The following is a 72,089-nucleotide window of genomic DNA, read 5'->3' as shown; positions in this document are numbered from 1 at the left end:
TGGGTGGGGCTGCTGCATAGTGACAGTCCAGGACAGTGGGAGGGGCCTGGCTGCTCATCAGTGTCCAGGGATCCTTCACCAGTGTCCTGTGAGGTGCTCTGTCTCCAGGGGGGGCACTGGCACTTCTTGTCCCATCCGTGAGGGTGGCATGGGTGGTAGTGCCTGTTGGGGACATAGACATGTCTGTTACAAATGCATGAACATTTGGGGTGCACAGGACTGGGCTATTTTGTGCTGGTATTACTTTCAGTGGCCATTTAGGGTGCCTTTGTGAGGTTTGCACTACATTTTGCTTCAAGTGTGAGGTTGCATTGGGGGGGGGTGTAGTTCCATTGTGGATCCTTGCAGGAGTATGTGGTTGTGCACAGGGGTAGGGATGTGGACATGTTAGTGGGTTTGTGGTCATGCAGGGAGGGTGGATTCAGTGGCTGTTGCCTGGGTGGGGTATTGGTCCTGGTGGGTGTGGGTGGGGCGGGGTGGTGCATGCATTACAGTATAGTGTATATGGGGTAAATGTGGACGACTTACTGAGTCTATTCTCCAGTGAGTCCCTCAGGGTGCAGGATGGCCAGTATTTTTTCCTCCCAGTCTGTGTATTCGGGCGGTGTTGGTAGCGGTCCTCCCCCAGTCTTCTGGACTACAATGTGGTGCCTTGGTGCCATGCCCCTGACCTTCCCCTGCAGGTCATTCCATCTCTTCCGGATGCCGTCCCTGGTGCGTGGATGGTGTCCCACTGCATTGACCCTGTTCACAACGGTCTGCCATAGTTCCATCTTCCTTGCAATGGGTGTGTGCTGCACCTCTGCCCTGAATTTTGGTGGCTCGACCTTCAGGATCTCGTCCGCCATGGTCCTTAACTCCCTTTCTGTGAAGCGAGGATGTTTGTGGGGTGACATGGTGAGTGTTGTGAATGGTGTTGGGGCTGGAAAAACAGTGAGGGTGTTCTTCTGTGGGTCGGTGTGCGTCTCGTGTATGGTGGCGTTCGGTGTCTGCTTCTGGTGCTCTTCGTCTTCTTTGGCTGGTTTCGTTGCAAGGAATTGTGGGGTGTGTCTAGGAGTGTTTTATGAGGTTGTGACTGTGTGTCAGGTGTGTGGGTTTCATGCTTATCCAATGTGTGCACTTCTTGCTGTTAAGTCCACTTGCCACCCATGGTGGTCGACACCGCCAATGGTCGTCCGGCCTCCAATGTCCGCCAAGGTGATTTGTGCATCATTATTTGGAGGGTGGGATGTGGGGGTGCTCAGCGGTGGCGGGGTGGGTAGGTCCAGCATTCCCGCAGACAAGGTCATGGCGTGGAGTGGTGGTCTGGTGATTTTTGACAGGGTGGGAATTTTCGTTCATTATATGGCGGGTTTCCATTCACCGCCAACGGCACACAACACAAGGAAAATCCTGCACCAACGGCGGCCTTCTGTTCACCACCGCCACGGCAGTCGGCAGTGTTTACCACTGTGTTCATAATGACTGCCTTTGTGCCAAGCTACCAGAGGTTTAAGCACAAGTTAATTTAGTGACTGTTGCGGTGTACCTTGACAAAGATTGTGACTGTTACTTGAGAAGGGCTCACAGTCCCTTCAAGCAACAACCCAATTCATCACTAGAAATATTTACATATTTACAAAAAGTATGAATAACAGATCACAGGCCCAAGCGAGGTTCATAAAACAGTACTTCAGACAGGAGTTTGACCTTTGGAAGCAACATAAAATGGGTTAAGCCTATTATTATGGAGGGGAATGCTATGCCCCCACTTACAAACATTGTGTCCATCCTAAATATTACTCCTGTTTGGATGTTTCGTTTCCTGGAAGAGTATAAAATACAATGCATGAAGTAGAGCCTGTTTAAGATATCAACATGGTTAACAACATTATTATGGAACCAATTGCTTGAAGTACATGCACTTGTATAACAAACAACATAACCTTACATAAACATTTCAGTATCAAAATGTGTTCTACAAAAGCAAAATGATCCTAGTTACTAGCTGTATGTTTGTCTTTAATTCCAATTTCAGCCTCCATTGTTAGGCTAGGCAATGACCATTTTGATTGTCGAGTGGGATAATCCTCAACTCTATGTTCTGAATAGAGATGAAACTTTTGCGTTATGAAAGCTAACAAATTCTAGTCTACATCAAGATCTGGAGGTGAGCATCATGCTCTTTGAAAGCTTACATCCTACCAAACTTGCCATATCTACAACTAGTTTAAAAAAAAAAAAATTGAATGTAGAGTCTATGGACCAGTCTGCGGCATTCAAAATTTGCATAACCCATCTGGCCCATCTCGCTATAGTAGGGGTGAGACTGCTTAAAAAAATCTTACGAATGGAAATCAAGATGTTGTTCGCCTGGGGGATGGGATTCAGCAGTCATATCGGATTGGAGACGAATATTGCTCTCCCATTCCATACTCTCCACACTTCAGCTGTGTAAGCCACCATTTCATCTCTGTTTAGGCATCCTCCGTCAATGGGACAAGTTCAGAATATGTTGGGCTTTGTGTAGATGATGTGATTTCAGTCACAAAGTGCCCTGTAGTGGAGCGGGCCTGATAATATTGCTTGAATTGACAATGAAAGGAATACTAAGGAATATGTCTCAAGGAAACTGTTCCTTTGAAAGAGTCTTGCTGAGTTCCTGACTGATCTTTGTGATTTTTCTTGAAGGAAGGCTCAGAATGCCTCTCAGGAATCTATTATGAAACCTAAGAACATTGTTCTCTGAGCAGGGGGTAAGAAGTGATTTCTTTGTGTTGATGATGAATCTTAGATGTTCTAGAAGATTCACTGCCATTTGAAGCTGTTCCCATAGTTTCCTTGGGCATTGATCTAGCAAGAGGAAATTGTCCAGGTATACTATCAGGGGAATCCCTTGGGCTCACAGAGTCTCCATGGCGGGACGTAAGACCTTGCTGAAGCACTAAGGGGCCAACAAGAGGCCAAAGGGGAGTGTTGTGAACTGGTAAGGTTGATCCTTTCACACGAACTGTTGGAATTTGCGATGTGAAGGGAACACTGAGACCATGAGGTATGAGTCAAATGGCCTCGGAAGATCTCTCAGCAGATGAATGCCCTCCATCTTGAAGTGGTGATAGACTAGCCAACTGTTAAGTTCCCTGAGATTGATGAAGCACATTGGTCCTATCTCTCTTTTCTATCAAAAAGTGATTGCTTACAAAGAAATCTGCATGAATCTTAGAAGGAGAAATTGCCCCTTTTCTCAGCAGATCCTCTACCTCCTGGATGATGAGGAGGGACTTGTGTTCCAAAAACAATGTAAGCCATAAAGTCTGTCTCTGTCGAGGAGTCTCATAGAACTCTATTTGTACATGAAAACCCAGGAACATCTCAAGGCCCTCTGCTGGCCGGATTCCTATTCTTAGTCGGAAAGAAGGGAGAACACAGGGAGTTCCATGTGAACTTCCTCAGAATCCTCCCCTGGCATGTCTGTCATGTTGAAGACCTCTGGATGAGAAGTAACCCCCGAACCTGGACTGGTCCTGCCATTGTCCACGTCAAGAGCCTTGGCCTTTTGGTGGAGCTTGGTAAGAGAAATGGCTAATCGAGGGCCCCCAACCACAACTGTCTAGGAAAGCAAATATTGAAAAAACGTTCCTAATTCCTTTGCAAAAGGGTCCCCAAACAGGTCTCCTTGAGCAATTGGCCCTGCCTCTGAATCTTGGGATCGGCTTTGATCAGGAGAAACCCCCCCCCGTTCAGTAAATAATCTTCAATTAGCATTCCCCAAAAAGATGATCACCTGTTGGGCCCACCCAGACAAGATTTGGGGGACATCAGAGACCCAGATTGCTTGGCCTTGCTGCTATATCAAGAATTTTTGTGATTAGCCTTTTAATGTCTCGCGGTTTATCTTGGCAAGACAGCAATGAGCAGTCAACGCCCTTCTTTGGATCTCATACGTACTTGCGTAGAAAAGTGGCCATGTTGGCCATTTGCCATTCATTTCAGGGGGGTCATGGCCACCACGCCACCCAATGAAGGGCGGGGTATTCACCTCATATGTGGTAGCATGCCTGTGTTTCTAAGAATTTCTTTAGTCTGTCAATGTCTTCACTGGGGACCCGTCTGAGGAGCTGGGATGCAGGAGATCATCAAAATACAGCATGTCAAACATGTCCATACCTTGTGGGGGGAAGTGCCCACATCTGGCTATGGACACCACAGCCTCGAGGAGCCTGGGACCCTGTCTGAGTCCCAGGGAGAGTTGTCATGCCCAGAGTGTCCGGTGTATCCACTGTGTCCGCCGGATGCGCAGCTTCTTCTAACCCTTTGATCTTTGGAGTTGGTGTCAGGATATCCTGGTTGTCTGCAGGATGGGAGAGAATGGGAAAGGAATGCCCTTTTCAATCGGCCAGAGGTGTTCACATCCACACCTTGCACGTATTTTCATTTTCCCCCCATCTTGGAAAGGACTTTGGGCCTGATTCTGATCTTGGCGGGCGGCGGGAGCCACCCGCCAAGCGGGAACCGCCAGAAGACCGTACCGCGGTCAAAAGACCGCAGCGGTCATTCTGAGTTTCCCGCTGGGCTGGCGGGCGACCGCCAGAAGGCCGCCCGCCCAGCGGGAAACCCCCTTCCACGAGGATGCCGGCTCCGAATGGAGCCGGCGGAGTGGAAGGGGTGCGACGGGTGCAGTTGCACCCGTCGCGATTTTCAGTGTCTGCCAAGCAGACACTGAAAATCAATGTGGGGCCCTGCTAGGGGGCCCCTGCAGTGCCCATGCCAGTGGCATGGGCACTGCAGGGGCCCCCAGGGGCCCCACAACACCCGTTACTGCCATCCTGTTCCTGGCGGTGAAAACCGCCAGGAACAGGATGGCGGTAAGGGGGTCGGAATCCCCATGAGGATTCCCTGGGGCAGCGGGAAACCGGCGGGACACCGCCGGTTTCCCGTTTCTGACGCCCACGGAAGCACCGCCAGCCTGTTGGCGGTGCTTCCTCCGTCACCTAACCTGGCGGTCATAGACCGCCAGGGTAGGAATGACCCCCTTTGTCAGGAAGCTTTGATGACTGGAAGAAACTGCTTGTGCCTGTATGTTTGTCACTCACCATAAGTGGCCCTGAGTAGCATTAGGCTAGCTGCCACAATTTTAGCTTCAGATTTACAATGACTGAGGCAACTGCCTGATGGGTTGACGAATTTATCATATTGAAAAAACTGAGGTAAGGTGGACTATTCTTCTCTGAGTAAGAGGTCTCGGTGTTCTGCATGTTAGTGCTGTTAGAATGGACTTCATCCCTGTTTTAACAACCTGAAATCTGCAGGGTGGTGGTACTGAACCACACAGTGTAATATGGGAACCTGAGGCTCAATGAATGGGTCTGCGCCCTGGGACAGGCTCCACCGTTTCTATGTTTTGTGCTATGCTATGCACTGGGTGCTATCCCTGCTGTATGTTAATATCGCTGATAAGATCATACCATATTAATATGGGTCCACCATGGGAGTTAATACCTCTATCTGTGCAGATTTCAACAATAAAAACTGCCCAAAGTGATAAATTCCCCTCAAGGTGCTGTGGGAAGGTCAAGGCTTTGTTGCTAAGCTCCGGGGAATGATTCAAGCATGTGAATCTATGAAAGATACCACAATACTGGAGAAGTGGTTTATCACAGTGGAGGAAGTCCACCAAGGGCTGATCCCTTTATTGGTGCCCAAGGACTCTCTATTTAAAAGTTGACAAAAGATTATGATAATGCCTTACTGTAGAGCAGAGGGGCTGTTGGGATTTCAAGCAATAGTCTCCACTCAATATAGTCACTTCTCTTTCTGTATTGTTACTCAAAATACCAAAACTAAATCAAACAAATTTGTGAGAATATAAATCCTAATGTTATTCTTACCCTGCAAACGGTACAGTCAGGAGGGTACAGCCTCCCGGTGGCACACCCTTGAGTTCTTGAATATTGTCAGATAACCCTGAGTCCATATCCCCTATCTTACCTTGTATTGATGTAATTGCCAAGTACGGGAGGCAGTGTATTACTCTCATACACCATTACGGTGTAGAGCCTCTGTAATTATATGCTCCATGGATCCATATACTCACACTAACAGTGCGAGAAAGCAAATGCCAACACCAACTAAGTGTGTAGTCCGAAACAGGGGGCTAACTAACCTCCCTGATGTTGATAACGCTAATGCAGAAAAAGTTATTGCTGTCTCAGAGGTGAAATAGGAGCTACAACGAAGAGCAGGCGCTGACGGCAAGCAGGGTTCCCGCGCTAGCCCAAATTAAGTAGAAGTGGGCAATTGAAACAAACGACGGACAACAAGCCAACAAAGGAGAGGAATACACTGCAACCATATCGTTAAACAGGGACCAGGGGGTGGGGAGGAGGCTGGGAGACGCAGGCACCAGGCCAATGATCATCCTACCGCCGATCACAATACTGAATAAGAATAGTACACCAACTATATATTAAATGATAAACCATCAACGGAGAGTATCACAGGACATATTACAGACAGGGGTTCAGAATAAAATGGCACATTGGAGCCTCCAATTCGTTCTGGAAAGTCCAAAGATAAAGCGAGAAGTCATCCAAAACATTAAACATATATAGTAATAAAACATTTTTTTTTACTTTCCTACCACATAAACATAATGTGTATGGAGTACCTAATGATGGAAGACAAAGGATCCAATACCCCCTCACTCAAGAGAGATGTCTCCGTGGGCTATTGATGGGATCATAAGGGAAGGGTCTTATATTTTCTTCACAAGAAGGTGTTTTCCCATGGTATTCGTTCATTCAATCCTTTGCTTGCCGTATCAAAAAAGTAAATCCAGAAAACTTCCCTTTTTCTTTCTATATTTATCCTGTTCAACATATGGTGCAGTGATTTTTTCTAGGATAATCCTTTGCAGTTCCCCTTCCTGATGCTGTTTTTCTATGTAATGGTCCACTAAGGGGGCTTGGAGGCGTGTGTTCCTAATTGCTGACTTGTGCTCGTTAAAACACACTCTGAACTGTTGTGCCATTTCTCATATATATCCTAAATGACAAGGACATAAAATGCAATAAATAACATTGCGACTTTGGCAGTTTGTAAAATGTTTTAGATATATTGTTTAGTTATTGTATTCAAATGAATCTGAGACTATTGCCTGGACACAGGCATGGCAGGTATCAAATTGGTGATTACCTAATGCTGGTTCGATCCCTGTGATGCTTTTTTGAATAAATGTATTTTGGCACTTGAAGCATGATTGTACCAATTTATCTTTAAGGTTGGAATTTCTTTTGAACGCAAACATAGGTCTCAGAAGTGGAGTATCACCCTCATTAGTATTCAAAATATTCCAGTTGGTGTTAATTATTCCTTGTATCTTGTTGTTTATATTGGAGTGTCTAATGACACATACGATCCTACTCTGTTCTTTTTTCTGGTGTGATTCCAATAAACTATCGCGATTATAGTATTTTGCCCTTTTGTAGGCATCCCTTATAACTCTATAGGGGTAGCCTCTCTGTAGAAAATACTCTTTCATTCTTGCAGCATTCTTGTCATATTCAATTAGACTACTGCAATTTCTTCGAATTCTAAAGAATTGTCTAAAAGGAATACTCTGTTGTTGGCTTCTAGGATAATAACTATTAAAGTGTAATAAGGTATTTCTAGCTGTTGGTTTTGTATATAGGGTCACTTGGAGATGTTCCCTTTCCTCAAAAATCAAAATGTCCAGAAACTCTATCATATGATTACTGTAGTTGGAGGTAAATCTAAGGTTAATATCACAGAGATTCAACCATTCTATAAACTCCAAAAGTTGTTCCTCCTCTCCTTCCCATATAAAGAAAATGTAATCGATGTACCATCTCCAATTCAAGATATTTTTTTTAAAAGATGCAATTTCGTTGCATATGAATTTCCTCTTGAAGATGCCCATATATATGTTCGCCACACTGGGAGCAAAAGCGGCTCCCATGCTGACTCCCTTGATTTGCTTAAATACTTCACCATCAAATTCAAAGATATTGTTTCTCAACACTGTGTCCAGACAACTCATTTTAAAATCCACTGGGGCATCAATGGTTTCTACTGTAAGCATCTGTCAAACCGCATTATGAGCTGCTTCCTGTGGAATGTTGGTATACAAAGCCTCAATGTCTAAGGTGACTAGAAAGGCTCTATCAGGACTAAACAGAAGTCCCTCAGTTCTTGTTATCATGTGTCCCGTATCTTTTATATAGGAAGGAAACCTGGTGGCCAGTGGTTTGAGGAAGAGGTCAATATATTTGGATAAGGGTTCAGTCACCAACCCAATGGTGGAAACAATAGGCCTTTAGTGGGGGGTCATTGATCTGTTTGTGTGTTTTCGGTACCCCATAAACGGTAGGTAGTTTGGGATTACTGACCAACAGATATTCTGCTTGAGCCTTTGTTATAGCCAGAAAGGGATCACCCCTTGGTGGACTTACTCTGCTGTGATAAACCACTTACAGCATACCTATCCAAATTACACCTCAGCCACAGGTCGGTATATTACCCACAGAGTGATCGGAGGACACTCTCTTTTGCCTTCCCCTGCATGAGTATCACATGTGGTGGTGGAATTTGAATTTTTTAGTTTCCTTTTTATCCTCTCTGTTCTTTCTGCTCTTCTTTCCTCTTTTTCCCTGGATTCTCTTTTTATTTCTCTTTCCTTTGTTTGTCTCTCTCTACATTACTAATTAGGAGGCCTCAAAACTAGAGATATATTTATCTTGTTTTCTGTATTTCAGAAATATAGACCAAGAGTATATTAGATTTTTCCCTGGAATTATTTTGTATATACCAATGGTGTGTGCCCTGAAGAAGGTGAGTGACCCGGTTGGGCCGCTTGTCACCAAAACGTACGTCGGCACTACTACACAAGACAAGGACGCCCGTTTGGATCAACATAGGTATTTTACCTTATACTACAACTGACTTATCCATTTAACAGAAAGAAAGAACAAACAACATACATTATAAAAAAGAAGAAACAAAAACCAGAAAGTTGGATTGATAACACAATATAGCATATCTGAAGAACGTTTTTGGGGACATCTAAGTGCAGATTATGATATTAATTTAGAACTATTCTGCTGTGACCGATTGGCCCGCCTCGTGTTAATACATGTATTCCTTCTGGCATGATATTTGCTGTTCCTTTTGTATCATGTTGGGTCCTTGTCACATTTTTAAATGTGGTATGAGTGAATTGAATGAGTATGGGTGTGATTATTGTTTTTTAGGCTATACATTTTTTCCAGGGTCCATGTCTGGTTTACTTATCAGTTTGTTGCATCTTTTTGGCTTAGTTTGGGTTTGTGAATATTTATATCACTTAATAAATGTAATATTATTTGGTTTCACTCTCTTTCCTCGGACACCTGGGATTCCCTCTCAAGGTACCCAGAGTGTTATTGGGACATTGTGAGTATTTTTGACTCTACCACTACTAACCAGCGCAAAAGTATGTGTGTTATCTCCTTAAAACATAATAGTATTGGTTTCTCCCCATTTGGCATTATAAGTCCCAAGTAAAATGGTACTACATGTACCCAGGGCCTGTAAATGAAATGCAACTAATGGGCCTGAAGCACTGCCACCCACTTAACTAGCATTGCAAACCTGCCTCAGGTCTGCCACTGCGGCCCGTGTATGCAGTTTTAAACTGTCATTTCGACATGGCACACAAAATTGATAATTAAATCACTTCCCATCCCCAAACCTTCATTTTTATTACATATAATACATACAAGTCACCCCTAGGTTGGGCACTAAACAGCCGACAGGGCAGGGTGCAATGCATTTAAAAAGTAGGACATGTAGTTTTAAGTTTCACTTTCCTCATAGTGAAAAACTCTAAAATCTCATCTTTTATGGAGAAGTCGGATTTTTGCTTACAATTTTGAAAATGCCACCTCTAGAAAGTTGGTGTTTTCCTGCCTTATCCATTTGGTGCTTGCAGGCTGTCTCTGGGTCACATAACTGAGTATAGTTGGTAGTTGTTTTTTGTGTATTCCTCCTAGACAGTCACACACAATAGAGAGCTTAGGTGTGCCTGGATGTGTAGGAAAGTACCCTCTTTCTGCCATGGTTACCCCCACCTTTTGCCTGCTATCAGTATATTTGGACTGTTTTCACTGGGATCCTGTTAACCAGGACCCCAGTGATTGTGCTCAATCCTTCTAAATTTGGTTGCCTAGGACTTTGCACACCCCACAATTGGCATACTAGTGCCCCCTTAAAAGTCCCTAGTATATGGTACTTAGGAACTGAGGGCACTGGGTCACCAAGGGTTCCCCATGGGCTGCAGCATGCATTGTGCTTCCCATGGGAGCTCATGAAAAATGTGCCTATAGGCCGGCCATTGCAGCCTGCGTGAAAAGGTACATGCACCCTTTCACCACAGATCACTGCACCATGTCACTGTAAGTCACCCCTATGGCAGGCCCCTCCTAGTCCAGAAGGCAGGGTGCAGGTACCTGTGTGTGAGGGCACCCCTGCATGAGCAGACGTGCCCCTACGAACTCCAGTTCCATTGCACTGGACTTCCTAAATGCGGGGAAGCCATTTTACCCATGTACTGGACACAGATCTAGCTACATAATGATAAATCCAAACCTGGGCATGTTTGGTATCAAATGTGTCAGAATCATACCCCGTACTGTTGTGAGTATTGGTTGTATGATTCCATGCACTCTGGAGGATCCTTAGAGGACCCCCAGTATTGCTCCTACCAGTCTTCTGACGTTATCCAGGAAGCCTGCCCTGCTGCCACCCATCAGACAGGTTTCTGCTCTCCTGCTGCTTGACCAGCTCAGGCAGGGGAAAGCAGAGCAAAAGATTTCCTGTGTGAGACGGAAATAACACCATGTCCCTTGAAAATAGGTGGTACAAGGCTTGAGAGGGGTAGCCTCGGGAAAGCATTGGTTTGCTTTGAAGGGCACATTTGGTGCCCTCCTTGCATAAACTGGTATGCACCAGTCCAGGGACCCCTGGTCCTTGCTCTGGCATGAAACTGGACAAAGGAAAGGGGAGTGACCACTCCTCTGTCCATCACCACCTCAGGGATGGTGCCCAGAGCTCCTTCAGGTGGCCACTTGATTCTGCCATCTTGAATATAAGATGTGCAGAGGCCCATGGGAGCATCTGAGTGGACAGGTCAGGCAGGTGATGTCACAGCCCCCTTCTGATAGGTGGTCACCTTGCTAGGTGACTAATTCCCCCTTCCCAGCGAAGTAGGGCTCCTCTTCAGGTGTGCTGAGAGGGCCTCACTGCAACTTGCTGTGCATGCTGCCAGTGGGTTGCCTGTGGGGGCTGCATCCGCTCCTGTTGACTCTCCTGACTTTTGAGAGTCACCTTGGACCCCACTCCAAGGGTCAAGTCCACTGGACCTTGCTGGTCCTCTTCAGCATTGTAACTCTTCTTCGTCTTCTTTTGTATTTGCCAAGGTATGATGGTGGTTCTCCGACACCACTGTCTCACTGCAATCCGACAGACGACGTTGGACACCATCTGCATCGCTTTAGGGATTCCTCTTCAGCTCCTGCGCTGCACAGTTGGTTTTCTTCTCCCCCCGTCGACCTGCTGCTGCATCCATAGAGAAGCAACTGGACTCTTCATTAACAGACAATCTGCAACTTCAGTGATGACTCCGCTTTGCAACATTGTTTCTCTGGCTCCTTTAAGCAACTGCAACTTTTCCCTGGCTCTGCATCCTCTAAGGTTGGCAAGATTTCAGCCTGCACCACGAAGCAAGAAGGAATCTCCCTTGGAGTGAAGGAGTCACTCCCCTGCATTTGCAGGCACCAACTGCAATGACGACCAGCTGTGTTGATCTCCTCCCCTCTGGAACGGCGTGGATCCTGCATCACAGGTGGTGGTCTGGAGTGGTCCCCTTGGTCCTCTCTGCCAGCTGTCCAACTTGGGAGACGGTGAGCCCTTTCCTCTCCTTGCAGGACAGTACCCCTGTGCACCCTGACTCTTTAAGCTACCAAGGCTTGTTTGCTCCTCCTCCAAAAGATCCTCAGGCTCCTTGTAGCCCCAGCTCCCAGCACTTCATCCTGGCAAGCACAGTCTCCTCTCTACTGCTCCAGCGACATGGAACTCCTCTTCAGGTCCGCTGACTGGGCCTTACTGCAACTTAGTGTGTCTGCTGCCATTGGGTTGCCTGTGGGGACTGTGAGTGCTTCTGTTGGCTCTCCCGATTGCTGAAGGTCACCTCGGACTCCCCTCCTTAGGTCGAGTCCCTTGGGCCCTGATGGTCCTCTTCAGCCTTGCAACTCTTCTTTTGCTCCTTTTGCATTTGACAAGGCTAGTTGGTGGTTCTTCTCCACCACTGACCATCTGCGACCCGGCAGCTGATGTGGGACACCATCTGCACCGCTCCAAGGACTTCTCTTCAGCTCCTGGGCTCCACAGCTGATCTTCTCCCCTTGTTGACCTGGTCTTCCATCCACAGAAGAGTGGGTAGTGGCTCTTGCCTCCACTGGACACTCCATTGTGGACTTGACTCTGTCCCCTTCTTTTGCAGGTCCTTTTCTACCAGAATCCACCTTTGGTTTCTTCTTGTCTGGTCCTCGTACAATCCTTTTTCTAAGCCATCCTGTTAGGTCTCCGGAAACCCAGTACTTACCTCTGCTCTCCTGGTCGCTGGGAGTCACTCTGGTACTCACCTCTTGGGGTTTCTAGTTCCTCTAGCTCCCCTCTGACAACTCCACATCCTTGGGTGGATGACTGTATCTTGCATTCCACTTTTTAGTACATGGTTTGGCTCTCCCCTAGGGCCCTTTCTATTTTCACTACGTATTGCCAATGCTTGTTGCTTTTATGCTGTTTTGCTGATTGCTTTTGTGTATATAAGTAATGTGTACTTACCTCCAATTGGGGGGAACTGCCTCTAAGTATGCTAGTGTTGTGTTACCATGATAAAGTACATTTACTTTTGTAACACTGTGTGGTTCTTTCATGTGTAATAAGTTGCTGTGTCACCAAAGTAGTATCGCATAACCTTTGCATGTCTCCTAGATAAGTCTTGGCTGCTCATCCACAGCAACCTCTAGAGAGCGCTGACCTCCTCGACACTGCCTATACTTCACTAATAGGGCATACCTGGACCGGGTATAAGGTGATAACACCATAGGTGTCCACCACACACCATGCCAGCTTCCTACAATATGGGCCATCACTGGCAAGATGGGAGGGCGAAGTTGGGCAGAGCCCCACTTACACCAGAATAGGATTGCATACCCCCTTTAGTTAGTCTGGAGTCTGGGTATGACAGGCAGGAAACTTAAGCATTTGAAAAAGAAAACTCTAGAAGCTTCTCCTACTTCAGAGGAGGCACAGGTATAAATATTGGACCTCAGACACCAGCGCTTCAGGACACTTCTTGACCTGTAGAAGACTCTGCCAGGTAGAGGAACTGCTGTGCGGCTGAAACAAATGGCACTGTGCTGGACTGCTGCTCTATAGGTCTGATGCCTGGCGTGCTGATCTGCTGCTCTCTTGCCTGGGTGAAAAGACCTAGACCTGTTATACGAACCCAAGACTAACAGAGTGACTCCAAAGGGGAAAGCCTCTTGTAACCAGCACCCGGACTCTGCAATCTTGAGTCCTACCATACCAAGTGGGCCTACCTCAGGCCTAGATCCTTGGAAGTGGCCCTAATGGTACTCTGCCAGCCAATATGTGAATCCAGCAGCATCAATGCATCACCTCTGTCTTATGTGCAGCGCAACCTTGAGCAGAACTGTCGCCTTCCCTCTACAGCAAGAATTTGATTTCACCAGAGCAAGAACTGCATTGGAACCACCACTGCACAACGCATCCCTAATACAGTCCTTTCCATTGTAAACATTTTGTCGACAGCAGCCTTGACAATGACACAGGACTTTGCATTGCAAGCTTCCCTCGTTGATGGCCTCTTCGATGACGACATATGACCAGTACATCTCCGGTTCCACTTATTGGATTTTTGTCATTTTGGTCTTGTTTTATTTTTTACAGTTCGCTCTATTTCTCTAATTTAGTGTGGGATCCTTTTTGTGGTGTGTTTTCACTCTGCTACTGTTGGAAGTGTTGCACAAATACTGTACACATTGCCCCTGAGTTAAGCCTCACTGTTCCGTGCCAAGCTACCCAAGGGTTGCGCACAGATTAATTTAGGGTTGCTTGTGACTTCACCCTGAAAAAAAATTGTGATTACTACATAAATAGGGTTCCACCCCCCCCACCCCCAAAACAGTAACCCAATTTCTTACATACATTATAAACAGACAATGAATCATATGTGTGTAAAAATGTCAATAGGAACTGTTACCTAAAACAATGAGGATTACGATTACAAGGTGTAGGAATCACGTCATTAATATTAGTAGGCAGTACACTTTAAGTGTTTGATCAGAAAAAGAAAAGCACAAACTCAGGATTTAAAAGGTACCACAGTGGTTGGGATTGGTTTCAATAATAAGGATACATTTCTGCCCAAATTAAAGCTTTATAGCAACACTAGGTTAATTAAAGACTGGGAAAAGACATAGGCCCTCATTACGACTTTGGTGGTCTTCCTAGAAGACCACCAAAGCTGCGGGCGCCAGAAGACCGCCAGTGCTGGCGATCTTCCAACCACCATATTATGAAAACTGCAGGATTACCGCTACAATTTGGGTGGAAATCCTGCAGTAGTCGTGCTGGCGGTCGGAGGTGCTGTGGCGGTTCCACCACCGGCCCTGCCCCGTCAGTAGGGCTACACCAGCCATATTATGTAAAGTAATACGGCCTGGTGGTGTCCTGCTGGCTGGGTGCTGCCGGCGTTGGAAGCACCCTTCCCGTTCCCTGCCTGATGACCTTCTCCCCAGACAAGGTAACATAATTGTACGACAGGGGATTGGGGTGGGAGGGTGGGGGGGTGTTTTGTATGCGTGTGTGAGTGTGTGGTGTCTGAGTGTACATGAATGTGTGTATGTGTGATTGTATGCATGTCTGAATGTTGAAGTGAGTGCGTGTATACATATAAGTGTGCATGTACGTGTGTATGCAAAGTGAGTGTTGTTGTGAATGCATGTTTGCGTGTAAGTATGTGTGTTTGGATGGGTGTGAGTATACGTGGTTGACTGCGTGTATGAGTGCTGAGGTGAATGTGTGTATGGATGTGTGTGAGTGAATGCGTGTATGTAAGTGTAGGTGAATGAGTGCATGCGTGGTGCGTGTGGGGGTCTGTGTGTGTGTGCATGTATGCGGGGAGAGGCGCTGTGTCTGGGGGCTGGGGAGCACAGTGTCTGGAAGAGGGGTGGGGGGCCCAGGGTTGGAGGGGGGTTTAGTGCTCCCTGGAGGGGGGGGGAGTTGTCTACCAGTGACCGGTTGCCTTTCTGCCATGGTTTTCGAGGCGGACAGGCGTTCCTAATACCGCCGGCGGTCTTCCGTGGAACACCAGGTCGGAAATGATAATCTCCAAATCGGCGGTTTTGACCGCCATGTTGGTATGAACAGAGATGTGGCGGGTTGGCAGCAGCTAACCCACCACACTCATATTGTGGCAGTCTTCACCGCCAGCCTGTTGGCGGTGGGACCGCCACATTTACCCTGGGGTCATAATGACCCCCATTATGTTCTAACCTATAAAATGCTGTTTGGATGCAGCTCTTTGATGGCAGTTCATGAGTCAAGGTGCTGTATTAGAATTGTAACTTATGAACTGAAAGTAAAAAAAGGATCTTTGTGACAAAAGCAATAACTTAAGGAGCTATCCACATAAATACAGTTCTGTGATCTGCACTGTACATGTTCTTTGAAGCAGGCATATTAACACTTTGCAATACTTTGTGATGAGCCAAAATAGCCACTAGAGGAAACTTTCGATCTCTTCCCCGCAGGAACATTAATCGCAGAGTTATCTTGACATTTTTACTGTTACGTGAATACTGCTAGGCACCCAAGGAACTCTTCAGCAGGTACTTTTAAAGCCAGAAATGTTAATCTGTCAGCTAAGGTGGTTCTTTCCATGTGACAGAGGAACAATAACTGATGAAAGGCCTGTTGGGGCAATTGAAGTGAAGTGCTACGGAAGTCTGGGATAAGAACATACGAGGGGTCGTATAGAAAAGCTTTACACGCTGTGCAGGCCCGGGTGACCGAAGATTCAAACAGAGGAAATCTGTGCTTCTGATCAAGGAGAATGCACCTGCCAGCAGTTTGGCTTTTGACCAAGAAACGACCACGTCATGAAACAGTTCATTCAATATTGCTTAGATGTACGTGCTCTCCCTCCAGCGTGCAGCGCGTCCCTGGTTGGATCGTCAGCTCCATCATTGGCAGAGCTTTGCTGTATTAAAAGGGATGCTGTAAACGCTGGAGATTCCTGACATAGGCAGGCGCCGGAGCACCATGCCGTGCACACATAGCTCCGGCATCACTAATGTTCTATCTATATGATAGCTGGCCGCCACTTGCCATCCACGATCATGTTTAATTACCGCCGTTATTTATAGATTTAAGTGCAGATTTTGTCGCATTCGGTTTCTGATTTCCACGAGTAGAAGGTCACCCGCGCTGAATCAGCAGATGGACCTTGTATATAAGGAGGGATGAAGTCCCACTACTGAAGCTTCAGACTTTCCGGTAAGTGCATCAGCTCTGGGGGTACCGTTTTATGTCGTTTTAAGGTGTGAAGGGAGGGTACGTTTTCAAGAACTCAGACACTTAATGCTACTTTCATACCCTCCCGCACCCTTTCTCCATCACACCCAAGCGTTGTAGCGAAAAAACATTCACAACTTAGAGTGGAAATGCATGCACATACTACAAGTTGCAAAAAGGCAGCAAAACTGTGATGTTTGGTCCTAATTACTTAATGGCTGTGTTTTCTTTACAGGGGCTCCGTGAAGGTTTTGGTTTCTGAAGCAAGAGGCATTGTGAGGTAAGACTCGACCCCACTCAGGAGGACACTGCATAGTAGAAAGGTTTGGCGCTTGGGCATGAATTAACAGGATGTCATCATCTGCTTCTGCTGCCCCTAGATGCACGCAGACCCTGTGCTCGCTACACGTCGTATTCTGTGCTGAGCTGCGTTAGTCCTGCTCCAACAGAAAAGCGTAGAAATAAGTGAGGCTGGTGGGCAGAGAAGGATCTCGGGGCTTGTGCGGTTGTGCACTCACTTCATGATGCGCTACCCTAAATAAACACAGTAATGCCACATGCACAGGGTAACAGTACAGAGGCTTCCGACTCAGTTGAGGCAGTCCATATCCAGAGACCAGGGTCCTGAGGAGGTGATAGGTAACACTGGCAGATAACTTAGAAATCTTCCCAACAAGAATTGTTTTTGTGGCTTTATCTTCCTTCATTTGGAAGAAACACGCAAAATGCTTAAGACGAGTTTGCAGTCAAAGTCCAGGTTAGCTGCATTCCTGGCCAAGAAGCCATTCCCATGGGTGTGGCATGTATTCACTGCTAAAAACCTCCACTATTTCAAAACCTCTTACTTATAGAATTGAATAGAAGACGGTAAATTGGATTTGGAAGGAAGTTTGTTTGAGAGAAGTTGAGCAGCACATTGTCGCCCTTCCTTACAATATCTTTTTGGACAAAAAAAACACACTTATGACTTATTCTAAGATCTGAGGATACCTTTTCTTCACTATTTGAACTACTGGAAGAGTTGCAAGGAGAGGAATATTCTTTACCATTACTTCAGAATAATGATGGCAACATGTTTGCTATGCATGTGCCAAATGCATATTCGGGAAACTCAAATAACAAATATTCAGAGGCCTACTTCTGAGACCGACTTTCAGAATTTCTAAAATTCAATAACTCCTCCACAGAATGTGGCAGCCAGTGGAATAATAACCGGCAAGTGGGGAGGTCAAAACTAACGGTATTTGAAAAGTGGCCTGCAAGCTCCTTTAGGCCTCTGAAAGGCACAGCACTGTAATCTAGAATGGTGTCTTCGTAAACACAAGCTTTCTCTAGCACTCAGCATGAGTGGAGGTCCAGGCTCGCCTCGTAGTGCTATAAAGAAGCAATAGACGGGTAAGATATTACTTTGGGAGGGAGCCAATGTGACCAGTGAATTAAACGTGCCACAAAATGCTGCCAGTATTCCAGTGCAATGTAGCAGAGAGTGTCTATAGTACACCAATCACAAAATGAGTGCTTATTTTAATTTAAAAAAAACTTCCATAGCAAAGCAAAGCACGTTTAGTTTCCTCTAACTGGAATTTCACATTTCTAAAGAACTTTAAATGAAGTATTTAACATTAACATTTAACAGGCTATCATACTGCACCTCTCGGGTCTGGCCTGGCCCCTTCGGGGCACCTGTTGAATACCAGACCATATAGTCATGTGCTTCCCAGTTAGGTGTCTGAGGTTAGATTACCAGTCACCTCTCCAAGGGACTGAATATAACTCTCGGCTTAAGATGAGGGTCTTATGACAGCGCCTAAATGCCATTGTTAACTACATAGCTACTTGTGGTTCCTAAACTATTTAAGGCACCTGCTTTTCATGGAGCGATAACTCTGACACTTTAACGGCCTCAGCTGGGATTCCCTAAATTGTAACAGAGTTTTGAAACACTGAGGCTGCGGTTAAGTCTTTGCTCAGTGCCGCTGTCCTTTATTTAACAGAAAACGTTCAAAGAAACTGTTCCTTGGAACAGATGCACCATAAAAATAGAACATTCTCTGCAGATTTTACGCAGACCACCATAGAAGTAAAAAAGCACATTGAGGGGACTCACCTAGAATTGTAACACTGCACTGGAGTTTCTCCATCTGGGGGTTCAGCCCCCCTCCAGACAGAGGTTGCACTCAGTGCTTAATTTTTGCTTCTTGTTTCCGGTGTGGGACACCGCACTTATTTTTTAGGGCAGTCACTTACTTTTCTGCCTCAAACATTTACTGCGAGCAAAAGACACATATGGGAAAGCCGGAGGAAAAGAAAAACCAACAAGCCTCACAATGGGAAAAAACAGAAGCTGCAAGAGTGAGCTGAAGGGACAGGGAGTGGCTGTAAATGGATTGAAGAGGTCCGAGATGGCTTCAGGATTACGCTGCCTCAGTATTCCGAGCTCGCACATTTAATTGCAGCAGCTGCGTGTTTAAGAATAGGGTTTGGGCACTGGCACGTTTTTATTTACAAATTAAGCACTGGTTGCACTAATACTCGCCTTCGGTGAGAGATCATTTCCTCATGCACTCTGTACTCCAGCCTGAAGCAGAGGACTTTACTGCTAAAAATAACATGTCTGCGACTGCTTCATCGTGGGGGAGATCTGCATAATATGAATTCATTATCTAATATACACAGAATGTATTCCATACTGCATGAGCATTTCTGGGGTGAGCTACCCAGCACCCAGGCATGCCCTTCATGCAACTTCACAGCGCAGAGGGTATTACTCTGTCGTCCATGGAGGGAACCGGAACCTTGCACCACCTGGAGCTTGAAGCCCAGCTTCAATGTGCAACTGTGCAAAGCTGCATCTGAGTTGATAACGTGAAGGATATCAACAGCGGGGTTGGAAATTGTAGACAGGTGCATTTCATCTGTAGTCTAACAAGATCACACAGTGGCTGTGGGGTCGCCAGCAGCAGTTCTCTGCCTAGTGTCACCACAAAAGATTGGCACACGCCACTTTGTTTAAGCAGAGGAGACGCAGGACAGCACTCAACAGTCAACAATCAGGCACAGCAGTGCATTAGCTTTGAAAATGCATGCAAGAGTGATTGAATGAATTGGACATATTTCCTGTACAACATTCACCTTAAGGATAGGTCTGTTTTCTGAAGCTGAGATTGTGACACCAGTGTAACATTTCACTTTCTAATTCAGTGCCTTTCAGTCATTCGTATTGAATTTATGATAATCCACTTGGATGGGGCAGGAGGACAAAAGGGAAATTATGTAGATGTAAGTGAGCGAAAAGACCCAAGATGGTATTTATGTTTGGAAAAATTACAGGAGTTAGCTTGAAAATGTATAGCGGAATTATCTAGGATTTATAGTTTTCAGTCAATGTTCTTAAATATTACTACATCAAATGCTCATGTTAGTGTTTTTTACCCGGGAAGATAAGTGTGCTTAGTGTGCCCGCTAGTGACAATAAGGCCAACCTTTCCCAAGTTCACCAGCCGCCACTGACAAAACACACCCTTCCTAAAACAGTGTGAGCTTTCAGTGTTGTGCAAGGGACAGGTTGGGGAGCTCTACATACTTCACGCAGGCTGCAGCACAGCAAAAGTGAGGATTGTTCTGCAGAAGAGCATCCAGGCTCCATGCTGCATCACTGGTGGGCGCTCTGCAGTGACTACAGTAGGGAATCCAATCAGAGGGACTTGTGGGGGTGCGTTGGTGAATCTGACACTAATGCACAGAGAACTGGACAGAAAGCATGAACTTATTCCATACAGGCTTCTGAGCAGATTGGAAAATAACACCCGTCTATCTTTACTGAGCAGAGTCCGATTCAACCCACCAATAAAAAAAGTGCAACTCCCCACTGAGCTGCCCAATTGAGTTCGTGCGGTTATTGGTGATAGTTAGAGCTCCACCACATAGACATTATGTGCAAATGCTGAAATGCCCATCATAATTTCCATTCGCCAAATTTAAAAGTCCGCTGAGGTGTGTTTGCAGGAGTAAAAAGTATTTTCCTTTATTTTTATTTTTTTTATTTTTTTACTCTAGTAACTGTCGGCAGTCATGTCGTCGGACTCAGAAATGGCAGTGTTTGGGGAGGCTGCGCAGTATTTGCGTAAGTCTGAAAAGGAGCGCCTGGAAGCCCAGAACAGGCCATTTGATGCCAAGAACACCTGCTTCGTAGATGACGAAAAAGAGCTTTTCGTCAAAGGAACCATCACGGCCCGAGAGGGTGGCAAAGTCACCGTGAAGACCGACGATGGAAGGGTAAAAATAAACTTATACCAACAATGACAAGAACAAGTCTAGCATTATAATGTAGCCAGGCGTCTCTGCTTAATTCCAACTTTATCGGTGTCTGTATTTCTTTCTTTACAGACTGTAACAGTCAAAGACACCCAAGTCTACCCTCAGAATCCTCCCAAGTACGACAAGATTGAAGACATGGTCATAATGACCCATCTGAATGAAGCCTCCGTGCTGTTCAACCTCGCCGAGCGATACGCAGCCTGGATGATCTATGTAAGTACAAGAAGAATGAAATACCAACTGACATTTCCCACCATATCCCCAAACAATGTCCAGGCAATGAGCGCAGCCCCTGCTTCCCCCCAGAAAATCAAACCTATGAGACGCCCCTCGTCTGAAGCTACACATTTCATACTTCCTAAGTGTCACACCCTTTGACTTGGAGAAGTCCGGAGGACCCCTTACTAATTCAGTCTTTTTAGCGCCACCAACTAATGAATCAGCCATTTGCTTATCGCACGGCAAGCTTGGGTTTAGCCAGAGGGAGTTTACACTGATGAAACAGTTTACACAAAGTAACTTACTGAATAGAAGAAACCCACAAACAGCTTTAAATGGCAAGACGCCTTGATAGTATTTACAGTAGACATTTAACCACACGAAACATTATGTAAAAGAGTATGTCCCATATATTCCATGCATGACAAAAAGAAGCCAAGCACACAATAGCGCACTCTTGCTTATGTACATGTACCATTAGCACCAGAAGTCTGAGGACACAGAATGGACCTCTGTGACCAATCAGAAAAACACTCACTGAATCGCAGTAGGCATGGTGCTCTGCAAAATAATGGTTCTGGCAATGATAAAAGTGCCACAGATAGCTAAAATAAGCACTCCTTGGTAAAGCCTACAGGCCTGGCACTGGTCTAGTGCATACATTCAAAGTTACAGTATGCAGGCATCCATACACACACAGGTACAATACACACTCACACACTCACGAAGTCGAAATGCAGATGTTTAGCGAATACTACCAGGTATCCAAAAATCCCAAAAATTCAACATACACATAGGCACAAATACACCCATACACAAATACACACACAAAGACGCACACGAATATCTAAGAGCACTCGTGCAGTTATACTAGCAAGTATTTATTTAAATACTGATTAATAATGCAGCATTGGAAATATCCCAGCAGAACTGGTATGGGTTGTGGGGAGCAAATTGGCCACATAATAGCTTTTCCTTGGTGCCGGATGTTAAAAGGACCCCCATTTTTAACGTGGCTGCACTTACAAGTCTCCAACGCGTACAACGCGTCCAAGAGATAAATGAAGGACTGAGACTGTATTGGATGTCCTAGTGGGTCCTGGAAATGCTGCTCCTGTGGTTTGTGATAGTTATGTATCAACACTTTCTCACGGCTTCACGGAGGCTGTGCAGGGGTGGGGCGGTGTCGCAAAATGTACTATTCTTTGTGTGTTTGCACTGGGGGGAGATGAGATGTCTTCACAGAGTGTACTCCTTCGCCTCCTGGTACTTACACCTCTCTAAGCACCCAAACATATAAACAGCCATTATACATTAACTCACACTGTCTGACAAGTCAAACACAGAATGGCTATTCTGGCCCTGATTCAAGATGTGACTGGCATTGCCTAGTAGTCAGTGGCTGAAGGGTTTAGGATCAGTCTCCATCTCTACATATACTGTCATTTGGACTGAAGCAAAGTGAGAATGGCACTCTGATAGACAAGTGGCAGAAGACAACACACCCAAAGCCCCTGCCTGTATTTAGTAATACTAAGATTACAACATGTTCATTTTTTAGCTATAACAGTGGAGAAACAACCAAAGCTGCCCCAGGTCCACTTCCAATGAGTACATCAGTGCCCTGCTTTACACTAAGCAACAGACGTACACATGTTGATTAGCTGGAGATTATATACTCATACTAAACAATCGCCTGTGAAAAACTGCACTTTTACAAACCTAGGAGAATGCACCCAACATGGCGGCAGGCAGAAACGCACAGAGAGTGCATGGCAGGTTAGTGGGAGCTTAAGTAGGCCAGGCATGCCTTCGTGCTTCACCACTCTGCTCCACCACTTCAAGAGATTAAACCTGTGCTCCGACAGCAAGTGGAGGTGAAACCTAAGAAGGCAAAACCAGGGGACTGAGACTAACACGACAAGATCCATATATCTAGGGGTGTGGATGTATGAAATGTTCAGGGGCTTTCACAACACAAAAGATAACATTTTTACACAATGCAGAGAAACACCCACAATTATCCATGTGTATTAAAACCTTCGGTTATTGCTGTATAGCGGCAGTCACCACTTTGGAGTTATGGTTCAGGACAGCTTTTCACTCAAAATATATTTTTTGAGTTTCTGATAGCTTTCTGACTTCATGGACAGGTCTGGATCGAATTTGGCCATTCAATGGGTAGTCTGATAAGGCCCAGCATGTCGATTTTCATGAAGATTCATGTAGTGAAAAATAATTAAAAGTGGGGTGAAAAAAGATGTGTTTTTCCCTTTTAGCTCCCACATGAAGTTTTTTGCACAAACAGTCAAAAATGCTTGACATATTTATATCAAACTTCACCTTCCTTTGGTGTAGTACAACTCTGTTTAGAAGTGTGTGACATATAAGGCTTAAATAAATGGTGCAGAGTAGGGTGGAAAGGTTTAACACATTTTAAATCTGTGCACTCTAAAGTCACGATTCAGTGAGCTCAGATTCCTGTCAATCACATCTGAATTTCTGACAAATGTCGTTGGCTGGCGAAGGCCTCTGAAGATATTTTTTTTGTCATCTTGAAAATTAACAGTCAAGTTTAATTTGTGACTTCTGAGCTGTAGAGAAAAAAATATCCATAGTAGTGGTCGGATCTCAGTTGTTCCATCCCAGCGGAATGCTAAGGGGCACTCAGGGGAGTGGAAAACTCAAGTGCCACACCAGCAAAAGACACATAAAACAATGCATGATTCCTGCGCCAAAATGCGACTAGAATAAGTCGCGATCTCAAGTAGTGGATTTGCTTTCCATTTTGTGAAAAAATAGTGAATTGGAATCAATTCATGACTCTTAAAAGGGTAAGTAAAAGACAGCGGAGCTAGAGAGAGAGTGAACGATAATGAAAGAGAGGAGGAGAGCCAAGGGCAGGAGTATGTGCACAGGCGGACAGGGCACACGTGTCAGGGCAGGTGAGGTCCTGGCTACATATACCTAAAGGCCTTGCTGTATATACCTAAAGGCCATGCACAGTGGGAGTTGGGCATAAAGTGTATTATAAAAAATAACCTTAAAATTCACTAACAGAGTTGAAAATGGAGTTATAGTTTAAATCATTTTGCTTTGACCAATCATTATTTCCTCGATTTCAATTAAATCACCTTTTTTCATTTCAGACTTACTCTGGTCTTTTCTGTGCCACTGTGAACCCCTACAAGTGGCTGCCAGTGTACAATCCAGAAGTAGTGGCAGCCTACAGAGGCAAGAAGCGCCAAGAAGCCCCACCTCACATCTTCTCCATCTCTGATAACGCCTATCAGTTCATGTTGACAGGTAAAGTTTTACTTTATTTAACCGTTATGATTTCTACTCAAATATAGCATTGCTTTACCCAATCTTTTTTAACATTCCATGAACAGATCGTGAAAATCAGTCTGTCCTGATTACGTAAGTATTAAATCATTAGTAAAAAATTGATGTGCATGAATTACATCAGCAACTCTATGTGGCTGAGGTTCTTAAAGTAATTCTTCTGAATCTCCTATTTTCCCAACAGCGGAGAATCTGGTGCAGGAAAGACTGTGAACACCAAGCGTGTCATCCAGTACTTTGCAACAATTGCAGTCGCGGGTGATAAGAAGAAAGAGGGCTCCGGCACAGGCAACAAGATGCAGGTTTGTTTCTCTGTCCAATAAATTTGAAAAAACAATGCTATATATGACAACTTAATTGATGCTGAAACCTTGGTTCTCTAATAGGGAACTCTGGAAGATCAAATCATCCAGGCTAACCCGCTGCTGGAAGCCTTTGGAAACGCCAAGACTGTGAGGAACGACAACTCATCCCGTTTTGTAAGACTTTCAAATCTTTCCAAATTCTCAGTTTCTAAAGAACCATTTAATGTCTCTCAGAAACACCGTATTAAGTGTACCCTCTATTTATTTTTTAGGGTAAATTTATCAGAATCCACTTTGGAACCACAGGAAAACTGGCTTCCGCAGATATTGAAACATGTAAGACTGTATTACATATACACATTTCAAACCAAAAATTAAAAAGATTTATATTTAATAATCTAACATAAAATATGTTTTGCATTACAGACCTGCTGGAAAAGTCCAGAGTCACATTCCAGCTCTCAGCTGAGAGGAGCTACCACATCTTCTACCAGATCATGACCAACAAGAAGCCGGAGCTTGTTGGTTAGTCTCTAAAATGGTTCAAATTTCCTTTTATCTGCACTCAATGGAAGTGTGTGTTAAAAGATGACATTTTAGTAGTGCCAAAAACAGAAAACCATTGTGGTTCACTACATTCCTCAATCCTGTTTGCTAGAATAACAGTCATAGCGACAAAAATAGAAAAACCCTTGTGGTCACTTCATTCCTGAGTGCTGTTTCCTATTGTAACAGCCACAGACAGAAACCGGTGCAAGTGAATGATTGATATGATCTAATAAAATTCCCTCGGAGACGAAACATTGGGGAATTGATAATAAATCGGGGTAAATAAGAAATATTGACAGAAATCTGAAATTCTCCATTTCAATGACAAGATCAAAATGTAAAACGGAATATTTAGCACTTGCAGTAATTATTGAAATACTTTCCATTGTTTATAATGGAAATATCGCACCCATCGATGCCTGGGAGCGTTTTGGATAAATGTACATCAAACAAATGAAATTCATTAGACTGTAGTTATTTAGCTGTTTGCTAAGCGTCTTACTGCATTATTCAATGGATTCTACCATTTCTCTTTAACAGAGATGCTCCTGATTACCACCAACCCATATGACTACCCAACCATCAGCCAGGGTGAGATTGCGGTGAAGAGCATCGATGACGTAGAAGAACTACTGGCTACTGACGTAAGTTACAATGAACACAGGCGTCCATGTCTAATCGCCCAAAATCGTTACAAGAAAGGGATGTAAGAATAACAATACCTGGCAATTCCATTAAGTAGAAGATCCCAATCACAATATGCTTCCCTTCATTTAATGACAGAGTGCCATCGATATCCTGGGGTTCAACCAAGATGAGAAGCTCGCCATCTACAAGCTGACAGGAGCGGTCATGCACCACGGAAACATGAAATTCAAGCAGAAACAGCGTGAGGAGCAGGCCGAGCCCGACGGCACAGAGGGTAAGTCGTGCTATTACCCTCATCTTAGATAAAAGCATCAGAATTTAAAACCCATTAATTTTAAGAGGATTAATCTCATTAGTCAAAGTGAAACTCGCTTTACTGTACAAAGGTCAAAATTAAAGGGTCGAAGAGGAACCACTGCTTAAATCATATTTGAGTTGTAGAAATATATTTGACACTACTCTGAAAGGCTATCCTGCATTATGCAGAATGCATAAAGCATTCTGGGCCCAACATACAAAACATGTTTATGACTGTAACACCCCAATTCGGAGTTTGCTACATAAAAAATGCTTTTTAGGGTGAGCAAGAAACCGGTGAGCTTACAGTAGGTTTACAGTGCACCCATTTCTTGACTTTAATATCTCTCCCATCTGCTTGTTTTTTATTCGATGGTTTGCCTTCCTCTTGTGTTTTTTTTCTTCTTTTTTCTTTTTCATTCAACACTTTATGAAAGTGCATGTGTTTTCTATCTCTCTCCTTTTTGTGATGTTTCACCCCTCCCAACCCCCTGCTCTGTTTTGCTCCTCACCCCCCCCCCCCCAAAGTGTTTGTAAAAGCACAAAAATAATATTTTTGCAGGGAGTATGGCTGAACAGCAGATTTTAAGGGTTATTTTGATTTTATCTCCTGAATTCTATATACTTCATAAAAGAAGCTTTGCATGCATAGGCTTTTATGGCCCTGAAAGAAAGGCTTTCTGCAGCACCCAGTCTGCTGGTCTCTGAGGCAGAAGGTGTATTTAGCACCACAGTTTCTCCTGGAGCCTCTAAATCTGCTCCTTGGACCATTTCAGGAGAGTAAATGGCTGAATCTTGTGGAAAGTAAATTAGGCCTTGGCAAATGTTTCCCTTTACATTCAGATACTTCCTTCTTCTTTCTAAATTTTGTTCAGTTTTCTGAGCGAAAAGTATTTGAAATATAAGCCATGTTATTTACAAAAATGTAAAACATTACATTCAGTGTACAGTTTTGAGAAACCCTAAGATGATTGTTTGCCTTTTAATCAACATTTTGAAATGTTTCTTTTCTTTTACTGTTTTAAACAATAATTTATAGACAAACAGTGGCAAAGCCAACAGTTTTGCACCCACATTTTAAAGGCACAACTTGTAGCCTTTGTCAATCCTTTTTTAAACACGCTAATCTCATTGTAAGATCTGTAAACTTTTGATGATTTCTAAAATGGGATTTCAAACCCATACTGATTCAGTATTTCGAAAGGGCGTGTTGTAGGTGTCCGTTTCAAGTAGCGAATCGGTGTGCAACTTATTGAGGTTTTCCCACTGAAATCTAGTCGTAACATTTAGGAAATGTTGACAACCAAACTTAGATGGTAATACATTTGCTGAAGGGATTGTAAAAACATAACCTTTTGAGCAGTAGGAGGTGGTCCAGTGGATCACTGCCAGATGTCAAACTAACGTTTAAAAAAACCGAACAATTTTCTTTTTAAATGCAGCATTGTTCCATTAATGAAAAAGGTTATTTATTGAAAAAAATCTGTATTTTATTGAAATGCGGTCCCAGACATGATGGTCTGCTTAGACTACGAGGCTATCATACTTTTAATGGCCACCAACTGGAGTAAGTCACGTACCTCATTAAAATGCGTGGCCTACTCCGATCTGAAATGTAAAAAACAGACCTATTAGTACATAGGTAAGTTCATTAAATTCTTTACTCTTTGCAAAAGTACTGGTTGCAGACTGCGACCTGATTTTTAAAACCAGTAATTGGTATATCTGGTCTACTGTGCCCTCAGTATGAACAATAATGCCATATTCACCCACCCGTAATGGTATGATTTTAAATGCATGAGAGCAAATAGACTATTGATGTCAGCCTTAATGGCGTATCCCAGGTTACCTTGTGAGGTAGTATATGCACATAGGGTTTATAAGGCAATGTTGAATGAAAGGAAGCAAGAAATTAATAAAACTAACTGGGAGCGCTTGGTAGCTGCAACTGGACTAAGGAATTCACAGGAATTTTAGGCTAGTCCCAAGGTGTGTAAGCTAGGCTTTTGCGAAGTAATACAAATAACCTGTCACATAAGAGCTGCAGCATGGTTTAACTGTTTCTCACCTGTACATCGTAAGAGGGAGGGTTGGATTACCATCCATTCTGTCGGAGCCTAGAATATCTCACGCATTTTAGTTGAACATAACAGTAGAGGAGGTTAAGGAAACCATCTAACTTAGTCAGGACCATAAGGCGCTGGACGAGACAGACTGCTGATAGATTTAAATAAGTGTAATGTAGAATTATGGGCACCCTCCAAAGCTGTTGTTCTTCCTCAGTAATAGTACCAGTTTTGGAAAAAAGTAACCAGGGAGACGCAAGTGGTACCGCCCGCTATCATTTATGGATACTACAGTCGAGATAACTGGCAGGGTGAATTTCAATTGGGTGTGAGTACTGGCTCAAAGTAATAACATTTTAGATCCCACTCAATACAGATTAGGGAGCAACTGGGTATAGTTGAGCAGGGCCTTAAACTACATCTTATTCTGGACAAATACACCACCAGCAAGAGCTGGCCACTGTAACTAGCTGTTATGGATTTGTTAACAGCGTTGTTAATCAATTAACCACTCAAACCGTTGGAGACATTGCTAAAACCTGGCTTGGACCATACATCTGTTCATTTTTGCACTTGCTCCATGATAACTTCATAGAAAGGCTTAGATATGGGTACTCAGGAGCTCACAGGGCCTTTATCATTGGGTAGAGGCCTGTGTGCTGCCCTAGTTGATATGTTTTATATATTAACAATCGAACCCCGTCCTTGGCACATTACTTGTGTGATATTCCCATTGCCAATAACATATCACTACTGGCTCTGCTGTTTGCAGATGACACAGTGCTGACTGCACAAACACCTGATACTTTACATTTGTGGGTCAACGGATTTCTAGAATTCATGTCATATTTAGGCATTTGTTTTGATTCATCAGAGTCATAGACGACTCACGTCACCAACACCTGACTAAAGTTCACCAGACACCTACGTAAGTTAATAAATCTACTTTCTGGGTGCACACGCCTTATCCCACATTTAGGAATCTATAAAAGCCAGTGCATTCCAACTGTAAACTATGGCGCTGCGGTGTGGAGATTTGCAAATTGTACCAATTTATGGATAGAGGAAAACATTTCTCCAAGAGTGTGTTAGACAACCCCTTCATCTATTGGTCATGGGGAATTAGGTCTTACCTAAATGTGAGATCACATTAACTGGGCACCTTTAGCTTTGTGGCTTTCAGTCTAGAGTAATCCAGAGGCAACCTTTAATTATACCATCCTAAAGAACTGCCTACGCCTGTATAAGGCTTCTCTTCTTCCCTTGTTGGCTTATGTATCCGAAACCATAAATAGGGACAGGTTTATCCCAAATATTTAACAATCCGTCTTTAATGCAAGCACAAGATAAGAAGGAAGTGAAGGCACAGTACATGGTAATCACCTCAGGAGGGAAAAGGCTGAGACTGTGAGACCACTTTGAAAGAATACATTTCCCTGAACTGGACATGGTAATGGCTTTTAATAAGCGGTTGTCGCTTAGCAGATGGGAAAGGTCATTACTGTTTAGATGCCGGTCAGAGACAATTGTTTATCCATTTTATTTTCCTTTGCACTAACAACATGTTGTCATCTCTGTCATCTCAAATCTGTCCATGTGATCGCCACTGGATCCTTTCTACATTTAATGTTTTTCTGGTAATTTTAGGCACTTTTTTCTAAAAACCTTTGTATTTTCACATTTAAAACAATTCAATTACGCACAATGTAGAAAACAATAGTCAGAATATTACCTAATAATGCAGATATTTGTTTTAGCGGTAGTACTCATATTAAAACTGCAATATTTTCCTAACGTATGCTTTGGTAATTTTATATATTCCCTACATTTCCATGAATTGCCTTATAACTGTATATTTGATTTTATATGTGTGTCTGACATGCGAATAAAGTTTGTGTGGCTGAATGACTGCATATACTCGCTCAATGAAAATGCCATATTAAAAGATCACTCAGTGAAAATGCCATATTAAAATATCAAAAAGCTTCTCTAGATGATTTAATCAAAAAAGGTGTGCTTAAATTTTTTTATAACTGAAGCAGTAACTACACGAACAGGGCAACAAACACGTTAATGTCACAGAATCTTAATGACTATGACAGGGAAAAAATGTAATGGAAGTGAAGAACCAAATTAAAAAGCCAAGAATAGGGGGAATGGGAGATAATAAGCATGGCTGGAATTCATATGAAATATTATGAAACAGGTAAAAGGTCAAAATGTGCTTAAAATTTACAGAGCAAATATGTAATACACATCTGTTCTACTTTTAGTTGCTGACAAAATTGCTTACCTGATGGGTCTGAATTCAGCGGATTTGCTTAAAGCGCTGTGCTACCCAAGAGTCAAGGTTGGGAATGAATTTGTCACCAAGGGGCAGACGGTTAATCAGGTAAGTATGTTTTTTTGCATGTGTTTCCAAGAATAAGGATTATTTTTCTATTAAGAAAAATATCAACACATATTTTACTGATTACACTGTTTCAAGGTTAAATATGTAATCTTTCCTCCACCAGGTCTATAACTCTATTGGTGCACTATCTAAGTCTGTTTATGAAAAACTCTTCTTGTGGATGGTGATCCGTATCAACCAGCAGCTGGACACCAAGCAAGCCAGGCAGTACTTCATTGGAGTCCTGGATATTGCAGGCTTTGAGATTTTTGATGTGAGTTTAAGATACTTTGCCATAGAAGCATTCTGATACTATGATCGTAATGAATATCCATCAACTAAATTACCATTCTGTTCTAGTTCAACACCTTAGAACAGCTGTGTATCAACTTCACCAATGAGAAACTGCAACAGTTCTTCAACCACCACATGTTTGTCTTGGAACAAGAGGAATACAAGAAGGAAGGCATTGACTGGGAATTCATTGACTTTGGTATGGATCTGGCTGCGTGCATAGAACTTATTGAGAAGGTGGGTCACTTTGTGAATAACATAGTTTTAGAAAAACCCACTACAAATATGTGATTGTTCACCAATGTCTTCTATTCCTTTCAGCCCATGGGAATTTTCTCCATCCTTGAAGAGGAGTGCATGTTCCCCAAGTCTACAGACACATCCTTCAAAAACAAGCTGTACGACCAACATCTGGGCAAGTGCAAGAACTTTGAGAAACCCAAGCCAGGCAAAGGAAAGGCTGAAGCCCACTTCTCTCTGGTGCATTATGCCGGTACTGTGGATTACAATATCACTGGCTGGCTAGAGAAGAACAAGGATCCATTGAATGAATCTGTTATCCAGCTTTACCAGAAGTCCCCCATGAAAGTGCTGTCCATGCTTTACAGCGCTACTGCAGCAGAAATTGGTAAATATCATGCTATATTATATGCAAATAGTATAGTACAAAATTCCACAATAATAAAATTAAGTTATTATGACAGAATGTCCGATGCATTGAATATTTTTGATACTTTCAAATATTAGAAGCTGCAGCTTCATCTGCTGGAAAAGGAGGAAAGAAGAAGAAGGGCGGGTCCTTTCAGACTGTGTCAGCTTTGTTCAGAGTGAGTGTTAACAGCTAAATGTACCTCAGTGTGGGACAATTAGTCCATGGCACAATATATAAGATATTAGTACTTGAGAGTAGCTTGTTTCACAGGATATTTTAGAAGTGGGCTTCTGTGTCTGCAGTGTGTTAAACACTTGTATTTTCACCATTTCAGGAAAATCTGGGCAAGCTGATGACTAACCTGAGGAGCACTCATCCCCACTTTGTGCGTTGTCTGATTCCCAATGAGACAAAGACTCCAGGTAGAGCATCGCTTTGATGATTACCCATGCATACAGTTTTGGAATATCATTGTGTGGCATGTGAGCATTAGGTGAACTGATATGGTCTCTACTCTCTGCCTGCAGGTGTAATGGACAATCATCTGCTGATCCATCAGTTGAGATGTAACGGTGTCTTAGAAGGCATTAGGATTTGTAGAAAGGGATTTCCAAGCAGGATCCTCTATGGTGACTTTAAGCAGAGGTAAAAAGATTAGATTGCAAGTAACACCTGCCTAAAACATAACTGAATACATCCTGTCTTACGTAGATAAAACATGTTTTTACACAAAAGCTACAAAGAGCAAGGTTCCACGGGTTGTGAGTTTCTAAAAACGTGTACTATTCTTTATATTGTAAGTCAAGTATTATTGTTATCACATACAACAGTCACATAAAACCGCATGATAACACAGTAGCGTTTAATATTAGAACTATGTTAAGTAAAACAATGTAGCAGCACTTCTTCTTTTTTGAACAGACCATGAGACTAATGTTCATCATAATTTCTTTAAGGTACAAAGTGCTAAATGCAAGTGCTATTCCTGATGGTGCCTTCATTGACAGCAAGAAGGCTAGTGAGAAACTGTTGGGTTCCATTGATGTTGACCATACTCAGTACAAGTTTGGCCACACAAAGGTAGGAAATTATATACTTAATAAGTCATATAATGAGGAACATTAAGAATGTCAGTAGGTATTCATCATGCACATCTTCATTGAAGGTGTTCTTCAAAGCTGGCCTCCTGGGTACCCTAGAAGAAATGAGAGATGAAAAGCTAGCAGAGCTTATCACCCGAACACAGGCAGCCTGCAGAGGGTTCCTCATGAGAGTAGAATTCAGGAAGATGATGGAACGAAGGTATTTAATAAACTTCACTGTTTACTGAAATCTATATGAATGATCCACACTGAACCTTTCGTAACATCTTTGTTGTTTTTACCCCGAATAGAGAATCCATTATGACCATCCAGTACAATATAAGATCATTCATGAATGTCAAAACCTGGCCGTGGATGAAGCTTTATTTTAAGATAAAGCCTCTGCTGCAGAGCGCAGAGACAGAAAAGGAAATGGCAAACATGAAGGAAGAGTTTGAAAAGACAAAGGAAGCCCTGGCAAAATCTGAAGCAAGAAAGAAGGAACTGGAGGAGAAAATGGTTGTCCTTCTTCAGGAGAAGAATGATCTTGCATTACAGGTTCAATCGGTAGGTAAAAGTTCGTAGGTCAAAGACAATGACCTGTACCTTTACAAAATAAGTATTAAACTCATTTTGCATTTAATAATTTGTTAGGAAAGTGAAAACATTGCAGATGCAGAAGAAAGATGTGAAGGTCTCATTAAAAGTAAGATCCAACTAGAAGCTAAAGCGAAAGAGCTAACAGAAAGACTTGAAGATGAGGAGGAAAGTAATGCTGAGTTGACTGCAAAGAAGAGGAAACTGGAGGATGAATGCTCTGAGCTGAAGAAAGATATTGATGACCTTGAGCTCACTCTCGCCAAAGTAGAGAAGGAGAAGCATGCCACAGAAAATAAGGTAAATGTAGACAGATTGTTTACAGTATCATACACATTGCAAGTATGTTACTGCACCCTAAATTGTTTTTATTGATCTGAATGTTTTAGGTAAAGAACCTCACTGAGGAAATGGCAGTCCTAGATGAAAACATTGCAAAAGTTTCAAAAGAGAAGAAAGCTCTCCAGGAGGCCCACCAGCAAACTCTGGATGACCTACAGGCAGAGGAAGACAAGGTCAGCACTCTGACCAAAGCTAAAACCAAGCTGGAACAGCAAGTGGACGATGTAAGTATAAATTAAAAAAGATACTGTTTCAAAGAACATGGAAGGAAACCCTTTGTTGAAGATTAGATTTATTCTATGGTGTACAGTCCTTTACAAAAACCTTCTTTAATAATATTTACTACTATTTATAAAAAAACATTCTTTCATGTTGTTACATTTACCACCTTAATTAATTCACATAAAAGACATATCATTCTCCAAATGTTTTAGGCCACTTTTACAACATTGACAGAGTGTATTTAAACAGCAGAATGCACATAATTTCCGGGAAGGTTATTTAAGTACAAAGCAACTAATTGTATGACATTGCATCTTAGAGTAAAATGTAGTTAGAACACTTGCATATGGAGGCCAATTACAGGTAGCCAGGAGGAGCAGCTGTAGGTTTTCAGAGCTCCCTTTTGGTACTCTTAGTCTCACTGGCCATGAAAGGAGCATCATGAAATGAAGGCAAACACAGCTCTAGGAGTCTTCCTATCTGTGGTTTTTCCATACCTACGCAGTAGGCGATGCCGAGGAGCTATGGACCGGAAAGGCAGGTCAATCCTTGATGGCCTAGAGTACCAAATCGTTTGTAAACCCCTTTTCTTATTTGCTGAACATTTGGTGAACAGAAGATCATGCACTTGCATAATGTTGAATTGGTTCTTCTGAAAACTATAAGGTACTAAAAGAAATATTTGTCCTACAGTGGACACCTCTTTCATGGTTAACAGAGAATCTGACTTAGTAATAACTGATGATAAAAAAATCTTCTATTAGTATTGTACGTGGCAGAACACAAACAACTCCGTAAAACTGAAAGTTCTGTTGTATTGTTAAACAGATTCAGTAAGAAATGGTCAATTGTTTGAGTGGTTGTCAGAATTAATATGAATGGAGCCTTTGCAAGCTTAATAAATAATTTATCAACAAATGCTACATTACATTTTAATATATCTTCAAAATAAAACACCTTTCTCTGTAGTTAGTTAAAAAACTATTCAGTTGTGCAATATTTCTCAGTAACCTAGTACAACTTTTTAAAATAAAGCCTGCTCAAGTTTGACATTACTTCATATGTACGAAGTATTATTGAATCCATAACAGGAAGGGTAAGCCTGACACCAGGGGAACCTGAAGCCATTACTTCAATATACAATTACATATGATTCAGTCTAATTTTTGCTTATACCATGCTCAAATCTTCAGAAACGGATATTTGAGAAAAATCTAAAGTTTTACCAGACATTACGCTAAATCATTTGTGTTCATGCTCACACACATGTATACACACCCACATACAGACATAAGCAAACCTCTACCACTTTCTTCAAATCTGGCAAATAGTTTCTCTCCTTTGGCCTAATTTATCAGTGCTTTAATAGTCACCTGAATGAAACATTTCAACCAATGACAGTGTTTTTTATGGCATGGCTCACGTCATTATAGGATCCAAAATCACATACAAAAATGTTAAACCTATCAAATTCACACAGTATTAAGCCTGCTCAAACGGCGTATATGTGAATCCAGATAAGCTTGATAACACAGATATGAATAAACAAATGTTAAAAAGAGCACAAAACATCAGATCAAGCTACCTGTTTCTGTGAGCACCGATGAAGATGAAAACAAATAAATATTTCACAAACACGTCTGCCAAAATAGGACACTATATACTTTTGTCAAGTAAAGCTATATGCCATCATTCTCTCAAAAATGACCATAGAAATAGTCATGAAAAACTCAACCCTGTTCATCATCATAACAGTTAAGATATGAATTTAAATACTCAGCTTGAAGGGTCTTTGGAACAAGAGAAAAAACTTCGCATGGATCTTGAGAGAGCCAAGAGGAAGCTTGAAGGTGACCTGAAGCTGTCCCAGGAAACTGTGATGGACCTTGAAAATGATAAACAGCAAAGCGATGAAAAACTGAAGAAGTAAGTACATGCAAGGAGGAGCTGATATAAAGCTATGTTGTTCCAATGTTTCTAATCAAATATAGGAAATTTGCAAGACTGGGAGCTAGAACGTAGAAGAGCTACATATTGTTGACAGTTTTTCAATAACGTTTGATGTAAATTCCTTTACTAGGAAACTTTTTATTCAAATACAGACATTGCTGTCAGAGGATGGCAACATTGTAAAGATTGATATTGGCAACAATTTCTGTGTTTCCTTTTTTCTGTCTTCAAACTTTTCTCGCATAAAATTATTTTTGATGGAATTTGCTGTTTGTACAGGAAATCAGGGTAATTTAATCTGTGCAAAGGAACTTTAATTGTGTTATTCTTATTAAAGTTTTAATATGGCTAAACTAGCAGTTCTGAAGTCAGTCAATATAAAATGCAGTCTAGTACACATTTAAATATATTAACGCACATTTTTTTGTGAAAACCAGAAAAGACTTTGAATTAAGCCAAGTGCAGAGCAAGATTGAAGATGAACAATCTCTGGCAGCCCAGCTGCAGAAAAAAATCAAAGAACTTCAGGTACTGACTTTAATAGATAAATTGTCAGCTTAGTTAGCATTGACAAAGTCGGAAATGTTATCATTAGAATTTCATTCATAGAATGTGATATTTCAATTCTTAGGCACGCATTGAAGAACTGGAGGAGGAAATTGAAGCTGAGCGAGCAGCTCGAGCAAAAGTTGAGAAACAAAGGGCTGATCTCTCCAGGGAACTTGAAGAAATCAGTGAAAGGCTAGAAGAAGCTGGTGGAGCCACTTCTGCCCAGATTGAAATGAACAAGAAACGCGAATCAGAGTTCCAGAAAATGAGGCGAGACCTGGAAGAATCAACCCTTCAGCATGAAGCTACTGCTGCTGCCCTTCGCAAGAAGCATGCAGACAGTGTTGCAGAACTTGGGGAGCAGATCGACAATCTGCAGCGGGTCAAACAAAAGCTGGAGAAAGAAAAGAGTGAATACAAAATGGAAATAGATGACCTCGCCAGCAACATGGAGAATGTATCCAAATCCAAGGTAAGCCAATGGCAAGTAATCTTCTCATCAGTAAATATTGTTCTCTAAAGGCTTCCAGTTCTAATTCAATTCCTCTTATTCCACAGGCAAACCTTGAGAAGGTGAGCCGTGTACTTGAGGATCAACTCAGTGAGATTAAGGCCAAAAGTGATGAGCATCAACGTCTTATTAATGACCTCACTACACAGAAGGCACGCTTCCAGACAGAAAACGGTAGGAATTTCAGTTGTAACCTCTGTAGGCGATACCAGTTTGTTCAAGTACAGCACACAAGTTCACATTTGCACCTAGATTTTTCTTACTAAGGACAATTCAGAACTGGTCAGAGGCACTATATTTAAGGTAAAAACCCTTGCTGTAACTACAATGGACACTAAAGGCTAGCCACTGGACTACAGTCAAGCAGAGCATTGTCTGACTAGAATTCAACAAGAGATACTTGCCCCACCTTTGTAACAAGTTCCATATATAAACCTAAATGTGCCACTCTACTATCAATCACCATCAGTCTCACCAGGACATGGCCACAAGTACATTTACACTTCATAGGTGCAAATTTGGAATTAAGACTGAAAACAATCTCAAATCCTGCAATGCCCCAATAGGTTATTAATGTTCTATGCATTAGACATGCTAGGTTGACACCCCCAAGTCCCTCACTATACCAGGAGTTGATTTAGTCCACTGAATGCACAATGTAAATATCTCAACTTATTCATCAGCAGACATGTAGCATACACATAGTACAGCTTTACACATTAGTATTTCATAAATATTATTGAGTATGGCACCAGAATCTCATGGCCTAACTACAGTCCTACAAGAATAACGTGTCCGACATACCTACAAAAACAGCACCATACTGGAGTTACTAATACTAAAATGACAGTCAACAAAGCAATACTGTTTTAAACATGTTTTTGTGTCAGACAATATTTTTGCTTTTAGCAGTTCGACCTACAAATTATTATTGTTAAATTTCAAGAATGAGTGAGGAGTGAAATTCAGCTATAGGTAGCAGTACTGAATCTAACTGGGCAAAAGTTTAATTTCTGTCACACAATAGGGCTCATATCTAACGGTCTCTTAGAAACATTAAACTCAGAATCCCAGAGGCCATTTCATTACTAAGGAAATACATTTATTTAGGTTTCACACTCTAAAGGGATTGCACACAGCTCAGCCAAATATTCAAATGTGTTGTAACCTTACTTATATGGTTATCTATTTTTATTAAAAGGTGAACTCTCCCGCCAAGTGGAAGAAAAAGAATCTTTGATCTCTCAGTTGACAAGAGGGAAGCAAGCCTTTACTCAGCAGACAGAAGAACTGAAGAGGCAGCTGGAAGAAGAGACAAAGGTATCTTACTTTCGGACTATATTACTAACTGCGTTCCATGCAAGCATTACTGCTTATAGTTGAAGTCTTATAGATTACCAAAACATCCACTTGGGCATCATTGGACATAAGAGACAAAAACAGCACAGCACATCCTTATGACCCCCTTCCTCTGACAGGGTGCTTCTGTAGGAACCAAAACACAGAGACCTGCAGACGCTCTCAGATTCATCTTAAAACCTACACCATTTGCAATATTCCAGAAGTGTAAAAGTAAAGAATTGGGGGCTGATTTAGATTTAGGCAGAGAGGTTACTCCGTCACAACGGCGATGGAAATCCCGTCCGCCAAAATGTAAATCTTTCCTATGGGATTTACATTTCAGCAGACGGGATATCCGTGACGTTTGTGACAGGGTAACCCGTCTGCGAAAATCTAAATCAGACCCTTGATCTTGAACTGCTGTCTATAGGTCTGAGATAATACACACTTACAAGATGGTAATCTTTACATAAAAACGGTCCATCACTCGCCTTTCATCCTCCAACCTGAGTTCCAGGTTAGAGTTGGTTCATCATTTTCCAAGCTCCCAGGATGACAGATGTGCTTTTCAAAATGGTTGACACTATCTACAGGACACAAATGTAATTGTTCATTTTAACATTAGCAATTACTGAAGAATATTTCATGTTGGAACAAAGAGATCCCTTAACCGCATATGTGCAAGAAGAAAGACAGACCAATTTGAACACTAAGGATGGGCAACTGCTACTTGTGGGGCAGGTTTTCACATTTGGGTGTCTGTGGTTTTGTCAGTAAGACAGCAGTGTTACCCAGGAAGTCTTAGAGGTTGCCATTACACAATCACATGTGTACAAACAAACTAATGTTTAAGTCCAGGAGGGTCACAACAGGGCTATGAGTGGCATAAGGCTCATTCAGAGTACAGTATAAGTAAACTTTCTGATATCCTGGTACATGGAGACAGGAAAGATACCATTGGTACACAAACAAGGATTCCCTAGGAATTGTCTCGAAACAATTAAAACACTTATGGATCACTATTTGATGTTTTGCACAATCACAAGTGTGGGAGACCCGCAGTAGATCAGCACATCTCCTTTACTGAAAAACGTGTAGTTTCCCTGCCTCATTAAGAGGTTTGAGACGCACCAGGTTTACACCGGCAGAGCCTCAGCAGTTCAGTTAGCATGAACCCCTGACCTGGCAGCACATCTAAGACTCTTATTTAGGATAGTGCAACCATCTTTGGAATTCCCTGTCTATGACAGCCATGCATAACAGGGCAGTTAAGTCAAACAATGACCTCAATGCACGGGGTGATGAACGTTTTTAAGAAATATCTTTAAAGATTCCCAATTTGTTTTTAGCAGTGTTAAGTGGCTTCACTGGAGCTGCAACTCTAGTGCCTCTCTGGAGGGGTCTTTAAAATGGGTGAGCGATCCTCTTTCAGAGTGAAAACTACAGCTTGTGCTGTATTGGTGGGACAAATGCCCCTGACAACTATTTAAAAATGGTGTATAGGGGACCTAACTTTGCTTAGTGTCTAGCTTAGCCAGACTCCCTATTACAAAATAAAGGCTAGCCCTTGTATTGATGATTAAATGAAGAATCTCAATATCACATCATTTCTAAATAGAACCAGCATAATACACCCACTAAGATAAAATATAATATGGAACACGGTGCTTCACCAGTCTGTTTGCAGGATAGATCTACGGGCCAATGTACTGAAAAGTTGTGTTTGCAACCTTGGCATTTGAATAATCACTGTGTTTGCAACTGGAAAAATGGTGATATACAATGTACTAAAGCCATTTTGCAGATCAGCCTTTCAAACTCGTAAAACAGAATTTGTAACCCATTGCGAATCGTAATTAGGAGTCAGAGGAAAGTGCGTCCCCTTTTTAATTGAGTCACGATTAAATGTATGAATGTTTTTACTACAATCTCAGGCAAAAAACATTGACACGTTACCGACTCCTCATAGGAGATGATAAATGATTCACTGATGGGAAATGTGTGGGATGGCCTGGGGGAGCAGACAGTGGTCCAGGAGACTACTGTAGTCTCCACTTGAGATTCTCCCAAGCGAGGAACCATTTTTTTTTACAAGCAGCACCCATTTCTATAAGAGATATGAGCTGCTTTGAAAGAAAATATTTCAGGCTATCATATCTGAATAAATAGCAGACTGCAGAAAGCCACAAACGGCGCCCTGCCATTTATTAGGCAGCTCACTTTGCGACCCTCTGCAAATTGAAAATTTGTGATGACACCTATTCGTACATTTATTGCATGGCAAAGTGCAGCCCTGTTTGGAAACCAGTAGGTGTACTGTCCCTCATGCCTGTTTTTCGCATTGCCATAGTACATTGGCCTATTGGTTACTTCATTGAACTGACAATTATTCAAATATGTATCCAAACCAAAAGCTGGACTACTACCTTCATGGAAAATGTCAAAAATCATTCTAGATGACTGGCGTATACGTTTATGTCAAAATGCTATTTCGTAACACAGGTGGTGCTGTGACATATCAAAGTATTAAGATGATCCTGGGACAGTGAACACCTTCATTTCTAAGGAGACAATAAATCAAATAATTAAAAAAATAGGAAACAATGAGAACACACAAAAATCACTGCATTTTGAAAACTCTTGGTCGTTGTAGGTAATTACGGCAAATACTTATTTTCATTGTTTCACTGCTAAGCTGTATTCAAGGGCTTGTAACAGGACACAAGTGAGATGCATGGAGTAAGTTGAGTTGTAAGCAAGAAGACAAGCAGGCGAGAACCATCCTCAAAAATTTCCCCTTTTTGAAAACAGGTTAATACGGAAGACTCTTTCACAGTGTTGACTCTTAGCAGGGGTGTGAGTGAATGTGAATTTACCGTTTTAATCTGATCACAGGCCAAGAATGCCCTGGCACATGCCTTACAATCTGCTCGACATGACTGTGATTTGCTCCGTGAACAATATGAGGAGGAACAGGAAGCCAAGGCTGAGCTCCAGCGCGCTCTGTCCAAAGCCAATGGGGAAGTTGCCCAGTGGAGGACCAAGTATGAAACCGATGCCATTCAGCGCACAGAGGAACTGGAAGAAGCCAAGTATGTTCAATTTAGCAAGAAGGTACATGAACATGAATGGCTGTTTTTATGATCCACAACATTCTTATTTTCTTACAACATTGCAGGAAAAAGCTTGCTCAGAGACTACAGGATGCCGAGGAACAGGTTGAAGCTGTGAATTCCAAGTGTGCATCCCTGGAAAAGACCAAGCAGAGACTTCAGTCTGAAGTGGAGGACCTCATGGTCGATGTGGAGAGAGCCAACGGTGCTGCTGCTGCTCTCGACAAGAAACAGAGGAACTTTGATAAGGTAACATCTGACACCAAACTTCACAGCAAGTCTGAAGTGTCCCTTGCAATTGTGATTTGTGGTATACAATTTAAAACTTCTTTTACCAGGTCCTAGCAGACTGGAAACAGAAGTATGAAGAAGGTCAGGCTGAATTAGAGGCAGCGCTAAAGGATGCCCGATCCTTGAGCACTGAGGTGTTTAAAATGAAGAACGCCTATGAAGAGTCTCTGGATCACCTTGAAACCCTGAAACGTGAAAACAAGAACCTGCAACGTAAGATTCTCCCTTGCATATAATGGTAGCCAAAATTACAATAATTCTGTCAATTATAAAGATAAGACAATGCAAATAAGTTGTACTGAAAATAAGGAGCTAATAATCAGGCCCCTGATGTAAATAAAAGTTTCTATGTCTTCTGGGCATGAAAACAGACACCATTAACCTTTCCAACTAATACCGACATGATTATATTGTATATACGGTGCTGGTCAGTTATAGGTTGCATAAAAAACATTTTCGCCAATAAAGTGTAATGCACACATTAAAGCGTTACTACTTTACGTCTGTTTACTCTGTTTCTATTGTAGAGGAGATCTCGGATCTTACTGAACAAATTGGGGAAAATGGAAAATGCATCCATGAATTGGAAAAATCCAAAAAACAAGTTGAACAAGAAAAGAGTGAATTCCAAGCCGCCCTAGAAGAAGCTGAAGTGAGTGAAGACTATTATTTTGGCAATAACCAATTAACTCGAATGACCTATTGATTAGTATAAATATAAAGATTAAAATGCTCTTTACCTCACTAATGTTTATTTTTGTGTTCTAAAAGGGATCACTGGAACATGAAGAGGCCAAGATCCTGCGAATCCAGCTTGAGCTGAACCAGATCAAGGGAGAGGTAGACAGGAAGGTGGCAGAGAAAGATGAGGAGATTGAGCAGCTGAAGAGGAACAACCAGAGAGCTGTAGATTCTCTACAGGGTACATTAGACTCTGAGATCAGAAGCAGGAATGATGCTCTGAGGCTGAAAAAGAAAATGGAAGGAGATTTGAATGAAATCGAGATTCAGCTCAGTCATGCCAATCGCCAAGCAGCTGAATCACAGAAGCAGCTCAGGAATGTACAGGGTCAACTCAAGGTATTGTTATTTAAATTAGCCCATGCTATATTTCTGCTTTCTATCTTTAGCGTTTAATTTTTTTTGCTATACTCGTTTTTAGCAAAATACTTATATTACTAACCAGGCTTTAAACTGTAGAATGGTCTCCAATAGTAATCACATTATATTTTATTAAAGGGTGGACTCGATATGTAAAGTATTTTTGTGAGTAGGTGTGGTTTACTCCTCACACATGTTGCTTAGTCCCTAATTTCTGCCACACGCACTGTTACAAATGGTAGTGTAAGCCGGACTACATGTTTATACTAACATTTTACTCATGCTGTTATTTAAATCTACTATTGCATGTGAGCTTTGTGCTTATGTTTGCTGAAGTCATACATGAACTGCACATCCAGCATAAGAAAATACATACCAAAAACGAGAGAGGGATAAGTACAGCCTGAGATTGTGCCTCACTCAAGAACATGCATTGCATCATTTACAAGTATACACACAGGATCATATAATCCCCAGACAATATTAATAAGATATTGCTACTCGCTGAGAAGTTATTTTACTATATAGAGAAGCAAGACATGTGGGCGAATTAAATTCAAGTCCAAGATCTCTTGCGATGTCCTTTGTAGGTGTTGCAAGGTTTTTTATATTTCTTATAACAGACAGTGAACGTCAGACACTTCGTACATTCACATTCAACATTTATTGCTATCTTTAATGCAAGGCATATTTTCCAGTAGGTAGATAGAACGAACATTGAAATACGGTCTGTAGAAATTATATTAACTGCTACATAGCTCCCAATTTGTGACAAACAAATGTTTATAGAACTTGATGGTTTCACGGAAGTCACTTAGAAAGAACGTTAGTTTCCCGATGTAACATTTACAGGCACCAGTTGATAGATTTATGCTCTTCAGTCCTGACCTCCAACAATGCACTTTAATCAACAAAGGACCATCAATATTTTGTTATCTGCTAATGGGTGTGAACTTAGAGAAAGGTTTCTGACAATGAGGAGTATTAAAAAGAAGAGTTTTAGTGGAAGTTGAAATTATTCTGGGTGGTAGTCTAGTACAAGGTATAGTGATGTTAGATCTTAACTGTTATGAATCAATTTGAAAAAGATACGTCGTTTATTTTACCACAGGTGGTCAGTGATGTCACAACTGGAGTGAGTGGAAACCTGTGTACATTTTTATGTAGACTGTTCTGTAGGTTGTGAGATCTTTTTGTGCTCTAGAGGTGAATCCACAATTTCCTACATTATTGCAGCTACATTTAGATGTCCTTCAGTGAGAAATCCTTTATATTGCCGCACAGTTGTTTATTGACAAATCCAATATATTCATTGCTAGCTATGAGTTGCATATACTTCAATTATTATTTGTCATGTCAATCATTCGCTCAAGAATACGTTTAATTTATTTGAAGTGTATTTATTTTCTGGAAGGATGCACAACTTCATCTTGATGATGCTGTTAGAGGACAAGAGGACCTGAAGGAACAGGTGGCTGTCATTGAACGCAGAAACAACCTGCAGCAGGCAGAAATTGAAGAGATGAGGGCTGCCCTGGATCAGACAGAACGATCTCGCAAAGTTGCTGAACAAGAACTTCTTGATGCAAGCGAACGCTTACAGCTCCTCCATTCACAAGTACAGCTTATCTTTTACATTACACAACATGCCAACATAAGGTGTTGCTTGTAATATAGGATAAACAGTGAATTAATGGCTAAATTTATTTTTAGAACACAAGTCTCATCAACACCAAGAAAAAGCTTGAGAGTGAAAGCTCTCAGCTCCAGGGTGAAGTAGAGGAAGCCATCCAGGAAGCCAGGAATGCCGAGGAAAAAGCCAAGAAGGCCATCACTGATGTAGGTTTCTTCTTAAATTACTTAATAAATAAAGCTTTAAGTATGTTTTATTTGTGTTTTAAAACACCCCAAAAACAATAGGGCCCTGATTACAAGTGCACATGATAAATAACAATATCACAGGGCATGTTATCTATTGAATGTGATGAATAATACTTGTTACAAATTGGTGGGGAATAATGTGGATTCTGGTATTTAATGCACTATAATCTGCTTGATACAGTAAATATCATATGGTTTTCCCCCATTAAACTTGGGCAGGTTTGACCAACTGAAAGTTAATGAAGGTTAAGTTATTTAATGCAGTCAATAATTATTGGATGCATTAAATACCTACCAACTCGTAATTCTAACCCCTGTGTAAATATGGGCTTACCCACGGGTCGGAATACATCGAGCACTTCATAGAAATGAATCCTCACCAGATATGACACAGCAGCAATCATGCCAACTATTCACTAAGGGGCCCCAAAACATCCACGACCCCACTATAGCTACAACCTGCTAACATCACCATCAGCACCACCCTGACCCACATCACCAACACCTTAATCATGTCCACCACTTTTTCAAATGAATGGAACCTTGAAAAAATCAATGCCATCCTCAAAAAGCCCACAGCCCATCCAAATCAACTGAACAACTGCGTCGTTCCCTGGAGGACAAAGCCACTTGAAAATACTCGTCCAATCTGGCAAATAACTAAATGTGGTAGATTTCCTGCATTTCTTTGGAGGATGGGAACATTTGCCTCAATGGTGAATGGAATGTTGGCCTTCTGAGTTACTTATCAAGCCATATGTCTGTATTCTGGATGACCGCCTTTCTGAACCTTAGGATCATTATATGAGGCCACACTTTTTAACAGAGTGGTGGTTTGTAAATTATTTCCCTCAAGAGTCTGAAGTTATAAATCAGTTGATAGTTCACATTTTCTGGTCACCAACTCATTATTTCTGATAACACAGCAGCGAATGTCACTTCGTCTTAAAATATTTTTATTATGGGGAATGTAAATTATTGGTTGAAGCAAATCTCACTTCCAAAAGTTCAGAATTCTTGAGTGGCACAGGAGATTGTAATTGCGATAAACTCCCACATCCACTAAATAAGAGGGACACAGCATATACTCACATCTTAGAGCCTTTCCTTGTGTTAATTTCAGGAAAGTATTTCCTTTCCACTCACTTGTCAAAACTGGGATACTTATTTTGTCTTCCAGTTTCGCACGTCACTGATGTTCTGCTAAACATTACAAACTTCACTCAATCCAGAAAGAATGATGAGCCATTCCCCATAAACTGGCAGTCTGTATATTCCACAAAAGCCTTTATATTGGTTGATGTTTTAGCTGGCTAATGCCAATTAAAGGTCTGTCACGTGACAATTCTGGATGTTGGTCTATGCTACATCAATTTGAACCAACTTTCAGGTGCAATTTCATGCTTACAAATATGTTAACCAAAGTGTAAAAAACAATTTCATCAAACGTGTACTTATGGTCTAATAAATGTACTGGAGAATTTGTGTATTCTGTCTAATGTAGGAGTGATGACTTGTCTGTCGAGTCACCCTACTTGTTTTGCTTCAGTGTTCAAAACTCCACTGCAATTCTGAAGTAGAGGATTTCCCTCATTCATTTGATATCCAGAATCTCAGAGACTGTCTCTTATCACTTCCCTTTTTCAGGCTTTAACATCTATCAAATGTTATTTTTATGAATCTGCTGTTTCTAGTTATCAGTCGGGAGCACCAGGAAAATAAACTTTTAGGATGAACACTACTGCTGAAAAATACATTTTCTCCATCCAACTTTCTAACTTTAGGCCCATTTTCCAGCTGCCATTTCTGGATACCTGTTTTTAGCCTGCTGCTACAGCTTTATGCAGGGTCCTGTAATATCCTAGAACCATTAAAGATGCGTTTTGATCTGGGAAGGAATATGAAAGTAAATGTAGCATAGGTAGCAGAAGAACTGCTCAAGTATGCAAATAATTATGGCGATGTGTAGTTAGTCAGACTGGTGCAGTTAACTGCCTCCACTGACACAACTGAGAAAATCTATGCAAAGATTTTTTGGAGTGAAAGAATACACTTAAAATTAATTGAGGAAAGTTCTCAAGACATGCTTTTATCTTCAGTAATTTGATAAATACATAATCCTGTTGCAATTTTGTAGGTGTTACCACACTAAAAAGTGTTTTCACAAAAAACTATTAAAGTGCTTGAAAGGGAAATGTGTCCTCTTCAGTACTAAGTCCAATCTTATGCTTCTATGAAGGCTGCTTTGATGGCGGAGGAGCTTAAGAAGGAGCAGGACACAAGTGCCCATCTTGAGCGCATGAAGAAAAACCTGGAGCAGACTGTGAAGGACCTGCAGCATCGCCTGGATGAAGCTGAGCAGCTCGCAATGAAGGGTGGGAAAAAGCAGCTCCAGAAACTGGAGAGCAGAGTGAGTTACACAGCAAAGATTAAAAACTGTGGCCCTCATTATAAGTGTGGCTGTCTAAAGACCACCACACTAGCAATGGCGGTCAGATTGCCTCAGACAGGCTGGTCTGACCACCCTATGATGACCGTGGCAGAAGTGCCACAGCCTGACCGCCGGCACCGCCATGTTGCAACCTTTCGTCAGCTTGGCGGTTTCAGCGGTCGCAATTCACCAGGGCAGTGGTGCTTGCAGCACTGCCCCTGGGATTACGAGTCCCCTTTCTGCCGGCCATTGCATGTCGGTCTCACTGCCATGCAAAGGCTGATGGAAAGGGGGTGTCGGGGCCACATGGGGGTCCCTGCATTGCCCATGCACTTGGCATGGGCAATGCAGGGGCCCCCATGGACAGCCCTGTCGCGCTTATAAGCCGGCTTCAAAGTTGTGGTGAGTGTTCCACTGGGCCAGCAGGTGGAAATGCTGTTTTTGTCCGCTAGCCCAGCAGAAAACTCCTAATAGGGCTGCAATCACACCGCCACTGGCGGTATGATGGCACCGCGGCTTCGGCGATCTTTGAAAAAGACCGCCAAAGTCATAATGAGGCCATGAATGTGGAGATCAGTGACAGACGACTATAATCTTATCAAATCCCTTATCAGGTCCATGAACTCGAGAATGAGCTGGAAGCTGAACAGAAACGTGGGGCAGAAGCTATTAAAGGTGTCCGCAAGTATGAAAGGAGAGTGAAAGAACTAACATACCAGGTATGTATAATTAATCACAATGAAGTTAAACCTTATTCATAAATAAACAAAACTCCAAACAATGTATTTCTATTTATTCATAACAGAATAACATATTTTAGGATTATTTTATTAAGAAAACTAAAATAGCTTATAAATTTGCAAGGCTTCCCATTTCACCAATTCAGCTGTTGATAAGAATAAATCCTATTAATTAATCCAACACTTCTTGTAATTATAGTCTGAGGAAGATAAGAAGAATGTCCTGAGACTGCAAGACCTGGCAGACAAACTGCAGTTAAAGGTTAAAGCCTACAAAAGACAGGCCGAGGAAACTGTAAGTTTTGCAGTATTTCTATCTTACCCTTTTATACAGATATTTTCCAATCATACATTTCAGTATTATTGCTGATAAAATCAAAACAAGCTGCATTAGACAAGTGTGCCATAACCGAAAATGTGCTTACCTTTTATTATTCTATACATCAATTGTTATGCTAACAATCTAATGCACCTGACAAGTCATGAACGGGAGAAAAGAGTGCCAATGCTTTTCCATGACAGCCTGCTAGCATTGCAGGATTTATCTTTCCTTCCCTTCTACTCCCTGAATATTGGTACAGTCTCTTTAATGACATGATAAACCAGAAGTTGGAAGGGCTTCTAACAGACACACTGGGGAACTATTCAATGCTTTGTTGCTAGCTGACGAGAATGCCCAGGTTTTAGATATAATTGTGGCAGAGGTCTAACTAAGAAGTAGGTATCTTACAGCAGGTAAATGTTTATGTTTCCCTCACTGAAACCGGTGCTTATGCCACCTGTCTAAGCTGTCTGAGTCACAGATTGTCATCTAGGATGCATGGTTATCAATTGACAAATGAATCAAATTATGCTGAGGCACACAGAATTTAACAGCAGAAGATAAAGGGATTGGTAAGTAAAGTGCAAACATATAACCTCCCTTAAAAGCCCCCATTATGAGTAGACAGATAATTACTGATGTGCAGTAGCTCCTTTTACCACATATATTGGAATTATGAGCTTTGCATTTTTCTATCATACCCGGAATGTAACCAGTATGATAAAATATGCACGCTCTGTTAAATTGTGGCAGGCTAAACCTGCCAGAGTTTAAAGGGAGAACGCTCTCTAGTAAATCTATAACTTACAGATTTTGTTGGGATAAGCAACACAATCCACAAGTGAAGCCCTGTTTCAAGGGGGAACTGGTAATAGGTGCTACTTATTGCACCCGATGTGGCCTGTAGTCTTGCTAATTAGCAGGTATGATTATAATCACATCTAACACGGACGGGACACTTGTAATAAGGGCCTCATGGCAGACAGAGTCGTGTCCCTCAGGGTGGAGGAGGACATTACCTGCTCCATCCTGATATTACTTCCAACGCTTTCTTTTGAAATAGTAAACTTCCACTAAACCTTTTTTGTTTTCAAACACAAACTCCTAAATTAGTAGTTTTTTTTTTAAATCAAAACATGAATGACCCCACACCCTGGCTGTTTTCTCCCAGAGAGAGTTGGTTACTATAGATTTTTTCGGTCCCATCCCTGCCAAGTGTTTTCCTGGAGTGACAGACAGTAAAAAAAAAACACTCCACCATCCACTCTAAATAAGGCAGGCAGTGTAACGTCTTTCCTCCACTGGTCCCTACTCCTTTGGGCTTTCAGAGGAAGTATTTAATAGACAGAGTTAATGGGGGATCAGTCAATAGAATACTTAAGGTCTGCCTGTTTCTAAATGAGGGGGTGGACCAAGTGTTTGCAGGGTAGATTACGCCATCGCATTTGAGATGGAGTACCTTGCCTGTAAAACTCTAAATCAATCCCTTAGCGTCTGCAATAGTATGTTTATTCACAATTTTAGTTTCCAATTTAAGTCCAAGAAGGTTGATTTTAAAGTCTATTCACATGTTTTAACTACATTCTATTAGGTACAAATGCTGCACACTGAACTGGTTTACGTGTTTGTAATGAACAATGCCAAACATGACACATATATTTATATATAGTGGAGGAAAGTGGTAAGGATATACAGCTGATAGAGTGATGGAACCATAGCAGATATACAAAAGTTCTCTCTTCAACAAACCAAAGACAGAAGTATGACCGATCAGATACGTGCCAATGTCCATCATTTCTATTTTAAAAACATTTTAAAATGTGGATATTGTGTGGCTCCATTAAATGTTTAACTTTGTAATTTGCATAACATATTCCGGAGTAAGTGCAAATACATTGGTATTGTTGATTTTTTGCAATTAGGAGGAACAAGCTAGCGCTCATCTGAGCAGATTCAGAAAAGTGCAGCATGAGCTTGAAGAAGCCGAGGAAAGGGCTGACATTGCAGAATCCCAAGTCAATAAACTTAGGACCAAGAGTCGTGATGCTGGGAGCAAGGTAATATATATGAAGCACAAGGCATTTTGTTCTCAACTCAAATCTTTCTTCATTCCATGAGTTAATCTATCCGTTTCACCTAAAATTACATTTTGACAAGATTAAACATGATCAAACCCTAACTGCAAAGCTCCAGAATTAGAAGCACTTTTTTCTGTCATCAAATGCTACACTGAAAGCCTCCAGTAATAAGGGGGGGGGTTTACACAAAAGGGTTATACAAGGAGTAGTAAAATCTTGATAATTCCAGGAAGGTATATGAAAGAGTTATATCATCAACAATCAAAGCCCACTAGAGCATAACAAGTTAACCTTAATTAACATATAGGTATCGATGTCCTCAAAGTGTCAGATTTTGTTGCAGTCATGTGAGAGTGTTAATGCATTAGCGAATGAGAAAATGATAACATCTATCTTTGATCATTTCGGATAAAAACATTGAATCATAAACGATCATCAAACATAATAGAGTGGGTTATATTCATTAAAGTGAAGATAAATCTGGGCAACATTGCTGGAAGCTTCTCAGTTTATTCTTTTTTGAGGTGTTTGACTAGTTTCTCAGTATCAGTAGGCTTAGTATAGCAATCACATATCCTGCAGATGACAAACGTTTCTATGTGACTGTCACATAACTCTTTTAATACATTTGATCTATTTCCCCCCTAGAAAACAGAAAGCGAAGAGTGATCATGTTTCCCTCAACAAGCGAAGAAACAGAAATCTGCAAAATGTAAATTTCTTGTTCTTTGAACACTTTTATGTATGTTGTATTTTTTAATGTATATCTCTGTCACAATTAAAGCTTTACCAAGCTGTCTGGCTGATGTATCCCTACATCATCATTTTCCACTTTATCATCTCATGAGTAATTCAATGAGAGTTTTTTGATGATTCAACAGAAATTTAATTTGGTCAACAAACACCTCTGACGTTCCTGAATATACACACTAAGAGTCTACAGTATACACACCCAAAGAATGAGAGAGAGAGTGTGTGTGTGTGTGTGAGTGACTCACTGATATTTTGTTTTGGAACACTGAATGTCATGGACTAACCAATGAATAAAGCAGGCCATTGTAAACCGGATTCTGTTAGTCCTCAGTAGCTACTGGGGCAAAAGGGCGAATTGCACGTGTCATCCTGGCTCAACTGCTATATCGCTACCTCAAAGAAGCCAGTGTTTGATTGCTGCAGATATATGCAGTTTACTACATTCCCAAAAGAAAATTGTTTATGTACATCTGCATCAACCACACATATAAGCTACTTTTTTCTCTAAGCCTACAGGTATAATAATGTTGTTCACATAGTTACAATGATTCGGCTGGTGACAAACAAGGTGGATGCTAGAATGAAACCTAGTATCTTAACTTACCAATGTACTTGAACAGGCTCAATGAACAGATGGGATGTTTGAGGATGTAGACTGGATCACAGCCTTGAATGAGGTTGAAGGACTACCACCTAATTTTAACAATCATCCAATTATACAACTGAGAAGCTTGAACGAAAAACAAAAGTGAAATCTAGTTGCCTCAGCTGTGTATGCAAATGAGTTGTTTAGACTCTGTGTATCTAATTCGTAACCAGTGAAGTTAATGCAAGTTATAGGAGGCTGAACACACTTGGGGACTGGAGGACATGTTGAAGTAAGATAGGAAAATCCTACATTTTAATCATGGCTCCGTAGAAAAAATAATAAGTATCAATCACCAATGCCTGCACCAGTATTAAACAGTAATGAGTTAAAAGGATGAATGTTAACAAAGATTCAGCCTAGACCAAAGTGTAGATTCTCCAATATGTGCCAAACCAACCCTACTGTCCTAAACATGTCCCAAGATCTCTTTGTAGCAAGACATATTTGGAAACAGGACGGAAACAATAGAATAATGTCAATCTACTTAATAAAACCTGTTCCCAAAATATTATTTTCCGTAAATGTTGGTTAGCAAAGATGCCTCCAAGTGAACATAGATATTTTATCATCAAACCTTTATGTGTGGTGATGACTCTTTAAGGGAAACGTGACCATGGACAAAGATAGCGTCTGTATTATCTGCCAGAGAAGTGGCACCAGACAAAATGAATGTACAGTGGTCCCCGAGGAGGATTATTGAAAAGAAAAATAAATCATTCACAATGCTATAATGAAGGTTAACAATGCAATCAAAAATCCAAAGTACAAAAAGAATAGTTTTTAATAATTTCTTGAATTTCAATCTTGGTGCTGGCTGCATACAAGAAACAAGTGTAATGAGGCAGTGAACAAGTGCAGAAAGGTTATACGAAGAAATATGCAAAATATATACCATTAGAAACACTGAATTACATTTTTAGAGCAGTCACAGTAGTAGATATGTATCTAAATTTTTTAACTTGAATCTGTGAGAAACCTGTTGACATTTCAACCCCCAAAGCGAAATAGGGGGAGGCTAACACTGAAGAACGATCAATTTATAGAAGTCACCAACACAATCCAGTGGAACCCCTTACTGAGGGTAAAATAATACTACTATGAAGGTAACAATTTTTAACAAGAAATTGTAGGGGCAATTAGTTTCCACTTTTGGTTGCTCCTCCTGACTGGGCAGAGAAGCGTGTAGCCACTATCTGTTCCTTTCTAATTTGTTCTCCAACTTATCTTGTTAAATATTAAATCAATCAATCAATCAGGATTTGTAGAGCGCGCTAATCACCCGTGAAGGTATCTAGGCACTAGGTCCGGGCTGCTCTGGGGCTTCAGTTGAAGAGCCAGGTCTTGAGTCCCTTCTGAGTTCCAGGAGGGAGGGAGAAGTCCTGAGGTGGATGGGGAGGCTGTTCCAGGATTAGGATAAGGTAGGAGAAGGAATGACTTCCATTGTTGCTGTGGCAGTTGAGGGGGGATGTGGGCGAAGAAGAGGGAGGCAGGGCACAGGAGTCTGAAGGGTAAGTGAACGTTCAGGAGGTGTTCGAGGTATGCTGGGCCCTGGTTGTGTAGGTTTTAGCATACGTGTGTGAAAATCTTGTGTGTACTGGGAACCAGTGAAGTTCCCCGAGGTGGGAGGTGATGTGGGTTCGTCTGGGGAGGTCCAGGATGAGTCTGGCTGCTGAGTTCTGGGTGATACCAAGCCTCTTTGTGAGATGTGATGACTTGCTGACGTTCAAGGTGTTGCCACTGTCCAGGCAACTGGTGACGAGGGCTTGTGTGACAGTTTGTCTGGTGGAGACTGGGAGCCATTTGAAGATCTTAAGGCTCATGCGAAGGGTGGGGAAGCAGTCAGAGGAGACTGCATTGATCTGGCTCTTCATGGAGAGTTTGTTGTCCAGGATGACACCAAGGATTTGGGCTAGGTCCATGGGTGGGTGGGGACTGGGGGTGCAGAGAGGTCCCAAGTCGGTGGGCCACCAGGAGTCATCCCACAGTAAGGTGGGGCTCCTGAAGATCAGAACTTCCATTTTGTCTATGTTGTGTCAGAGGTAGATGTCTTGCATCTAGTTGACGCACTGGTCACGCAAAGGTGGAAGCTGGCCTTTGAAGTGGTGGTGTCTTTGGATAGCGAGTGGATGAGCTGGGTGCTGTCTGCGTAGGAGGTGATGTTCAGTCTGTGAGTTCTGATGATGTTGGCCAAGGGGGTCATGTAGGTATTGAAAAGGGTGAGGCTGAGGGATCAGGCTTAGGGGATGCCACAGATGATGCTTTTGGGCTCCAATGAGAAAGGAGGGAGGAGTACTCTCTGAGTTCTTCCAGAGAGGAAGGATGCGATCCATTTGAGGGCGTCGTCCTGGATGCCGATCTGGTGAAGTCTCTTGATCAGGGTGTGGTGGAAAACAGTTTTGAATGCTGCTGAGAGGTCAGGGAGGATCAGGGCGGCCGAGCCTCCTTGGCACAAGAGGGTTCTGATGTCATCTGTCACAGCGATCAGGGCAATTTTGGTGCTTATTGTTGGAATGGAAACCAGATTGGGTTGCGTCCAAAAGATTGTTGCTCTCTAGGCATTCCTGGTGCTGTTGGTTGATAGCTTTTTAAAGAACTTGGGCAGAAAAGAGGAGTAGGGATAGCATTCAGTAGTTTTTGAGTTCGCTGGGACTGGCAGAAGGTTTTTTGAGGAGGGGTTTGATCTCAGCCCGTTTCTAGTCATGTGGGTAGGTGGCTTTAGTGATGGAAGTATTGAAGATATCCGTGAGCTTAGTGCTAATGTTGCTGATGCCGTGGTTGAACATGTGATGTGGACAGGGGTCCATAGGTGATCGAGAGTGGACAGAGTACATGAAGTTGGACGTGGTGTTCTGGGTAGTGAGCTGGTGGTAGCTGTCCAGGGTCAGTGGGGTCTAGGAGGCTGAGGGTGTCAGCATTGGTAGGCTAGGGCATGTGGTTTCTGTAAATGGTGGATATCTTTTTGTGGAAGAAGTCGGCAACGGATTTAATGAGGTTCTGGGAGGGGATGATGCTGTTGTCAGTCGCTAGGGGCTTGGAGAACTCCTTGACAATGCTGAAGAGTTGTTTGCTGTGGTTGGGGCTGGCTTGGATGTGGTTGGCTAAGGCATTCATTCTGGTGTCTTTCAGGAGTCTGTGGTACTGGCTAAGTGAGATCCTGAAGGTGGTTCAGTCAGTGGGTGGCGTGCCATCTCTTCTCCAGTTGCTTGCAGTTGTGCTTCGAGGTTCTCAGTTCCAGGGTGTACCAGCTGGCTTGTTTGGAGGGTCTGTTGGGCTTTGTGGGGGTGACTCTGTCGGCGCTGTTGGAGATCCAGGTGGTGAAGGTTTTGAAGGCTTGTTCGATGTCCGAGGAGGTTTGGGGGGGCAGGGGTTTAGGGGGGTTCTGGGGAGGAGCTGGAGGCGTTGGCCCATTGGATCTTGGATACTCTATTCCAGCTGCAGTGAGAGGTGCTGATCGGTCTGGTGGTGTAGTTGGTGGCTGTTGTGTAGGTAAATTGGATGATAGCGTATTCTGTCCAAGTGAGCTTGGTAGTGTGACTGTATTTGATTCTGTTGCTGGTAGTGAAGATAGGTTCTAGTGTGTGTCCTGCCATGTGTGTGAGGTCCGTGACCATATTTTAATCAAATATTGTTACCTTCAATTGGAATTAGAGCCAGAAAAAGGCAGAGAAAATAGCAGAAACAATGATAAAAGACACTTTACATGTGGGACAATTTTATTTTGACTCAAGGTAGACAGACGACAGACAGGACATCAGCAATTGGGCGAGGTATGGCACTAGCAGATTTGATGACCTCCATTCTCTCAAGTTAGGCTTTCTTCTCTACCCTTGTGATCTTGCCCCCAGTTCTTCTTCAACTACAGCAGGCTTCTGACTCCCCTAGTGCTACAGGACAAGGATTTTTGACAGTGCAAAGGATCTGAATATATACTTCCATATAGGTTTATAGGATTATAGGTTGCAGGGGGTCCTTCAGGGCAAACTTACTGTTGTGATATTTGCAGAGATTTGGGTGCAATATGGGAGCCCAGTTCTGAAGTCGTTTTAGAATGGCCATATGTTTATTGGGTAGATGATGTTGTAAAAGTCCAGGCATGCCATAACAAGTACTCTTCTCAGCTCTACTTGGGGCTCAGTTTGAATTTGGAGTAGAGACACAATTTAGCTAGTAGGAGACCTGGTGGCGGGTGCATGATACTAAACAATTCTTTGGAAGTTACATGAGAGTTCAGAGTCAAGGAGAAGTCCCTTTTCACACAGTTGTTGTAGGGGTGCTCACACTTTAGGGTGAGATGAAATGTGGGTGTCTGGTTCAGTTCTTTCCCTTGTAAGAATCCTAGTTTTATCACAACATGCTTCTGTATTCAAAAGACCACATGGTTCAACCATGAACAAATGCTGGCTCATGTTTAAACCATGTTGGAATATTATCCAGGCAATTAACTAGCTGAAAGGGAATTTCTGATGATGTATACATTTGGAAGTTCACTTAGTAATGGTTAAGCAGGAGGACACATGTAAATGTTACACAGCAAACAGGATAAAGATTATTGTTGTAATCCCTCAGGACAGGACACAAGTGGAAGATTCAAATGGCATTAGTAGGACTTTTTGGTCGTGGTCAGAAATAAGGTCTCCATGTGCTCCTCCCACCTTTCTGCTGTGTTTGACACAGTGGCCTGCCAGGCTTTGTTAACACCCAGAAGCATCAAATGGGTATTCATGGTCTCATTCCTAAATGGTTCACCTAATACCTAACAGACCACTCTCAACTGGTAAAAACTGGGAACTCCGTCTCAGATCCAGTCAGCCTGCAACAAGGGATCCCCCAAGGTCTGAGTCTCTCTGCAACCGTTTTCAACATCTACCTCAAATCCATCTGCACGATCCTCCGGAACTCAGGAGTCCCCTTTCACATGTGCACCTACGACACCCAGATTTACCTGAAGGTATAGTGCCCAGAAGACTCATCCTCCTATCCAACCTCCTGAATACAATTACAACTTGTATCATAACCAATCGCCTCAAACTAAGCCCAGCGCAAACAGATTTTCTTTTCATCTTTCCAAAGAAAGCTATGTCTCCGATCCAAGACTGGCTGGAACTCCTCCTGGACATTGACGGCCGCCTTTCTATCATTCCGAATGCCAACTCTTTTGCATTAACCCTCGACAAACATCTTAACCTTCAGAGCCATATCTCCTCTATGACTCAGAGTACCCAGTGCTAGCTATGGATGCTTTAGAGAGTCGGAAACCTCACCCCAGCACAAAAGCTTAAATCTGTTGTCCAGGCACATGTGCTTTCCAGACTTGACTACTGAATTGCACTCCTTCCCAGCATTCCCAAAATCCACTTAGGTCCACTCAGAGCAGTCCCATATGTGGCCTCCCTGCTTCGTGTCAGGATTCATCCTCCCCATTCTTCGCTCCCTTCAATGGCGGGCCATAGCTGGAGGACTCAATTTAAAACTGCCTGTACCACTCACAGAGCTCTTCACTCCGCCTTACTTGAGAAACTGAAAATTGAATCTGCCAACCGAGATTCAAGAAACGGTCCATTGCTCCTCCTCGACCCCCACCACCTTCAAACATGAGCGATTCATGAATCAAACCTTCTCTGAAAACGCCACAAGAATCTGAAACTCCTCCTACTGAGCTTACGCCAGACCACATCAAGCCACCTTCAAAAAAGACATAAAGGCTCTCCTCTTTGAACAACACCTAGGCTAAACTGCTCCTGCCTCCTCACGCTTCCCCAATTGCACATCAGCTTCACCTCCACGAACTACAGACGATCCTCACGTGGTGCTGTACGGTACCACATGCTTTTCATTACAATGTTTTTGCTATGAATATGTTTGGGGCGCTCTACCTTCTGGGAGATGCTAATCTGACGATCATGTCAACTTCAATGAACATGTATATTGTTTGTATTTGTTATTGATATGTTCTGGCTTTAATGTGAAGAAATCTGATAGCTCCGGACCATGTCGGAGCTGTATACAGCCACCCCCAAAAAAAACAAATGTAATCCAGGAAGGAACAAACCTGATATTGCTGCCCACTGTGTGAGCAATTTCACAGTGTGCACCCTGAATATCGAACCCACGATATCAGTGAGACACAATATCAAGGAACAAATATTGAGAATAACAGTGACAGGCTGTTGAAAGGCTGAGGTGTTTAACAGCTAACTTCTTGTCTTTGCCGATGGGGCAGAGGTACTCTTTTATGTGAGCTATTGCTGATTCACTGCCACTAAAGGGTTTAAATCAAGGCTCGTAGTAAGGTAGCCAATTCTCCTCAATAGCAAATGGCTTTCCAAGAGTATGCTGGAATTCGGAGATCGGTGTTTGGGAAACAGTTTGAGAGGATGTTTGTATCGCCTATTAACTTTGTCAGCAAGAGATGATGACAGCATGCTATCCTATAGTGGGCTGGTCACAGCTTCTATGCTGAGTGAAATGTTTAAAAGGTAGGTGTGCTTGATATGAGAGATAATTTTGTTTGAAGCTGGTGGCTGAGCAGAGGACCAAAGGTGACGTTGAACCTATGATGTTGCTGTGAAGATCCTATTCTCTGTGTTCTCTTATTTTTGGAATGAGGTCAAAGCAGATTATAGCAGAAGTGGAGGTTTGAGACGGATAATCTTGGGTACCTTGTTTACCTTTTAGAAGTTTAGGTGAAGCGAGGCATGTGTCATGTTGAGTTAATGTTGGGCTAGCAAGACAGGCAACTCGGCAGATGCATCTGCAAGGAGCTCCTCCCACTCAAAAAGCGGTAGGAGCCCAAAAAGGATATGATAGGTTTGCTTAAAATGCTTTGGTGGTTAAAGCAGGTAGTGGGGATCCAGCATTGATTTTATTTTGGTGAAATGAAATACAAGTGACTGGATGTGGTCAGTGAAAGATACACCCCCCATAAAGAAAGCATTCAGCTTAGAGAAAGAGCAAGGTTCGGAGAGAGCCGCCAAATACAAATCATGGATTAATTATGGATGGATAATTATTTGGAGACTCCCAGAGGACAGAAGAGCCACAGAAGAGGGTGTTTTCCTTTCAGGTTTGATGCAGAAGATCAGGCATCTCAAGGGGATGAGGCACTCTGAGAGCAGCTGAGTTCTGCATGACCATCTCAAATATGAGCAGTCTGCAGGTCCATATCAAAGATAAAAGCATGCACATAATTCTTATGCAGCAGAAATCGAATTGACAAATCGAACGTTTTGAGTCTGTGGGTAGCCCACACTTATAAAGAATGAAGAAGCTCAGTGATGCTGTGCACCGAGAACTTTATGGTGACTGTTACACATAATGGAAAGGAACACTTCACAATTAGCTACTAAATTTGAGGGTATCTCTACGGAGATCTGTCCAGGGGAGGTTGTGTGGCGCAGGAGGAGCAACACCAAGCCATAACGGCTGGGATGAGAGTAAACTCTGATTCTGGACATCTGGCATCATGGGTTTGGGACACTCAATGAGATACAAGAGAGAATCCACTGTCCCGGTGGGCACTGGAGAATTCATTGAACAATGACTGCACGAAATGAGAGGGTTGCCAATGGGAAGAGACAAGCTGCCTTGAATATATTAGAAGAGGCTGCATAAGTGATGTGGGTCTGATAATGTGACACCCCACAGCAGATGCTCAAAGCAGATGTCAAATCAGCAAATATGCACTTGAAGGCATGTAGAATATGCCAGGGATATTACTATATGTTAGGTGGTTTCGGTGTGCTTGTCCCAGTGCATTCTCTCTCCTATCCTCTGCAAAATAATTTTATGGTCGTTGGGACAAGATTTTGAGTCATCTTCAAACCATTTTTCTGTCAGGCTGTGTGACAGTTGGATTTAGACAAAAAATCAAGGGCGTCCAACTGTAAGGAAGCAAGGCTTTAGGAATAGCTACCTCTTAAGGCTCAGTGAGTAGTGGGGAGCACATTTCCAAACTTACTCAGGATAGGGCCGTCTTAGGAGGGAAAGCCCAGACAGTGTTGCTGGGTGGATGCTTCACGTCAAATGCAGAATGCACTGCACATCAGTATCACAACAACAAACTACATTTACCAGCAGGCTGGGGAATCTCACAGTTTGAGGATGCAGGGGCCTTACTGGCTATCCGGGTATAACTGCCCACTTGGACCAGGGCATCTTTGCTAGGCTCTTGTGATATAATATCGCTTTAGCCAAGAAGTTGCTTTGCAGATCTATGATTTCCTTTGTCAAGAAAAGTTGCTTCCTTTCAATGTGTTTTAAGCACATTGGGAATACAGAGAAGTATTTCTAAAGCTATAGCAGTGTCATGGAAATTAACTTTGAACTGGTTTAACATTCATTAAGAAGTCTCCTAAAGACTATAGGACAGTTGCATTAATCCTGAGGTTTCTACTGTGAAAGAAAGGAACGATTCTTAACTCTTCTGATCAAGCTTAGCAACTTCAGAATATTAATGTGTGCCAATGTACTTGAAGTGATGAAAAGTGAGGAACTATACTCGTCTTCCACAAAGAGTGCACAGCCACAAAGCTGGTGGTAGCTACTCTACTCATTGATAAAAGTGTCAGTAAACAAATCTTTACAATACTTATTTCTTGTTTGTTTAATTTCACGAATTACAAGTTCCACACTAAAGTACAGAGAGTTGGTTACATTGCTAAGGTGTATTGGGCTGCACTGTTCATACTGGAGCAGGACCAAGACTGGTTTGCAAATGGCTGGGTCTAATCTGAGATGGTTTCGTAGGCAAAAAAACAGTGAACTGTGATGCGGCCTAAGTAATTACCAATGAGTGAGATTAATTGAATACATTTTTTGTTTACTTCAGCACAACGCCCTACGAGTGATGGGTGTGCCCAGGTGTGGGTTCCATACTCACTATGCCACTGGAACACGGCTGCACCCAGGTAAAGAGCCCCAACTAGGATAAGATCAGTCTTGATGTCCTTGAGTTCTGGTTCGTAGAGGACCTGGCTTGGCAGTTGAGGCTGGAGTATGCCTACTGAAGAAGGATAAAGGCTGATTTGCATATGGGTGGGGCTAATCTGAAGTAGCATGGTGAGGAAAAGGGGATAGTCTGGAATGCATGGCGATTAATTGCCAGTGCTAATTACCAATAATTCCGGTGCTTCACCCATCACTGTTTTATTTACTTAGTATAAAACATGAGCCATAATTAGGGTGCAGTGACCACTTCTCAACCCTGTGCTCTGGTGCCACCTCACCTTGTGCACTAATGAAACCTACACCTACTTGACCAAGATTACAAAACGTAGCCAAGTAAACGGTCCAAAATTAAAAACATGTTTCTCTGCTGGCATTGCTCAATGGAGCGTGATATGATGGTGAAAAATTCCAACATTTAGCCTAATTGAAAGTGATTGTTTTCTAGTAAATTGTAAGTGTATTGTTTATTGTTTCAGCTATCAGCCTTCCTATAGTTACAACTATAATTTAAAAAAACAACAACATGAAAATCTTACTTCATAAATGCTTAAAACATGGATAGTACAATCGACTGAACAGCATGGTGACACACCATAAATAAGCATTGATATCTATACTCTCGGCAGCTGCATAACAATAACATTACAAAACCATGTGCAAAAAGAGGTGAGGTAAGTACACAAAGAACAAGCAGCCCCTACGCATACAACTCCGATAAAAACGTTCAACTAATAATCCAGCGCAAATTACGATTATTTTCAAGTGCATGTGCAAGGGAGTGTTGAATGAGTAGCCAATACATATGAACAATATATGTCTCAATACATAATACAACATACATAAAATCAAATAAAAACGTTCCGCAAAGAATTGTCTGTTTGGTATAATATCTAGTGTGATAGGCAACTCTCTCAGACGTGACCACGCATCCCATGAATATGATGCAATGCCTACAGTTTCACTAAAAACAATCAACTAATACATCAGTACAAAACAAGGTGATAATAAAGTGCATGTGCAAAGGAGTGTTTGAGGGGTATACAGTTCAGGTGAACAATTTATATCTCATTACATAATACAACATAAAATCACATTTAAGAAACGCCCCCAGGAATTATCTGATTGTTATAATATCTAGTGTGATAGGCAACTCTCTCAGACGAGGCCACGCGGCCCATAAATATGATGGTATGAAGTTAGGGACAAACAAGTCATCAGTTCTGGCACAAAGCATCAGTGCCGTTTTGACACATTTCACTCTATAGAATTTAAAAAGGGGAGGAGCCACAGCATATGTACGGAATCATATTTTGTGCAAAACAGGATAAAGTGAAGTAGTTGGCTGACCTTATTAAAAATTGGGGGGATTCAAAGGAGATTAAGGCACTCATTACAATCCTGGCGGTCAGTGTTAAAGCGGCAGTAATACCGCCAACAGGCCGGCGGTAAAAAAAATTGAATCACGACCAAGGCGGAAACCGCCACCACAGACAGCCACTTTAACACTCCGACCGCCAAGGCGGTAGCCACAAACACTGCGGCGGTAACCGCCAACAGCCAGGCAGACGACAATGTACCACCCACCCCATTACAACACACCCATCCGCCAGCTTTTCCAGGGCGGTACCAACGCCATCAAAAGCACGGTGGAAACAGTACACAAAAGCGAAACCACTCACCTCTCGACACTCAACGAAATACCAGGACGCCATGGAGCCGAACTACATGTGTTACCAATGTTGGTGTATCTTCTCATCTTCTAGGAGTACGAACGGCGGCGACGACGACCACGGTGCACTTAGCACACAGGGGAGGGGGGAGGAAAAAGAGAGTGACACATACACACAACATGCAACACCCCCACCCCCACCCTCACCCCCAACACCATACACACAAACAGATGCAACAACATTACATATACACCCCGTAACCCTCTGGAATAACGCCAGTACAAAAGGAATGGAGTCAGATGAGTGTCATATTAGAAACAGTCAGATATACGTTACAAATTCAAAAACAGTATTTACAATATATACAATATGCACATAAGGCAGTACATTGTCCACTCAAAATGTCTGTGGGCCACTGGGTCAAAATTCATAGGCCAAGCCCACACTAGACTCCTGCCTCAATACGGAGGGAAAACTGCAGATTGAAAACACACAGGCACCTCAGGGGGGTGTGGAGGGGGGAACCTCAGCCGGAAGATGGGACAACGCCACTGCTCCTGGAGGGGGCTACATGCCCACAGCGATGTCCTGGGGAGTGCAAGGCTACAGTCTCTCAAGTGGGTGGTTTGCCCAGTGCTTGTTCCTGGGGAGTGCAAAGCCACAGTCTCTCAAGTCTCTCAAGTGGGTGGTTTGCCCACTGCTTGGTCCTGGGGAGTACAAAGCCACAGTCTCTCAAGTGGATCCTGTCAAGGATAGGGTGAGTGGATGCCTTTCTCCACTGGTTCTGGAGGGGGCTTTGTGCCCAGTGACGCAACACTTGGGGGTTGGCAGTTCACAGTCCCTCACCTGGGTGTCACAGCCACAAGATTTGCAGTGACCAGGATGCATGATAGTCCATAGAGGCAGAGCTAGAGTCCATCCGGCGGCGGCTACGTCTGCACAGTGGTGGTAGTGCCGTTGCTGGTGGGGGTGCTGCCTGTGGTGGAGGGAGGCTCCAGCCCTTCTCCTGCAGCCTCGGACGGCTGCCCACTGGGGCTCCTGCTGCTGGCAGTGGTGCTACTGTCCCCGGTGCAGGTGACGGTGCTTGCGGTGGAGCTTGCGGCGGTGCAGGTGGCAGTGCTGGCCGCGACACAGGTGCCAGTGCTGCCAGTGGTGAGGAAAGGCTCTAGCCCTTCTCCTGCAGCCTCGGATGGCTGCCACTGGGGCTGCTGCTGCTGGCAGAAGTTGTGCTTGCGGTGGTGCTTGCGGCGGTGCTTGCAGTGGGGCTTGCGGCGGTGATTGCTGCGGTGCTTGCGGCGGGGCTGCTGGAGGTGCTGGCCGCGGTGCAGGTGGCGGTGCTGGCAGTTGTGCTGGTAGCCACCAGCCCTTCTCCTGCAGCCTCATACGGCTGAAGTGCCTTGCCTGGTGTTTGGTGCCCCTTCCTGACCTTGGCAGATGGTGGAGTCACCTTGGATCTGGCAGCTGGAGTCTTTGAGGTGGCATTGCTGGGTGGTTGTGGCTCCGTCCCCTTGCTGGATGCTGTCCCCTTCTTCACCTTGCCAGATGGTGGAATGGTTTTTGCCTTGGCAGGGGTTGGTGGCACACTGGCTGGCCTGATGGGTGCCCCCTTTGAGCCTCTGACAGCTGCAGCAACCACAGCGGACGTGGACTTGTTGGCTGAGATGCTGGGCAGGGTTTTGGCCACCATGGCGGGGGGAGGGGTAGGGAACAGGTCAATGTTTGCCAGGAAAAGCTTCTTAGGGACACTGGGGCGGGAAGAGGGAGAAGGTTTGGGAGTGGAGGAAGAGGGAGTGGTTGTAGGAAGTGTCTGTCTGCTGACTCTGGGTGAAGGTGCATGGGCTGGATGCTGTTGTGAGGTGGATGGCTGTTGGGTGGGTGGGTGCTTGCGTTTGTGTACTTTGGGAGGAGGGGTGACAGGCACAGTGGGAGAGGACACAGGGGACGTGTGCATGGATGTGGGGGTGGTGACTGCCAGTGTGGGGTGTGTAGTGATGGGTGTGCTGGTGATGGAGGTAGTGGATGAGGATGCAGTGCATGCAGGTGTTAGTGGAGACGCTACTGGGAGGGAGGTGGATGACGAGGAGGAGGGGGACACAGTGGAGGCAGTGGATGTTGGTGTGTCTGCATGGGGATGGTGCTTGTGTGAGTGCCTGTGAGATGAAGTGTGGTGCTTGTGTCTGCCTGACCCACGTCTGTGTGTTGATTTGGGTGAATTCTGGTCTGAAGGTGTGCTTGGGATAGGCTGGGTTGAGGGGATTGGGACTGGGTAGAGGAAGTTGGAGGGGGAGGCTAGAGACAGTGACAATGGCTGCCATCAGTGCGGAGGCCAGAGCCTGAAATGCTCTCTGTTGGGCCGCCACGCCAGAGTGAATGCCCTCCAGGTATGCATTTGTTTGTTGTAAATGCCTCTCGACACCCTGGATGGCATTCAGAATGGTTAACTGCCCAACAGTGAGGGATCTCAGGAGGTCAATAGCCTCCTCACTGAGGGCAGCAGGGCTGACTGGGGCAGGGCCTGAGGTGCCTGGGGCGAAAGGGATGCCCACCCTCCTGGGAGAGCGGGCACGGGAAACACGCTGAGGGGCTGCAGGGAGGGTGGTGCTGGTACGGTGGGTGGCAGCTGTACCTGTAGTTGGGTTGGGAACAGAGGTGTCCGTCACTGCCAGAGAGCTTCCATCAGAGGAGGAGTCGCTGTCTGTCCCTCCTGACCCCGTCGTGGTGCTCCCCTCGCCCTCCATCCCACTGGTGCCCTCACCGTCTGTGTATTCGGCCTCCAGGCCCATGTGGGATGCAGCTCCCTCCGTCGCCGGTGCCTCTGCTTCTCCGCCAGATGATGTTAATGCACACAAGGACAGGGTGACAAAACAAAAAGGGGGGAGAGACAGAGAATACACTTGGTCAATGCCAGCAACAACACTACTGTTGGCGTACACAACTCACAGGAAACAGCCCTATGCACTATTCCATGCACTACCAATTACAATGCTAGTCACCAGCCCATGGTGTACAATGCCTAACGCCATCAGCTGCACACCTGAAACCAACAGGTCCCTGACCAGTAGTAGATGCCCACTAACACTATTGGGGTTGGAGTGCTTCAGAGCCTGCTCAACAAGGGACCTACCCTGCCATGTTCACCCTGGCCTAAGGGCATCCACAGTCCACATCCTCACCCAGGTAAAACCTTAATGCGCGCAAAGTTATTAATCAGAATTTTTACTCACCCCCTTGTGGCTGCCATGATGCCCTCAAGCGCCCATCCAACTCCAGATAGGCCACCGTCAGGATGCAGAACATCAGGGGAGGGTCAGGGTACGACAGGCACCCCATCCTCGTTGGGAGGCCAGCCCCAGCTGGGCGTCTGCCATCTTCCTTGCCCTGCAGCGCAGGTCCTCCCACTGTTTGCGGCAGTGGGTGCTCCGCCTGTCAAAGACCTCCAGGGTCTGCACCTCCTTGGCGATGGCACGACAAATACCCTTTTTTTGGTGGGCGCTGACCTGCAGGAAAAAGACAGCAGAAAAGGGAATTAGTTAACCGTTCCGACCCTCGCGCTAATGGCCCACCATATCCCTCCCATCCCGTGACGCACATACGTTGACCACCATACATGCAGCACTCTGGTCAGGACGCATCAGCCCCCCCTACTAGTGGATTACACACACAGCACTCCATCCATTCATGGCCCACGCATCATGCTCACAGTGTATTCACCTGTTTGTCTGGAGGACCGTAGAGTAAAGTGTACTAGGGTAGGACCCCATCCACAAGTCTCAAACTCCTCTGCAGTGAAGGCAGGGGCCCTTTCCCAAGACACATGAGCCATTGTCGCTTCCAGACACAGGTCACAACAGCACTTGCAGTGTAAGTCCTCTCCTGTTGAAAGTCCGGTAGCAAGTGAGTGAATAGATAGAAAATGGCGGTCACGTCGGTGTGTACCGTCACCACCGGCGTACATTGCCATTGGCTCGTGACCCCATAGGGCACAATGATAACCAATGCAAAGTTGCGCGGCAGTCATCAACCGCCTACCACAACTGTGCACAACGCCAGAGGAATTACCTGATTTCCACTTGTCCTTCGTCACAGGTCAGGCAGCCACCATTTCTGGGGGGCACAGGCCATGGCACCTAACTGCGTCACAGAAGACATTGGCACAGCAACTGACTCTCGGATTCACATACTAGTTCTGTAAATGTAGAAATGCATAATTATTGCAATAGATGTGTGATTATGACCCTCTGCTCACCATTTTCCTCCATAGGCTTTGACCGCTGAGGATGAATATGAGATGGAGACATCCTCCAGTGTACAGACCCCTGGTGGACCTTGCGACAATGGAGGACAGACACATTATTCTAACCTACAGACTTGATCGGGCCACAATCCAAAGAACTGTGTGCTCAATTGGAGCCAGACCTGATGTCAGCTATCCGCCAGCCCACAGGTATCCCCACTCTAGTGCGGGTCCTGTCAGTGCTCCATTTCCTGGCAAGTGGTTCCTTCCAAACAACAATAGCCAGGCATCAGGGATGTCTCAGACAATGTTCTCAAACGTGTTGACCACAGTGTTGTCAGCCCTGCTGAAACACATGCGCAGCTACATTGTACTCCCACAGGTGGAGGATTTGGCCACAGTGAAAGCTGACTTCTATGCCCTAGGACATACCCCCAACATCATTGGTGCCATTGATGGCACACATGTAGCATTTGTCCCACCCAGGAGAAATGAACAAGTGTTCAGGAATAGAAAAAGCTATCACTCTATGAATGTGCAGATGGTGTGTTTGGCGTACCAGTACATCCCCCATGTGAATGCCAACTATCCAGGATCTGTGCATGAAGCCTTTATCTTGAGGAATAGCACCATCCCATATGTGATGGCTCAACTCCAGAGAGACAGGGTGTGGCTAATAGGTGAGCCCATGTTCACCACCCAGTATATGTTAGTATCTGGGTATGGATTTGTCCCTAAGGGTTAGTGTGTATCTAACAATTGTCCTTCGATGTTTTAAGGTGACTCAGGTTACCCCAACCTCTCATGGCTACTGACCCCAGTGAGGAATGCCAGGACAAGGGCACAGGAAGGTTAATTGAGCGGACCTTCGCCCTCCTGAAGGCCAGGTTCCGGTGCCTTCATCTGACAGGTGGATCTCTGTACTACTCACCCAAGAAGGTGTGCCAGATCATTGTTGCATGTTGCACAACCTGACCTTGAGACGCCAGGTGCCTTTTCTGCAGGAGGATGAGCCTGGAGACGGTCTTGTGGCAGCGGTGGAGCCTGTGGACAGTGAGGAAGAGGAGGCAGAGGAAGAAGATGTGGACAACAGAGGTAATATCATACAGCAGTACTTCCAGTGACACACAGTTTAGACATTGTAACTTCACTTTACTTTTCAGTTTTCTGTCGGACATTGTACGTGGCAGCCTGATTTCCCTATGTCTATAGCCACTTACTGTACCCTTTGGCATCTCTATTTTCAGATCTCTGTGGCCCACTCTGGCTCCTGGTATGTTTACTGCTGCCCACTAAAGGTCATACCAATGTATATATCAATGTACATATGACTTGCAATGTTTTCAGAATGTTGTACTAATACATATTTCAATCGTTTGACAGACTCCAGATTTGTATTTGTTCCAAGGGTGTTTATTTACATACTAATAAGTAGATAGGGGTGTGCAATGGGCTGGGGTGATGGTGGAGGAATGTCTAGGTAGAGTCCAGTCTCTTGATATCACAGGTGCATTGTCCAATGGGGCATAGGAAGAGGAGCAATGGCAGTTGAAGGTGGACAGGATGACAGAGTGGGACAGAAGGGTGACAATCAGGAGAGTCTTATTTCCTGGCAGGGTCTTGGCAATGTTCTCTGGCTTCTGCCTGGATCGCAGGGACCATTTGCTGGGTGGTTCTTCTTCTGCAGGGGGTGGGGTGCTGGCAGCCTTTTGGTCCTGTGGCAGGGCCTCCTGTCCACTAGCGCCGGCGGAGGGCTCTTCTTCGGTGTGACTAGTGTCAGGGGCCCGTTGGTGTGCCACTGCCTCCCTCATGGTGTTGGCCATGTCACCAGGCACCCCTGCAATGGTGACCAGGATGGTGTAGATTTGTTTGAGGTCCTCCCTGATCCCCAGGTATTTTTCCTCCTGCAGCTGCTGGGTCTCCTGCAACTTGGCCAGTATCTGGCCCATGGTCTCCTGGGAATGGTGGTATGCTCCCAGGATGTTGGTGAGTGCCTCCTTGAGAGTTGGTTCCCTGGGCCTGTCCTCCCCCCGGCGCACAGCAGTCCTCCCAGCTTCCCTGTTGTCCTGTGCCTCTGTCCCCTGAACCATGTACCCACTGCCAATGACTCCTGGTCCCTGACCGTCCTGTGTTTGTGGGGTTGCCTGGGGTCCCTGTAGTAGTGGACACACTGCTGATTGACATCTCCTGGGGACAGTGGCATGGGCCCGCTGGGTGGGTGCTGTGCTGGTGTTTCCTGAGGGGGGAGGCTCTGTGGTGGTATGGGACTGTGGCAGGGTAACCGACTGTCCAGAGGTCCCTGATGGGCCAGGTTGGTCATCGTGATCCAGGAGTGCAGAGCTGCTGTCATCACTGTGGGTCTCCTCTGGAGGGGACTGAATGTGGCTGGCACCTCCTCTCCGGTGACACTGAGTAGGAGTCCTGTGGGGATGCAAATGCAGTGTTATTGTATCTGCGTGTGCCACCTTGTGCACAGGTGTGTTTTCCTGTATGGTTGTGATTGCCCAGTCAGCTTTGCCTTGTGTGTGTGGTGATTTTGTGGGCTAGGACCTTTCCCCATAGGTCGTTCCACCTCTTCCTGATGTCATCCCTTATTCTGGGGTGCTGTCCCACGGCGTTGATCCTGTCCAAGAATATCCCCCATAGCTCCATCCTCCTAGCAATGGATGTCTGCCGCACCTGTAATCCGAATAGCTGTGGCTCTACCCAGATGATTTCCTCCACCATGACCCTTAGCTCTTCCTCTGAAAACCTGGGGTGTCTTTGGGGTGCCATGGATGTGGTGTGAGTGATATGTGTGAGGATGTGTGGGGTGATGTGAGGGGTGATGTGTTGGGGTGTGTGGTGTGAGGTGCGTGGATGGTGTATAGGTGATGGTGTTCTGTGGCTCAGATTGAGTGGGTGCTCCTGGCTTGTGTCTCTCTCTGTTGGCAATTTTTTTTTTCTCGTAAGGGGTTGTGGGTAATGTGGGTGTGTGTTTTACGGTGGTGTGGGTGTGTGGGTGTAGTGTGTGTATGTGTGTCAGGTGTGTGTAGTTTGAATTGTCCAATGTGGTGGTGTTTTGTAAGTGTATGTGTGTTTTGAGCGAGGAGGTGTGTACCGCCAATGGTTTACCACGGTTTAAAGACCGCAGCGGTGATTCGTGGGTCGTAATACTGTGGGTGTATTCCTGTTGCCGTAACGGTGTGGGTTTTGCTAGCGCAGGTTTATCATTGACCTTTGTGGCGGACTTGTGTGGGTGTCTGTATAATGGCGGTTTTCTCTGTGTGGGTCATAATACCAGTAGTGGTATACAGCCGTGGTCACGGTATGTTGGCAGCCGTCAGCACAGAGGTAGGTGCCATTTACCGCCAGGTTTGTAATGAGGGCCTAAGTGACACCACAAACTCAAAAGTTATGCAGAATCAACCCTCAAATCCCATCACTTTGAAGTCAAAGAGAAGACGTGTAGTTTGATCCATCAAATTCCTTTTTTTGAAAAAAAAAGATTTGGATACTTTAACTTTTTTTGCTCAGCATATAAACATATTCTGGTTTTTGCAACGTGTTTTTTTTTAAATAAAAGTACTAGAACAATAATTTTTTCTCCTATGAGCATTACTATATTGCAATTTTGAACTAAAATAAACCACGACTTCTGTAGGTTGTCCGTCCCTCTGAAATTACAGTCCCAGTAATCAGAACCAGCAACAAGCTTGTTGAATAAGTTACTTACCTTCGGTAACGCTTTTTCTGGTGGATACAGTAACTACCTATGGATTCCTCACCAAAAGAATTCTCCCCTCGCGCCAGCCCTCGACGGAAATTTCTTCTAGCTCTGCACGTCAACGATGACGTCACAATCGCCCGGCTCCACGCGACGTCACATGACGTCACTAAGGCAATAAGAAGCCCTCGTCGACGTGCAGACATCAGTTATCACCATTTTTTACGTGCCATAGAGGCGAACAGGCTCAACCTAAAGAGAACATATTCATCCAGAATAGGTGAAAACGAAATATTTAATATAAAACTCAATAAAAAACACAGTTATGAATGCTCAATTTGAGACAAAAATAAATAAATATATATATATATGTACAATTCCAGTTCGAAATATCCTTTTCAGTATCTTAACTCGTCAAGGAAAAGTATACACAATGAACACAACTATATGCATGAAAAAACTATATACATATCTATATATATACAAGTCCAAGGATGCGCACCCAAAGAGATCCTGGTTTGACCAGTCAGGCAACGGGGAGGTGGGTGGGACCGTGAGTAATCCACAGGTAGTTACTGTATCCACCAGAAAAAGAGTTACCGAAGGTAAGTAACTTATTCTTCTGATGGATACACTTACCTGTGGATTCCTCACCAAAAGAATAGAGTCCCCAAGCAGTATAACCTACGGTGGCGGGTGCCCAAATGGTCAAACCAAGAAATCTTGCAGCACCGAGCGAGCAAAATGGCCATCCCACCTGACCCCAGAGTCCAAACAGTAATGTTTGGCAAAAGTATGGAGGGATACCCAGGTCGCTGCCCTGCAGATGTCAACCACAGGAACACCTCTAGCCAAAGCCGATGAAGTTGCTTTGGCCCTGGTGGAATGGGCACGAAGCCCCACAGGTGGATCTCTTTTCGCCAAAGAATAGCAGATCTTAATACATAGAATGACCCACCTGGATAGCGTTCTCTTGTGGACCGCTCTACCTTTCCTCTTCCCCACGTATCCAAAGAAGAGCTGTTCATCCTGTCTGAACTCTTTCGTCCTGGCGACGTAGAAGCTCAGTGCTCTTCGCGGATCCAGCCGGTGGAGCCTCTCTTCCTCCTTGGATGGATGAGGTGGAGGGTAAAAGGAAGAGAGAGTAATTGACTGCCCCAGGTGAAAGTGTGTAACAACCTTCGGTAGGAAAGCCGCCTTGGTCCTCAACACCACTTTGTCCTTGAAGAAGGAAAGGTATGGGGTTTCTACAGTGAGAGCCTGAAGCTCACTAACCCTTCTAGCAGATGTTATTGCCACCAGGAAAACAATTTTAAATACCAGGAACCGTAAAGAACAAGAGTGCATAGGTTCAAACGGGGCCCCCATAAGAAAAGTTAAAACTAAGTTAAGGTCCCACTGAGGCATAATGAATGGCGTGGGCGGATACTTATTAGTGAGTCCCTTTAGAAACTTTAAAACAAAAGATGATTTAAATAAGGATGGTTGATCAGGAAGGCACAGAAAAGCAGATAGTGCAGACAGATAACCCTAAACAGTGGCAACTGAAAAACCTTTCTGTGCTAAAAAGAGCGCAAATGACAAAATGTCAGATAAACCAACTCTTAAAGGATCTAAACTATTCTCTCCACACCAGCTTGTAAACTTAGCCCAACGATTTGCATAGATTGACTTGGTGGAGTGTCGCCTGGCCGATAAAATAACTTCCACCACATCTGGAGGGAGAGAAAAGGAACTCAGATTGCCCCGTTCAATCTCCAGGCATGAAGATGCAGGCTCTGGAGGTGGGGGTGTAGAATCTGCCCCTGCGAATGCGAGAGGAGGTCCACCCTGCAAGGGAGACGGAGCGGAGGGCACT

At 43.6% G+C, this 72,089-nt stretch overlaps 1 protein-coding gene across 1 annotated transcript; it reads left to right on the top strand.

Moving 5' to 3' along the window:
- Positions 1–16,846: 16,846 nt before the first annotated feature.
- On the top strand, positions 16,847–51,074 carry LOC138260984 (myosin-4-like). The gene is made up of 40 exons (XM_069209552.1): positions 16,847–16,918; positions 20,695–20,913; positions 21,025–21,168; positions 24,324–24,480; positions 24,567–24,594; positions 24,704–24,821; positions 24,906–24,998; positions 25,097–25,160; positions 25,251–25,349; positions 25,914–26,017; positions 26,157–26,295; positions 30,658–30,776; positions 30,901–31,050; positions 31,137–31,307; positions 31,392–31,698; positions 31,818–31,897; positions 32,057–32,144; positions 32,250–32,367; positions 32,679–32,802; positions 32,888–33,024; positions 33,116–33,371; positions 33,459–33,701; positions 33,791–33,967; positions 35,746–35,891; positions 36,353–36,443; positions 36,547–36,936; positions 37,023–37,149; positions 38,177–38,295; positions 41,212–41,408; positions 41,495–41,678; positions 41,768–41,933; positions 42,248–42,372; positions 42,492–42,800; positions 44,236–44,439; positions 44,535–44,660; positions 46,942–47,112; positions 47,748–47,852; positions 48,073–48,168; positions 50,118–50,252; positions 50,922–51,074. The coding sequence occupies exons 2-40, from the start codon at positions 20,710–20,712 to the stop codon at positions 50,940–50,942; spliced, it is 5,832 nt and encodes a 1,943-aa protein (XP_069065653.1). The 5' UTR covers positions 16,847–16,918; positions 20,695–20,709; the 3' UTR covers positions 50,943–51,074.
- Positions 51,075–72,089: the final 21,015 nt, after the last annotated feature.

The sequence above is a fragment of the Pleurodeles waltl genome, chromosome 10 (assembly GCF_031143425.1).
Source record: "Pleurodeles waltl isolate 20211129_DDA chromosome 10, aPleWal1.hap1.20221129, whole genome shotgun sequence".
Classification (NCBI taxonomy): domain Eukaryota; kingdom Metazoa; phylum Chordata; class Amphibia; order Caudata; family Salamandridae; genus Pleurodeles; species Pleurodeles waltl.
The sequence above is the reverse complement of the archived record's forward strand: the minus strand, read 5'-3'. Positions and strand labels throughout refer to the sequence as shown.

Coding starts and splice junctions, on each gene's coding strand:
- LOC138260984 (XM_069209552.1), top strand. CDS start 20,710: ATGTCGTCGGACTCAGAAATGGCAGTGTTTGGGGAGGCTGCGCAGTAT. Junction 24,999..25,096: donor ACGACAACTCATCCCGTTTT/GTAAGACTTTCA, acceptor TTTATTTTTTAG/GGTAAATTTATCAGAATCCA. Junction 37,150..38,176: donor ACGCTTCCAGACAGAAAACG/GTAGGAATTTCA, acceptor TTTTATTAAAAG/GTGAACTCTCCCGCCAAGTG.